General features: G+C 33.3%; 1 protein-coding gene across 3 annotated transcripts; it reads right to left on the bottom strand.

Moving 5' to 3' along the window:
* Positions 1 to 209: 209 nt before the first annotated feature.
* LOC123530154 (carbonic anhydrase-related protein 10-like) lies at positions 210 to 45,062 on the bottom strand. Of its 3 annotated transcripts, XM_045310876.2 has the most exons (12): positions 44,920 to 45,056; positions 36,666 to 36,742; positions 33,843 to 33,925; positions 25,779 to 25,829; positions 19,552 to 19,682; positions 7,565 to 7,756; positions 7,125 to 7,220; positions 5,127 to 5,193; positions 2,738 to 2,892; positions 2,373 to 2,495; positions 1,793 to 1,832; positions 210 to 838 (listed from the first exon to the last, which is right to left on the bottom strand). In XM_045310876.2, the coding sequence occupies exons 3-12, from the start codon at positions 33,910 to 33,912 to the stop codon at positions 807 to 809; spliced, it is 957 nt and encodes a 318-aa protein (XP_045166811.1). In that variant the 5' UTR covers positions 33,913 to 33,925; positions 36,666 to 36,742; positions 44,920 to 45,056; the 3' UTR covers positions 210 to 806. The 3 variants fall into 3 exon arrangements, with proteins under 3 accessions (XP_045166811.1, XP_045166809.1, XP_045166810.1); XM_045310874.2 differs by lacking the exon at positions 36,666 to 36,742 and having other exon boundaries at positions 44,850 to 45,062; XM_045310875.2 differs by lacking the exon at positions 36,666 to 36,742.
* Between the last annotated feature and the right edge of the window lie 15,886 nt (positions 45,063 to 60,948).

Here is a 60,948-nt window from a genome sequence, read left to right as displayed (position 1 = left end):
ATGTGAGTCTTATACAGATATGGTACAGTTTAAAGACGTATAAAAGTACTTCAAACTGTCAATTTATTATATATATGGTAATGCACATTTCTTAACAATGTACATGCTACATGATATATATTAAAATTTGGATTATATAAATATCCAGTCATTTACGCAGGAAAATATAAGTTAATACTGAGTTCTATAGCTTTAAACAACATAAAGGCTTGCAAAATATATGTAATATGTTATCTAAAACCAAATTTGAAATGCAATCGTTTTCTGCCTGAACAAATTCATTTCATTATCTATAGGATTCTTAATTGACCGAAATGTGTAGTCAAAGACTTCTGACATTCCTACAAAATTGAACACACGCAACGACATTGGAGAGGCCCTTGAAGATTTATTCGATCATTATATCCAGAGAGATAAGGATATTTTCAAAAATGATTAGGAAAGAAATTACGAATGACTTCTTAAACATTGAAAACAATGAGAACCGCGAAAGCCTCAATGCCTGCCTTCGCTAAATCCATTCTCTGACAACAAATAGATAAACAGAATGTATGGCAAGTTTACACGGCAGAAAAATCTTACATCATTTGTTTTCCTTGTACTTTAAAACTTGAGCTTGAATATCGATGTTCTCTTACATTCATATACTTTAATATCAACCAAACAATACTAATGCTGTCGGCAAATTGTTGTTTCGAGTCTGTACTGCAATCCCATATAAACAATGAAAACTTCAATCACACAACTTATCATTTGGGTACTTGAATATGTATCACAATTTCAGATGTCTCTATGGTATCATGGATTCATCTTCCTCTCCTTGGCTTTATTGTGTTCACTAAAATTTTACAAGAAATATTCATTAAACTATTGAAACGAAAAAAAATCACACTTCACTTGATAAAATGTGTTAAACATTGATCATAAATGAATAGCTATTTGCCAATTAATTACAAAGCAATCTATTTTTGAACTACAAATCAAATAAACACCCATTCTATACTTTATATACGTCCAACCAGGCCCAGAGCAAAGGACAAAGTTTGACCTTATGTGAAAGGTATTGCTTAAAAGTCCTTTTAAGTCAATTTGAACGACATGTATTCCGCTAAAGGGCCGAAACTGAACAAAAATATAAATGATAAGTGGAAATCTATCATACATAAAGCTGATTGGACTCTATAATATGTATGGACCAAAACCTAAAAGCAGTAAATCCAAGGGCGGAGAGACTTTTTACAGCCGTCTTACGACAGCTAACGACTGCTGTTTTAAAGATCATTTTGTTTTGAAGCACGCAAGCAAACAAGAACGTAGCAGACTCAATTTGATTGAAACTGTTTATTAGTGGATATGACATGTACAACTCCCCTCCTGCCCCCTAGCACCGGTTTAAACGGAAGCCAGTTATCAAAAAGCCCCCAAAAATACAACATCACTAAGTGAAAGTACGAGGGAAACGTTTTATAGACGCCACAAGGCACTTAGTGAAAAAGGTACTAGTTTATATCAATCGCACAAACACATGTTTCGTCAATTTGATAAAAGAATATGAAGGTCAAGGTTAAGTCACAGTAATGCGTTTTGTAACTGTATGTGCCCGAATATCGATAACAATAAATATACATACAACAGTGACACTCTCATCAGCATCGCTGTAATGTGAAACTGAACAGTAAAAAATATTATTAAAGAGATGGCATTTCACTCTCATTAGCATCGTCTGTAATGAGAAATTGAACGGTAAAAATATTATTACTAAGAGATGGCATTTCATGAAATGTACCCTTACCTTCATAGAAAACTTCCTTCGCCATTGAACATGCTTTTGTCTGTAAAACAAAATATCAGGTAGTCCGTTTATTCTCAACACGATACTATTAATCAAACTGTCTTTTACAATAAGTATTGTTTGAAAAACAATCCAATATTTTAAATACCAAAAATGAAACACATAATAGCAACTGAAATATTTAAGTGATCTGGTCAAATCGAATACATCGTTAAAAACGAATATGTCGGTATTACATTTATGTATCATGCCATGTACTAAGTAATTTGGTGGGGGTTTTGTGCACAATTAATCGGTGAACAATTAAAACTTCCCATTCCTGAGTCTACCATTGACCGTTTGAAAATGTCCCTTTATTTGTTAGTGTCGTCCTTGTTATACTATGCATTTTCAATTTTCGTCTAAAGCAAGATAACATCAAAGAGCTTTGTCATCATGATATAACCAATCCTCTGCTTTAAAAATCTGTTATGAACCTTAAGTATTATAAAAATACACCTGAGTAATTATTGTGTCACGAAAGTTATCAAAGACCATATCTTACTGTAAAAGACAAAAATAATATGAAACAAGAACTTACCCTTGGTCTGAAACTAATATTGGTCCGGAGAAGTCGATTATTGACGGGCTGTGATGGACGGATATTTCCAAAAAGCAGCAAATGTGTTCCACTTTCTTTATTTATATTTCGTAATAGACTTAACTGAAATGAAATAATATGCAGTGTTTTAACGTACTGTGACGGAAAAATAGGCCAAAATATCAATAAATATTCCACACACACACAACTTTCTTATTTGTATTTCTTAATTGAGTATGAAACTTGGTGACCATATATCTACAATATCAAAATTCTGAATAGAAGAACAGAATGGAAGTGCAATATTGCTCTACACGAGTTTGCTTTACATAAATGACTGCAATGAGTGTAAATAATACATTTACCTGGTTTTCGGTTATATAAATAGGTTTATTAAAAATAACCCATGTAACTGTCTCCTGGCATTGTGGCTGTGTAAGTGAACCCTCGTATGTAATATACTGCGGTGTTTGTGGTAACAACACATGCAACGGCAGACCACTTATCCACGTCTGATTATCTGGATATAGTAAGTGAAAATAATTACCTTTCCGGTACAAAACAAAAGTTTACTTATAATTTCAATGCTTCAATGTTCGAGTTTTAACGATATCTCACTAAACAGGGGAAATTAATAAGTAATAAAATGTTTTCTATGAATGGTTAAAGCTTTTTTATCTTTCGCAAATGAATTTAAAATACGTTAAACACTTATACTTCCACATATGCTCTTTCTAAACAACTAGGACGCCTCTTTAAGTATTTGCATACCACAACGGTCCATTCAACTGAGAAAAAATTGTCTTTAATATTATACTCCAAGCTTTAAGACAAAACAACAGAATGATTTCATCATTTTATACAAAACATAAACTACATCAAATTCGACAGATATGTCTTTGTAAAACACGCTCAGTGTTAAAGATCCAACATTTTATGGGGAAAATAAAGACCCAATCTGACATGAATGGTCCCCACCGGATGTACATTAAACGCGCATGCTAAATCGATCCACAAGTCCATTTCTTAATGGAGTCATAACAACATCTTTCTCGTAAAGTCGTCTTTAATCTCAGGCATACGGAAAGGTTAACTCTATTTAATCTTTAGACATAATCGTTTCTTGTCAGACACGTGTTCCTCTAATCGGAAGTTGATGTCACACGGGTAAAGCCTTTTGGTTTCACACTATTAGACGAAGACTTCGGTTTAAATTTTCGTCCAAGTAAAGATGGATATAGTGTGACGATTTTAAAAGCATTTAGGAAACCATTACACAAAAGAACATTCCTTTTAAATAAATTCTCTTTTCATATCTTGCTATTTGTTTATTTCGGTTAGATTTATTCTTCAGAAGTCTATCAGTATTTTATATACTAGAAGAGTAAAGGTGTTTTATTTTCTGGCCTGACGTACAAGAGGGTTCAAAAATAATAAAGCAACAGCTTAGTCTGTCTACATGTTTTAGTTAGTCGGTTCATAACATACTGTAAATTAGTTAAAAAATGAAACTAATTTTGTTTTACAAATTGTTAATTTGAACACTTTCACGGGGTAAAACGGCACAACTAATGGACTATATACTCTAAGTAGTTTTCCTTCTATTACACAATATATACTCCTTTTTTAGTTTTTGTTGGACTTTTATATATAAGATAATATGAAACTATATATATTGTTTTAATCCGCTAATCTTTCTAAACATTAAACTTCCGACTGATTTAGTATGTATGGATATTGCAGTTTACTTTTTTTCTTTGTACGAAAATTCAAAACATAGAATGTTTGCTAGTTACTGGCTTTTGCATGAACAAATGATATTAGGAGTGCCTAGTTCACAAAGTTCTCCAGTTGTATACGGCATAGTAGCATGCGCAATAATTAAGAGAAGCAAGAAACAGATCATGCAATATCAAAGGAGTTCCACTACTGCGACGAGGAAGTGAATCGTGTACAGTTGGTTAGGAATACGTTACCTCGGCAACTGTCACTTTAATTGCATCTAGTGGCACACACGCCATTAATTGTCTAATGAAGTACGTACTCTCAGCACGCAAGTATTTAGAATATAATCTAGAATTCACACGAGATAAGTCGTAATTTAATTTGTTGGTACTGTAATATTATATAGTATTTTTTCAAAAAATGTAGAACAGTGATACCACCATGGGAACATATCTTGTGTAAAATCATGATCAATGTGACATGTATACAGCAGTATAAAACTTGACTTTACTACAAAAGCATCTTGCACCATCACGTCTCAATATCAAAAATAACGAAAAAGCATGCCTGCAAAAGTATAGAGCTTATAACTTTCTGATCAAAGAAAAGGAACATGTTCCATGTTTCATAATAATAAAAAAATGAATGACATAGAATGAGCAAACTAACGTGAAACGATTAATTCTGCCATATACACATTAATTCTTACTATATGTGAAAAAGGAGCTAACAGAGCGCGGAACAGAGCCTAGTTCAAGCATGATTTGATCTCTATAACAAAGTCTCTTTTAACAAAGGAAATCACAGTGGAAGAGTATTGTAGTTCAAATAATACCAAGCAGAGAAGAGTTTCTTATTTAATACCACCATAGCGGCTGTATGCACATTCGAAGTGTTTACGCAAGAAAGGTGCTACAGGTAAAGCAAACATGAAGTTATATACTCTGGTAGGCACGTATTTCGATAAAGTTGGCAGAGTGTTGATATCAATAGAAAGTTTCATAATACTAATTGGGATATGAATATTACCTTTTGAGGGAATGTGCTTTAAGGCATCGGTGATCATTGCAAACGCTTCGTTTGGTTTTTCTCCCACCTGTATAATATAATATATCGATTAGGAATGCATTAGCAATGAAACCTCTCTTTAATGGAATTACTACACTACTGTAATACCAAACGGGGATTAACAAATATATCATTGTTATAGTGCGGGAAAACCAACCATTATAATTGACAAATACTGTTGTTAGGAGAGTACTACACATATTGTTTGTAATAATATTCGTAATCAAAGAGCATATTAATATGTGTTAAATACACATTAACTATAGTATTTATTAACATTTCCGAGGCAGTAGTGCCTGCTATGTTTTGATTTTCATCTATGAAGTCATATTTATTAGCACCTAGTGTCTTTCTCCGCCACCAAAAAGCTGGAAAGTCGCCATGTGACCTATAGTTGTGTCAGTGTGACATTAACCCTCCCACCCCCACCTCCGCCCCCTCCAAAAATATTAAATCGGAATTTTCATTCGTTCTTTATATTTCAAGAGATAGTGAAGGTTTAAATCACCAGCTGATATAAAACCAATATGAGGAGTTTCATTACGAACAGCAAAACAAGTCAGCGCATATCACTTATCGTACGAAAGCAAGACTTTAGCATAGCATTGCGCGGTAACTGAGGGTATTTTCAACAGACGACAATTGGCTTCATTACCTTATTGTTTTCGTCCGTGCTTTTAGCTGGGTTTAATTGGAAGAAAAGTACAGTTACGGACCACAATTCAAACATTCCGCAAAAATGCGCTTGAAAACAAAAATTATGGCAGTTTTTATTTTTGGGTCGAGTAACGTTAACAGAGGAAACAGTTACCCAATCATATACTTAATGATAGCAGCTTGCGACACATCAGAAAGAAACATCCTCAATCTTGGATGCGGATAACTCTATTTTGAGTCGGTATAAAATGCAAATAAAGCTGCTCGATGTCTTATTTATATTGCAGTTCGTTTTACTTTGTTATATATTACATGTGTTTGCTATTAGACGCCTAGAAGATTGTCAACAACATTCTATCAATATAACAGCGTGCATGTGTATGAGCAATGTATATAGCTAACTATGTGGCACCAAAATATGATAATGCGCTAAAGTTAGTAAGTTCTCGTACTTAATGGTTTCTTAATCGATTTTGTCGGGATCACCGATCCAGCCCACGATAAAAAATCTTAGAACGAATATTCAAATACCATATTGTTTTGCATAAATGCCATATTTATAAAAGGTGTCCATCTATGGACAGTAAGTTAAAGTTTCTGTATGGTGAATGAAATCTGTACATCTATAGAAATTGAAATTATTTGTTTCGGCACGATTTTGGTAAGGCTTTGGTGTAACCATCATATAGAACTGCTGTGATTTTCCTCATACTATTGATTGTTTGTGCTAAACGACGTTTACTGGATGTCGAGAGATTTAATGATGTAAATTCATGTAGTCTGTGTATATATATTCTATTAATAATGCATTCTTTCCAAAGCTCATAGCATATCTGTGAATTACCTACAGTAATAAATACAATTCCTGGATTTCAATCAAATGAGATGGAAGTTTTTCTTGCATTACACTTATAGAACTTGAAGTTGACTATTTTGGGAAACATCCGGGTCTAGAGTTATCTTACACAGATAACTAACAGTCAAAGGATCTTTCACTGACTTCACATAACAAGTAGGACCATTGTTTCATAATATATATTCACTTTCAGCGTATTAAAATCATACATAGATATTACATCATTATAAAGTTTTATTTACAGAAAGCAATGTCAGATTAACTTTGAATTGTATGCACTATTTCTGCATGAATGTAGTGTTGAAATAGTATGCTTAACATGCTCTACTTTAGACAAATTTGAATTTTTGCGTTAGTATTTCATTTATTCCTAGTATTCCCTCACACATAGGTTGGAAGACAAAATGTTTGAAGCATATAATAGGAAGATAATTTAGATTACAAACCTCAAGAAATATTGAAAATGCTGCAAGGCCGTTAGGGGAAGACAATGCATGTGTGTAATTCGAATACAAGTCTGCGTTAAAGGCAAGAATCTGCAACTGGAAAACATACATGTCTCGTAAATATCAAAAAGGCCAAGGCAATTTTAATTCTGAAATAAAAACAGCTGAATTATACATTTTCTTTTCAACAATCTTCTTATACTGTAAGTATCGGCACGCATCCCACAACCCTGTTATGGGTGCATAAAAATGAATATGTCATTGAAAATAATGCTTAGCAGTTACAATACAACTTACGAAACACCTGTTGATGAACGTTCTTTGCAATGTCTAATTCAATACGACATGATACAATGAAATCTATATATAATTTTTTCCTAAAGTTTTAGTTGTAATACAGCCTTTTGTCATATGAATTTGAATTGTACTAAAGTTTATACCTCTGCAGGAAATGAAAGACCATTAATTGTGTGCTCGGAACCACTCGACTCATCATGTCCGAAATGCAGCTTCATCTGATGTACGTGATAATTATACTGCAGCGGTCCTGCCGTGACATTCAGATGAGGTATGAGCACTTCTTCCACAAACAAAGTAATGTCATTTCCTGTGTTAGTTAAGTTACCATTTATCTAAAAATATATGAAAAGATTACTGTAATACTTTGGCAAAATGCGTTTTACATCGATATTATGTCTAAACATACTATATATTGCATAAATGTCTTACAACAAAACTGTACTAGAGTTATGTCTAAGAAATAATAAATCTGTTGCTATATTTTATTATTTGATAAAATCATTGGAATATGTTTATTATTTCGATTCTAGCATCGCAAATACTTCGAAATGTACAATACTACAATTTCAGCTCATTCTTGCATAAAAACTACTCTTTTTTCACTGGATCCGCCCATGTATTAACGGGAAAAAAAACGTGTGCAAACAAGGCAATTCACGTGCTGTTAATACCCGATTTTTATTTTTGAAATGCTTTCCCAGGTACATATATGTATTTCTGCGCAGATTGACATTTGGTATCTGCGTCTTGTTTCTTTTATTAAAACCTCTTATTGAAGCATAAAAGATGCAATCTAAACCATAGAATGTTTTGCTGTATCAGTAACTAACGCCAAATGCGCTGCCCCCAACAACGTTTGTACTCGTTTCTTCCCTTGTTTACTCCCCTTCTAGAACTCGGCGTCTATTCAGATTTTGTAGACAACCGTGAATGTTAAAGAATCGCGTGTAACCTGTGCGATTCTTTGTTTTTAGGAATCATATTTATGATTTTGGTAAGTATCAGTCAGTATGTTTTATCTTAATTTCTCGAAGAATTTATATAAACAGCTTGGAAGCTTGACACTACGTTCGTACAGATCCGTACTCCAACTGTGTCCGTACTCAATACAACTTGAATGTAAAGTTATTATTCTTGAAATTGTGCTCGATTGCACCAAATTGTGAAGTGATATGAACAATTATTGGTAATTTTATGTTTGTAATAACGAGAGATAAAAAAATCGTTTAAAAATCTTCAGGATGCGCTTTTGATAGTGTCGTTTATTTCTGGGCCCTGGATACGGATATTTAAAACATGTTTACCGTTTCCAAGAACAACAAGAATGGTAAATAAAAAATGTACCGGAATCGTCAAGTCATCACATATGAAAACAATACATAAAGTCGTCGTGTAATGTTTTTATGCAAGAATAGCGACAATACACGTTTGTTTTGTGTATTAACGTCTGCAGAAGCCCTTGGGATATGTTTGTGACCTCGACCATCGGTCTCGGTTACAAACAATCCCAAGGGCTTCTGCAGACGTTAATACACAAAAATACCGTGTATTATCCCTACAATACATATATGCTGTTACAATTTACAATTTACTAAGGTTGGAAAGCATTGCATCGGTAATGAAACTTCTGTTTTAAAGGAATTTCGGACTAGTTTTATGAAATAGCAACAGGTCGCAAACTATATATCAATAGATTATCAAATAAAATGCAGGGATTTTGTTATTTGACCCAGTGTTAAGATCATAACCTGTGCATGACGTCACATCATTTTGAAGTAAAGCTTTTATAGCATACTTTAGGACGTCACTGCTGAATCATAACTGAGTACATTCTCTGGTAGAGATCTAAACGTGTTTACGGCCCCGCACATGCCAGGACGATTTTTAGCTCGACTATTCATAGAATAGTGAGCTATTGCACTCGCCCATGCGTCGGCGTCGGCTCGGCGTCCGCGTCCCGATTTTGGTTAAGGTTTTGTATGTAAGCTGGTATCTCAGTAACCACTTGTGGGAATGGATTGAAACTTCACACACTTATTCACTGTGACAAACTGACTTACACTGCACAGGTTCCATAACTCTATTTTACTTTTTTACAAAATTATGCCCCTTTTTCGACTTAGAAATTTTTGGTTAAGGTTTTGTATGTAAGCTGGTAACTCAGTAACCACTTGTGGGAATGGATTGAAACTTCACACACTTATTCACTGTGATGAACTGATCTACATTGTACAGGTTCAATAACTCTATTTTGCTTTTTTACAAAATTATGCCCCTTTTTCGACTTAGTAATTTTTGGTTAAGGTTTTGTATGTAAGCTGGTATTTCAGTACTTACTAATGGGAATGGATTGAAACTTCACATACTTGTTCACTATCATGATCTGACATGCACTAAGCAAGTCCCATAACTCTACTCTCTTTTTTTTCAAAATTATGCCCCTTTTTCGACTTAGCAGTTTTTGGTTAAATTTTTGTATGTAATCTGATATCTCAGTATCCACTAATTGGAATGGATTGAAACTTCACACACTTGTTCACTGTCATGATCTCACATGCACTGTGAAGGTCCCATAACTCTCCTTGGTATTTTTACAAAATTATGCCCCTTTGACTTAGCAGTTTTTTGTTAAGTTTTTGTATGTAAGCTGGTATCTCAGTATCCACAAATTGGAAAGGATTGAAACTTCACACACTTGTTCACTGTCATGATATGACATGCAGTACAGAGGTTCAATACCTCTACTTTGCATTTTACAAAATTATGCCCCTTTTTCAACTTTTGTATTCATTCAATTGACAAGGCTGTTGAATAGTCGAGCGTTGCTGTCCTCCGACAGCTCTTGTTTATTATAAAAATGTGTCTTACTACCATTTGGCACTGGAATAATTTCTATATGATGGAAATGAAGTAGAATCTCTTATATTACACTCGTAGGGGGTAAATATAACAGCAAAACATATTTTATCAAAGAATATGTACACTGACGAGATAAAGAAACGCCTCATTCAAACTCGGTATACAATTTTTCGTTAACCGTGATTCAAAATTAGAAAAGAACAATTCCATTCGCAAATTAGATGCTTTACAAGAATTTATTGTCAATAAAAAATCATTTCATTGTCGCATTAAGCTTAAATCTTGAATTTTAATAGCCCGGTCGGAGAAATTGCATTAGAAAAATCAGTAGCGCGTGTGGCCACCTCTGCTAGCAACCACAGCAGCAAGGCGACGCCTCATAGAGCCGCACCAGTTGCGTAACAGATACCGTGGGATTCTGGCCCACTCCTGGTGCAGCGCTGCTACCAGTTCCCGGACGTTTGCTGGCTGGGATTGACGTTGGCGTAACCGCCGTCCGAGATAATCCCACGCGTGTTCAATCAGATTGCAGTCCGGTGAACACGCCGGCCAAGGTAAAACATTAATGTTTCTAGCCTGTAGAAAGTCCCTGGTGACGCGTGCAACGTGAGGTCGCGCGTTGTCGTGCTGATAGACTAATCCTTGACGTTGACGGAATAAAGGGACAACTACATGACGTAATATCTGGTCGATGTAACGCCTGGCTGTGAGATTACCTTGGCAAACGACGAGTTGGGACTTAAACCTATGGTTGATTGCTGCCCACACCATTACTCCACCTCCACCGTAACGATTGTGCTCCAAAACGCAATTGTTTGCGTAGCGTTCATGGCGTCGTCTATAGACACGGATACGTCCGTCGGCGTTCCACAAGTTGAAACGCGACTCGTCACTGCGTTCTGCCAACGCTGGCCGCGATGGTTGCGGGCCCAAATAAGACGTTGGTGACGGTGGCGTAACGTTAGAATTAGACCGCGGTAGGGCCTACGACAGGTAATTCCGCGTTCTCTGAGTCGATTTCTCACTGTATGTCGACTAATTGGACGTCCACGGTTACCTACAACTATACGTGACGTGGATTGCGCCGTCACAAATCTGTCACGTAAATGACGTTGACGTATATAATTATCCTGTCGTATTGACGTTACACGCGGTCTACCTGAACGTGGTCTATCGATAGACGTTCCCGTGTCTCTAACACGTCGAATAAGACGCACAATTGTCGAACGAGAGACGTTAAAACGTCTAGCAACTTGTTCCTGCGTTCGCCCACATTCAAGCATAGCCAAAACCTGAGCCCTCTCTTCAGAATTCAGCCTCGGCATTACGAAAACTAATGTTTTTTTCAGAGAATAGCTGAAAATATGGTTGTGTGTCGTATTACACATGTACATGTGCAAAAATCGTTCAATCAAACCACATGGTTTACATGCACGGACTGCACGAGGAAATCATGACCAGGTACATGAAGTGAACAAATGGCTGAATGAAATCGCGCGAGTTTTTGTTCACTGTGTTTGTCGGTCAGAGTACATGTAGATTTACTACATTTCACAACAATTAAAAGCGTTAGTAAAAAAATAACGCCAAATTTCAATGAGGCGTTTCTTTATCTCGTCAGTATATATATAGCAATTAAGGCGTCCTATGTATGTTAACACTTTGTTTTACAAAAGGGAACTTTACCGTCACAGACGGGTGAAAACCTTATAGTATATTTGATGCGTTTGTACGCTATAAAGTCGATTTAATTCATGCACTATTGTGAATTTTATTTAGCAAGCCTTAAAGATTACGTATAATGATTATTTTTTTGCATTTCGTTTTCTTCACTTTAAATTGAAGGATAAATATGAACTTAAATCGCCTAAAATGTGACTTTGTAAAAAGACAATATATATATATATATATATATATATATATATATATATATATATATATATATATATATATATATGCACTATGAGAGAGATAAATAACCAGTAACTAATGTTTCTTTACGTAAAGTCCTTTTTTCACCGTTATTTATTATACGCATGTTTGCTGGCTGAAAAATGAGATATTCTGGAAGCATAGAACGCAAAACAAGCAAAAAAAAAAAAAATAAATAAATAAATAAAAAAAATATGGACTAGGTTTAACTGAGTCTGTTCTTATAAGGTAATGAAATGTGCAACACCATTCATGTCCCCTAGTTCCCGCTTAATCGTAATTTTATCATTCATGTAAACTGAACGGTTTCCATGATCACAAATAACAAGACATAAAACAAGAATGTGACAATCTAATTCTGCTGTCAGATAATAAAACACTTGCTGAGTGCCCGAATGAAAACTATTTGTCTTCCGGCATTGAACAAGTAGTTCTTTGACGATGACAGTAATCTCATCTTAATTCACTAATATCACTTTGAGCAAACAAAATATCAAATTTAATTCAGTCATTTCCTTCAAGTTGCATTTTTATAGGTATATACATAATGGTATCTTCATATTTTCTAATTCGATTTCGCCTCCGGTAAAGATTGAAAATTGAAAGTTATATATGGTGTCATATCAATACGTGAGCTTAAATCTTATTAAAACCATTAAGCGACAAAAGATCGATTGAACTGTAATTATTAACGCAAGATGTTAAAGTGAATTATATGTACGCTCTTGATTAAAGTTAATGAATTTCCATTTAAGCAAAACACGTAACAGATTAGCATCAATTTGAACAAGATATTGAGTAAATGCGATAGCTTAATCACTTAAAAGCTTTAACGGGATTTGCTTTTCTTTGAAGTGAGGCGTTTTCATGCAAATTTCTGTTATCTTTAAATTTGATTCTTTGGGGACATCTTAAATCTAACTCCATAATTAAATAGTAAATATTAAACAAAACGGACATGGTGGCGTTCGAAACACGTATATCGCATTAAGTTATGAGTAGGACAATGACAACAAAACTCTACTTTTTGTTAGTACTGTAATTTACAAAATCGGCATATTCAGTTTTGTAAAACTGCATGAACATACACATCTCTTACACTTTTCTTTATAACGATGATTGTAATTAAGTTCTCTAAATATGTGAAATTTTGAAAAGAAGGAATGTTTAATCAAGTAATATCATTCTACTTGTACACTCAAGAAAATGGTTTCATAAAGAATGAATCTAGTCTTAACAAAAATTTGAAGTGTGAGTAAATTTTGTAAAACTTGGCGAAATATTCGTGAGCACTGCAGACTTCAGAAAATCCATTTACAAAACATAACCATATAGGTTTGCTCGTATTCTCATTCTCGCATATAAAGAGGTCAACAGTGGTTTTCAGATTGAACATTCGTCTCTCGGGCTTATAGCAAACTGTTAAATGAGAATGGTATCACTAAGAGTGTTCACAATCAGCAGTCTTGCAAACCCAAACTGAATTCTGTTACTTGATTGCTCTTCAAACTGTTGTTTGCTTATGGAGTACTTGTTATTAATGCAAATGGTATTGCTGCTTTTCCGCCAGATTTAATTCAAGACGAAAATATACCGAACAAAAATGCTCCGAATTTATGTAATGGAACGATTTAAACCAATTAAAGTATTCATTGATATTAGCCTTTGGGCAGTATATTTTTTATTTCGTTTTAAGTTTCTTGTCTGTGAAAATACGTTGTCAGAGGAAAGGGATTAACGGGAAAGACACATTAAACCTGCCTTATCTTTCAAACATACAAGTGTCTTAAAATCAGACATTCTAATCTTTTAATGCTACACATTTACAGACAGAATGACAAACCTTAAGGAATATATCAGTGAAATATATCTGTAAATTTCACAATGAAAATATGAAATATACTTTTCTCTGGTACGAAATTTCACTTCAGGCGGGAGAATATGACTCTCTTAAATAATCGGTATTTTCAGTCAAGGCAACTGTGTATGCTATTTCTGAAAAAGGACATAGCGACTGCACACATTGATATGCAATAATTCAAACTTTTATTGTTACAAGGAATCTGATTGGTCTAAAGAAAACAGAAAAATTGGAAACTCCACAGGTCGCTCAACACGACAAAAACGAAAATGCTGCAGACTCGGTTTGATTATTCATGGACGGTAATGGAAATGCATGCTACCGTCTGCGCCCTCTAGATCCGGGTTGAGCAGAACTCAACATTTACACATGCTACAAGTACAAAAACAATTTAGAGACATCAACAGATGTATCCATACGGCGGTGCACATGGAACCTTCAATGATACACTAGTGTGAAATTCCATGAAAAGCGGCGAATGACCCCTAGTTAAAATAATAGGTTTGCCCTAAACGAGAAAACAATGGGCAGAACTAAACAAACTGGAATATAGAAAGTGGATCTGAGGTTATAGAGCCCGCATATCTCAGGAACTGCCAAAAGCCAAAGATAAAAAGCAGGCACCATATCCTAGTGGTGCCATACCCAAAGCTATGAAAGCGGACGTATTGGAATCACCCAGGCCGAAATGTTCAAGCTGATAAACTAAACAGTACCAATAACACGACATAAAAGCCGTGATGAAAGATCTGAGAAGATCGAAATATAATAGCCCTGACTGAATGTACGGGAAGACTTTTTACGGCCGCCTCACGTCACAAACAACACATGCTGCTGTGATAATAAAATAGAGAAAAAGTGAAAACTCCACAGGTTGCTCAACACGACAAAAACGAAAATGTTGCACGCTCAGTTTGATTGAACATGTTCATGGACGGTAGTGGAAATGCATGCTTCCGTCCACGCCCTCTAGCCCCGAGTTGAGCAGAACTCAACATTTACACGTACTGCAAGTACAAAAATAATTTAGAGACATCCGCAGATGTATTCATACGGCGGTGCACATGGACCCTTCAATGATACACTAGCAAGTAATTCCATGAAAAGGGGCGTATGATCTCCAGTTAAAATAATGGGTTTGCCCTAAACGAGAAAACAATGGGCAGAACTAAAAAACTGAAATTTAGAAAGGGGGGCGGTGGGGGTTGGGGGGGAGGGGGGGGGCGGGGTCTGAGGTTATAAAAATCATGTGGTTACGATTTATACTTGAATGCTGATGCCACTGAGAAACATTTAATGACAACTGTTAAAACTTAGTTATGGTTGAAATATTACCCCATTTTTAATATAAACATACACTGTGAGTTGTTTTATTTAGAAAAAATAGAACAAAAATAACAGTCAAAATAAAAAATCCAAAAGAGTTACAGCTTAACAAGGCTAGTACTTCAGATTTAGAAGCGTCATTTTTGGACTTAAATTTAACAATTGTGAATGTAGAAACGAAAATATATGATAAACGAGACTACTTTAATTTTAAAATTGTCAACTTCCCCAACCTTGATGGAGATGTCCCTCAAGCAACATCATACGGTGTCTATATTTGACCATTTCTTCGTTTTGCAAGAGCTTGCTCGAATTTAGAGGATTTTAATTATAGAAATCTTCATATTACAACAGGGTTACCGTCAGCATAAGCTACGGAAAGCTTTCACTAAATTTTTAACTGATCGTCCGAACTGTTAAAGAAACCTAAATTCAAATTACAACTTAAATATATGGTAGGGTATCAGGGCTGTTATATTTCGATCTTCTCAGATCGTTCACCACGACTTTTATGTCGTGTTACTGGTACTGTTTAGTTTCTCAGCATGAACATTTCGGCCTGTGTGGTTCCAATACTCCCGCTTTCATAGCTTTGGGTATTGTTTAATCACCCCTTGGATATGGTGCCTGCTTTTTAATTTTGTCTTTAGGCAGTTCCTGTGATATGCAGGCTCCATAACCTCAGATCCCCTTTCTAAATTCTAGTTTGTTTAGTTCTGCTCATTGTTTTCTCGTTTAGGGCAAACCCATTATTTTAACTTGGGACCATACCCCGCTTTTCATGGAATTACACACTAGTGTAGCATTGAAGGTTCCATGTGCACCGCCGTATGAACACATATGCGGATGTCTCTAAATTGTTTTTTTTTGGTACTTTTAGCATGTGTAAATGTTGAGTTCTGCTCAACTCGGGGCTAGAGGGCGTGGACGGTTGCATGCATTTCCACTACCGTCCATGTACAGGCTCAATCAAACCGAGCCTGCAACATTTTCGTTTTTGTTGTGTTGAGCGACCTGTGGAGTTTCCACTTTTTCTATTTTATGTGTTGCTAGTATGAAACAATCCAACTTGGTCTGCAATTCAGAGACATAGAATAAAATCAATGATGTTTAATAATTATAAACTACAAAAACATAAATTCTAATACGACCCGATAAACAAAGTAGACTGGAACTGTGTGTTACCAGCAGCACATGCATGGTTTGTACGTAAAATTCAAACGAAACAGCGAGGCGCTAGAAAAGAAGAAATATGGTGAATGTCTTCCAAAATTTAGATAACGTGTTAGAATCAAAAGATATATCTCAAACAGTGATTTGCTCTTGGATAAAATCATAGTTGGGAGTTCAGCTGCGTATTATTATATCATTATACTCTTGATATAATTCATTTGCATCTAAACTCCAAAATATAAACTGCTTGTGATATTATTTCTTAAATAATTTTGCGAGAATATGACAGAATATGATGATTTTTATCAATTCATAATTATAAATGTGAATACGCTAGTTTCTAGGACACGCATTAAACCGATAATATAAATACCATTCTTGTAGTAGTACCAGTAAATTGCGAAACATTTTGTTTGAGAGGATTTAATACTATACCGTTTCGATGAAGAGATTTTACCTATCATTCGTATATTTATTTTTAGATAGATATTTAAAACCCTTAATGGAACATAAACATATTTTTTTATTGATTACTACCATAGCAATAAACTAAATGACACAAACTATTTCGTAAATCATAAAAATAGGACCCTTTCAATTATACTGCAGAAATTATAAACCCAACGTAAATGGTAAAAGAATCCCTGACTAATTAAATAATGTGAGTGTAAGATTAAACAAAAGTGGTTTAATACAGTTTTATACCAAAAGATTTTATCATGGAGGATGATATAAGTTGCCATTATATGAACAACTTCACGCTGCACATTGTTTGTTAGCTTGTATAGGAAGAGCAAACACTCTTTCAAAATATGAATTTTCCAGGTACATGATCATTTTGTAAACAGTGTAAGTTAATTAAGAAACAACGGTTACAGAGACTACCTTGTCAAAAATGGAATCTAACATTCCAATTATACGTGGCTGAATAGTGGTGTTATTTTGTTAAGTTAATTTTTTCCATTAAAGTATTTTGAAACTGTCCTTTTCATATACACCAATGTATAATACCATCACTTTGTCCTTTGTTAAAAACAACGATTAGCTTGTCCTATATATTTCTCTTGATTGGGATGATTGTGTTGCTCTTGTATTAGTAAATATGCTCTCTGATCAAAGCGAAAATTAGCACATTGCTACGGTGACTTACAGTTCTTGTAAGAAATAGTCAGATATAGAAATATTATAAAAATGTACTTAAAACACTTTTCTTTCTGATATTTTTTTAATCATTTTTTTTAAATGGCCGAAAGTTTCATTAGAAAAGCATATTAACATGGCTTTGAAACACATCACACATTTGGTGTTTAACCCTTTTACAGTGGGATAGAGGCTGGATCAGTTGGAAGGCTCCATGACAGAATGTTCTTAAATCCCACCGGAACTGAGCTGCCTTGATCTGTTTCATAAGGATTTTAATGTTGTTTTTCTTGATGCTCTGTCTTCTGCTAAAGTATTGGATACGTGCGTTTATGGTTCTTAAACTTATTTTTAAATAAACGTACCAGAGCATTTTCGTGGTTTAAATGCCATGCCTTCTATTTCCATTGCTTATGTAACGGAACTAACTTTTATTTACACTGTCCTATGACTTTGGAACACAGTGAGGACTAAAAGATAGTTTCGGTGCGCACCATAAACTAGCTTAAGCTCCTCAGTGGTGTTTTGTGGTTCCCCTCTAAGTTTTTTCTCGTTGTCTATAGGTCATGCTTTTCCTTTGTGATGTGTCGGAAGCACTACAATGCGTACAATGTCGTGGGTTGCGCTTTGGGAGTCTGCGGTCTTGGACCGTGACTTTACTTCTTTAATTTTTGTATTGCCCTCATAATGCATATGATTGTATGAATTATATAAACTTTATGATTTATGTAATTATGTTGGTAATTGTGCGAACAAACTTTGAATTGAATTGAAAATTTGGTTCTTGGTATGAAATACCTTGGTTATAATTACAAACCCTGTAGAGTAATCAATTACGTTCGTCTATTTCATATTAAAATGGAAATTTCGGAACTTATTTTGAAAGAAAATGAACAAATTATAAATACTACAGAAGAAACTTTTTTGTGCATGAAGTACATTACGTATATGTATAGAGTCAATCTGCTGTTTTAAAAGTTTACGGAGTGTCTCTTTCACATACTTCCGTAATGATCTATTTATAAAGTACTTAAATGGGTAAAACATTGACGTGGATGAAGAGTTACGCTTTCAACTACTTAACGGAAGGAAATAATAATACTAATAAAATATAAGGTTCGTCCTTAATTAACATTTTACCAGCACTCTTTAGATTTACAGAATTTTTCAGTAATATTATAGTATACAGAAATCAATGTGTATACAATAACAAAACGGAAGATCTCCATGAGTGGTTAAAATCACTGACTTCGAATCACTTGCCCCTCACCGATGTGGGTTCGAGCCTCACTCAGGGCGTTAAATTCTTCATATACGGAAGCCATCCAGCTGGCTTTCGGAAGGTCGGTGGTTCTACCCAGGTGCCAGCCCGTGATGAAATAATGCATGGAGGAGCACCTGGAGTCTTCCTCCACCATCAAAACTGGAAAGCCGCCATATGACGTATAACTGTGTCGGTGCGACGTTAAACCCAACAAAGTAACTAAACTTTTTTTTAATTAAGCCCTATGATGCATGTATGATACGAACTTGACAAAATTGCTTTAATTGTTTTATAGGCAAGACAATTACAAAAACATAGGTTCAATATTAAAATTATCTAGCTATATCATAACATCACTATCAGTATTCGTTAAGCATTATTCCTGACACTGAAAAAGAAAACATGGTCATTTTCGCAAAAAGGACTTACAACAGAAACTTTTTGTACAATAAATAACCTTTGTCAATGCTTATCACTGCTTATCATTTGATTAGAGTATATTCATGGTACAAGTAATATAGTTTTTGGCGATGTTGATGAAACATGCCAGAAGATTCTGCTGAAATTGTTACCTTTTTATCACTAGCAAATACAATTCCTGATAATTTAGGATCAAACAGCAGTCGTTCTGGTTTTATATCTATCGGCGACTGGTACTTCCCAATACGGCATATTGGCCATCTTGACCCCCACCAATCTGGTCCTGTAAAAATATTCAAACTTCTAAAACAGTTAATATATACAATGGATATTAATAATACAACGTTATCTGGATGTTGCATGAGATAATTTCAAACATCGGCATTTATAACATTGCATTCTGTGGCCAAGTTGAAATAATCTAAGAATAGCTCGTGCTTTTTAACTAAATGACAGTTTCACCTATATTCACAATGCACCTGTTAAAAAAATGTCAACAGTATTTTAGTTATGTAACGGCGGGCAATTGACCTAAACAGCGTTCCTGGATTCGGTACCAGTACAAACCTGATCTCCGCAATTAAATATTCATTCATAGTTAACCAGAAGCAATGGACATTTATTGACGGTGAAGGTTATTTGCAATATTTATATATGCACTTTAAAAGTACATGAATATATTGCATATCTGTATCTTGTCATAAATAAATGAACTTCTACTTACAACGGCCTAAAATGACTCAATGAAATATTTCTGGAGAGCATTGAAATTCTTCTGTTCAATCATTCTTAATCAAGATATTTGCAGATTTTTTAGAGGCATTATTGTCAAAAAATGCATTTCACGATTTCTGTTTATTAGAAAAAAATACATATATGGATGGAACAATTGTTTGCACAAATAGACTTAAAATATTAAATTTGGTAATACCAATTCAATTCCGACTACCGTTCAAACACTAAAACACGCTTCAGTCTACAAATATGTATGTTTCACTTCTCACTTTGAACAAAATCAACATTTTGAAAACATAAATTCTCACATTAGAACATTAAACAGTGAAATGATGGCATTTCTGGCGTCAGTTGTCTGTTTTAAGAAGAGTTGCAAATTAGCTTTCACGAAAGGCGCCTATTCGAAATCTTGGGAAAAATGTCATAAGTAAACACAGTCTGCCATTTTCAATCTTGGCCTCTGCTAATATGGTCACAGGAGCGTAAACAGTCTCGAAATTATCTTAGTCCGCGGACAGGAGAAACCTAATACGTATAAGCATTGGCAGTCAATCTTTCTGCGGGTCATGAGTGCCAAAACATGATTAAATGGAGTGATTGCGCCTCATTCGCACATCATTTCCACAATATTACTAATCAAATTGAGATCACATTTAATCACAGACACATCCAGTGTCCCAGGCGATAAAACAATACACAATACTCATTTGTTTAAGGGATTACTTAGCAATACCATAAGCATTCTAATAAAATCACCGAGAAAAATGTTGTTAGGAATTACACTTAATGTCTTTGATATCAAGCGAAGTATTTATCTCGTATTTGTATCAATATTGTATTGCTGTATACATTTATAACAATGTGAATTAAAACAGACTTTATTTGATTATCAAACCGCTCGGTTAACAGTTGTTTCTACAACATTTATATATTGGATATTTCTTTCTTCCTTATCTTCAAAATACTGACTTTGTGTTACTTGTTTTATGTATTTAAGCTGTGTGTTTTATAAAAATGAAAAGTAAGTATGATTTAAAAAAAGTATTTATAGTTTTACTGCAGCAAAAATGTTACATAAGAGAAATGTGTTTTTGAGATATTATGGCGGCATCTGAAAATGATGTTGCCACGATTTCAAATAATATAAAATTACAATTCATATAATATCTGCCTCCCCCTCACCCGCCCCACGCCTTTCTCCATCCATAGTCGCGTATACCTCAAAAAGTGTATTATCTAAGAGTCGGCAAACTTTATAAGGAATGTCATACAGTATACACAGTTTTGTGTGGTTTCTTTTCAGGATTCAGACATATGCATAGGGGACCTGGTATGAGACACATATCTCAAACTGTGTTTGACCAAGAGTCATTAAACTTTGTAGGAAATATTTTTCAAGACAAACGATTGAAACCTTGGTTTTATTCGGGATTAAACAACCCTAGCCTCCACTGATTTTTTTTTCATTTCCTGAATTTTGTGTTTCGTGATATAGTTTTGATGTATACATAACCCCCTCCTTCCACTACACCTCTACCTAATGGTATTTTTACTTTCAGTTTCTTTTCGTTCTTGACTAGTAATATCATAAATACTGTGAACGTTTACTTAGTCTTTCATTGTCAACAGGTATCATAATGACTGTACAACGACTGTACAGTTCGTTTTCGTAAACATCATGTTTGTAATCATTAAAGATTGCGTTTTGTAACCCAAACTCAGGGTTCCATATTTTAGTGTGTCTTGTATAAGACAAACGTGAGCTAAAACAAAACATAATCAAAAAGTAGAAAGGTCATTTTGTAAGTAGAGGAATTTTGGTTTGAAAACGTGTAAACACGTATGACCTAGTAATCGAACTGCAAGTGGTGACACAGCAGTCCTGTTAACGTATATCTAGTTATATACATAATCGTTTTCGAAACGTTTTTTTATACCGTTTATATTGCAATTCACTTTATAGTGAACTGTTGTTATAAAATTGTAGGACAAAATTTCAGTTATTTTAAAGGACGAATACTGAAATCTGTGACGACCTCGCACATCGAAAACATCTCGTATGGCTGTATTAATGACGACTCAAACCAATGTTAGAATCATATCTAACAACACTGATTAAGCAAGAAATTCAACGACCGGGACACGGCAGCATAAACAGTTTAACATGCACCAGTATTAATTTTAAGAATTATAAAATATGTTTACATCGAACATTTTTGGAAGAGCTACGGTACAAACATTCTAATGGCGAACTATCATTCCCTATTACTCGTTCCACGGAATAAATCTGCCGGTATAATAATTGTAAACTAGGATAATTCCATCGGCGGATACAGTGACAAGATAAATCAAAACTATTCTATGTCGTAATATGTTGGAATCTGTTGTTTACTTATTCAATAATAAAGCATTTTTATCAAGTCCCCTATATTTATACGATATCCTTTATGGAGTTGTAAGTAAATAGTCTATCAGTGCAGTGCAATAGGAATACCATTTTTGAAATGTAATTGTACACAATTGTACACAATTTATGTCAAACGAAATTAAACACTTAATATTTCAGAGAGCAGTATTCATATTATTGCTTTGTCAGTGTTAAATTTAGACGTATAGTCTAAAACTTCAAGCAATTTCACTTAGGAAAATATCTTCTGCTGAAATAAACATTTTCGAAATTCTTGAAAATGGCAATGCTAAAAATCATCGCTTGTTGACTTTAAGGAGGTAGGTTACCTTCATATTTGTATGTGCGCATGTCCAACCGGAAGCTAACGTGACGATTTACGACGACGTTTACGACAAACTAAATGTGTTTGTATATTCATTCTTCTCTAAACAAACCATGAACCTGTCTTCGATCTGATGCTTTATGGTTTAATAATGCAGAAATGATTAATCAATTGCCGCAGAAACGCTTCAAAATAATGTTGCCTTAAAATGATGTCACTGACGTCATGACGTTATGTGTCAGTTTCCGCGCAAAATTCTTAGCTTTTATCTTGAAAGTACGTTATTCTGTGCATTTTCTTTATTTTAACTATTTTCAAATGACCATATTTGCTGAAATATTTTTACGAGTCTTTTGCTCTGAATAATAATCAATGTTTTGCTTCTTTTATGTACATGTAGTTATATTGAAATATTATGCTGAATGTAAGAAAATGGATGATGGTAACCAATGTTATTTGGAATATAGTTGGGTGAAAGGTTACTTGTTACGGCCATTTTCAAATAAAAAAAACTAGCAGTTTGATTTGTAATACCTATTTTTCAGGTTCCTTTGTTAAATATACTAAAACTAAGATCTAAAATTGTTCAAATTTCAGTAGAAAATTGTGGTTTCTTGAATTGAATTGATGTTACCATGGAAACGAAGTCCGTGACCTAAGTAATCTAAATGTAAAATTCAAAAGCGTTGACACTGGTCTATTTAAGAAACACAGCTTCGGTTTTTTATTTTGTTTATTTCAACAATATCCATGAGAATAATAACAGCATGCTGAACGATTTTTCCACGAAAAATGCCGGACGAGGGGTACTGCTGTAAGTATTTTAAGCTGTGAAATTTTTTTGAATAAATGCAAATAACACGAAAATATAACTTACGTTAAAAATAATATGTTTTAAAGCTACATTAACTTGAAAGATAATCTTATTCAATATTTTTTTTATAAGAAATTATGACAAAAAGCATGATATAAGCTATTTTAAACATCACTGTTGCCATGGTTACTTTAAACTTTAAGAAAAATAGGGTATCATGTAAAGTGCTTGGTATTTTGCTAATAATATAACCCAAATATTCCATGTTGGTCAATGACAGAATGGCACTGAAGCCGTCGAAATCCCCTATTTTTATACATAGTTGTTTAAAAATGAGAGAAAATGCGTTACCATGCAAACACGAGCCCCGCGACATATACATTTTAAGCTTTTATTAGAAAGCTAACGTACATACTAGTAAAATTATCAATTATGCAGACTTCTAAGGATATCAATGAAACTAAAATACACTGTAAAGTGTCAAATATCGGTATTTTCCTTCTTTCAATATGAAATACCTTTGAAGGGTCATGTTTTTCAAACCTGGATAAAAATGAACTTGAATGGACAGAGACAAACAAAATTGAGATTGTAGTAGTTAAAACTTCATATTACAGAAAATACAAGAAATTGCTGCGGTTCAACTAATTTTAATATACTGAAAGTAATGACGTAACATCATTTATCCGGATAACGTAAAATAAAATCTAACTAGGTAAACTGCTTTCTAAAAGCGTATGAATAACGTCATTGCATTTCTATGACTTAATTCGCCGGAATGTGTAAGAAACAAAAGATTTCAGGGAAAATTTCCTTTGATAGTATGCAGTTGTTCCGAAAACATCTAGTATCACTGGTATCTAGTACTGCATTGTACTGTTTATATAAAGTCAAGCTCTTTCTAATCGTATAAACTGTAGACAAAAACGCGAATCAACAAACCCATCAATATCATTTCACAATGCCAATGTCAAATGACAATAACAAATAGTATATCTGATATAAGCCACCGCCCATATCGAACAGTGCAATATAGAATTTTGAAAATATGTACAATTATACTAAATTGGATATGATAAATTATTGGTAGTATTCACACTTTGATATATATTTCAATTCCCGTCAGTTTTGAGGCTCTTTAAATCACATATGTCATATCTTCAACAGTTTTATTTATGCATCTTAATAGAATATTTGATATTAACTGGTAATAGAAACATGCAATCCATTCGAGATAAAATATATACGCAGGCATTCCTGTCTACATACAATTTCTCTTAAAGCTGTACATCATCTACTAGTACTTCAGTGCTAATATCTAAACCTATATATGTACTCACATGTAATCTACCTGAATATACACGAAATTTCATCTACTGACAATTCAATCTCCCTGATTATAAGATCATTTTATCTATCTTAAAATTCAAACATAGAAACTCGTCTATCTGAATATACAAACCTGTAAATCCATCTGCCTGAATAAACAGAACTACAGTCACATCTACCTGATTAAAAAAGTTACACTCCCAATTGCCTGAATATACTAATTTACTAACTAGTCTGTCTGAATATTAAAGCATAGAATTCCATTTGCCTGAATATATATCTGAGCGATTGTATATTGTTTAATGCCATGATACAAAATATTTTGATATCCTTTTTTGACAAAATGACATAAAATGGCTGAGATAAAGAAATCATTAATGTGCGAAAATGAAGCAGTAATATGTAAATATTACATGCTTGTTCAAAAAATATCTTATGTGCGTTTTATAAATGATATGTAACTTTGTTTTTTATTATTCACCTCTTGATGCCTAAATGCTTGTATGTTACATTCTAATGTGTAACAATTTATAGACATTCTCCGGAAAAAATGTCATTAATATTTGTCAGCTGTTAAATGCGAAGTACATGTTGTTTATTCAGATCATGTCTGGCCTATTGGATATGAAATAAATACTTTACATAAAATCTATTTACCTACAATTTCCATCTACTTAATTGTAAAAACTGGCCATCATATCTTCCTTCAGTTCAAACAACTTGGATACCATATACTAAGATACAACAACATCCAGCTGAATATACGAACCTGCAATCCCATCATATGTCCACCACCATTCTGTCCATACGGAGTCTGTACCTGCGAAAAAAAAGAAGCATGATAGAAATGGAAAGAAATCTGGCACCGGCTGTTTTCCTTAGAACAAAACTGTAAATCAGTTTTCGGAATATTTAAAGATGTTTAGGTCACTATAAATTATCGAATAGCAACAGAATCCGATCAAAGAGCCTAAAAATGTAACAGTAGAACTTGCCGGATCCAATGTATTAAATATCGAACAGATTTAAATTCTAAAATGTTCAATATTTTGAACACCATTAACATGGTAATTAGTTACTTTTACATAGTGCTTTACCTTCAGACAGTTAGATTGATGGTGATAGACTAACTAGTTTTGAACGTGACATGGAAATTGTTTGAAACAATAACGATTTTCAATCGAAATCACATAGGTTTTATCTTCAAATTTTCAATTTAAACATTTGTCTACAGTCTAATTAATATCAGTAAGACTGTAAACAAAGACCCAAAACTGACTGTCCGTATGGTTGCCTTTATTGTAAGTGTCAACCCTATTGAAAGGGCCAGCCAATCTGGCTTATGAGACAACCAATTACCTCCCAACTCCACCACTATGCCAGGCGCCAGGCCGATAGAAGTCGGTAATCATTCATTTAGCAAGCTCGCGGCTCACGAACCGGACTTTTATAAATAAAATAATGTACATAACTTTAATGGATATTTTGCTTTTGTTCTAAATTCTAAGCATTTGGAAGCAGAGAATGCAACAATGAAAAATAACAGCACACTCATTTCATGAGAGGTATCATAATAACATGTGCAACACCCTTCACGACCCCTTGCACCGTGGTTTGTTATATATTAAGGTTGAATAGACTCCATAATCATAAAGCACACGTTAAAATAACAACACTGAGTACTTGTTTACAGCAGACACTAGACATATATAGATTGCTGTTGTGATCAACAGTTGATAAAAAATTATTAGAATGTCCTTTAGAAGCATAGGATACCACCATGCAAAATAACAACATACCGGACTTCCTTAACAAACAATTCAACACTTATTCCTACTTGCAAGAACTGCCCTATTGAGCATAAGACCATATACATTATATTTAACATGTCTACCGTATTTGTACTGATTAAAGTCTCCCTTTTACAGCAAAAATATTATATAATTTACCCATTTATAGTTTCTTTTACATATTTACATCTGTGTCCAAGAATGAAATGCTAACAATTAAATTCATATCTCTTGTGTCGTTGCCTTTGGATATCATAACCTCTTAGTGATACATTTCATCGGAATAATCATTTATTGAAAAGTACGCCAACATGTTTATAAATGACATATGAACTAATTTGCGTTGATGGTTGTCCGAAGCATGACTCATAAAAAGAAAATTTAACAGAAGTGAGAAACATATCTTTTTACAGGCTCGAGTGGGAAAGATCCTTGGGGTAATTGGTCACATCGTTTACCTAGGAAATAAATATGATAAAGTTTCTATTTAAGGGGAAGACTTTATTATATTTATACACATGTACACTTTACACATCATATTTAACCTGTCTACCGCATTTGTACTGATTAAAGTCTCCCTTTTACAACAAAAATGTTATATAATTTAATTGTTAGCACAGTTTCTATTTAAGGGGAAAAAGGTCTATACTCTGCGTGGCATTTTTATGCTTCATTGTGTCCGAAAGGGCGGTTTGACCGTTATTAAACTTAATCACTGACTTTAAGGGGAAGATGTTTCCCCAGTTGTTACATAATTATTAAGGAACAAAATCAAGATATTATTGACTTGTCATTTACTTCATTTACACGTGTTATCTTATATCATACTTCGATTAAACAAATGGCGGTACTTATCACAACCGCTTACCCGCTTTTGTAAAATTTGAATTATTTTCGCTAAAGAAAAGACACACCTTTTGCGTTATTCCTCTAAAACTATCTAAATATTTTAATGGTTAAAGGTTTGCAATAACAAGAAAACTAAAATTTAACAATTAATTTATATAATTCCATCACCAGTGAGATCGTGTAATCGGTTACAATCGGAACAATTTATAAATGCGTGAATGTCGTGCAGTCAGCAGATAGAGCTCCTAAATAATATTGAACGAGCTTACAGTACGGATTTACTTTTGTGATCATAATGTCGGTATACTCCAGATCTGACGAAGAAGTATATGAAGCTTTTTAATTTAAAGGAGTTCATCACAATATTTTGTGCGCAGCTCAATCGCGCAGCAAGCGATAACCACTGTAAAGTTCAGGATTATCCGCCGAAAGTGCATAATTGTCGGATATGCAACGCACTCACGCAAAAAATATCGTATGTACTGACAATATAAGTCGTGCATATTTTACCTTTAAAAGTGATGGTGTTTTATTGGAGGAGTAGCCGTAGGAAGTGCTCGAATCAAATACATTCTGGACAGCCAAAATAAACTATTTCGTCCAGTAATGATTCAGCCGACTCAAGTCACATAAAATTCCAGAAAATCTTAACGTAGATCTACCTCCTTCAAATTTAAATGTGACTTGCTAAAAATGTTGTTATACTTTTTGTGTCTCATCCCGCATTTTACGTAGTAAGACCAGAGTTATTGTCCTTGGCAGTCAAAATGTGCATAAAGGGTCTAAACATTAGTGTCGCATGTACCTCAAAAGTATATGCGCCAAGAGTCATGAAACCACACAAGAATTAAATTCAGCATGCGAAGTTGTGCACCAGTGCTTTTTTTTGAGGTTTCACTCAGTAAAAACAGATTTATGTCCCTTGACGTGGTCATATATATACGTAAATGGCATGTGAAAGCTTGTGTATCACGTATCTCAAAAAGTATTTGACCTAGAGGCATGCGACCTTAAAGGAGCATTATTCCGCATGTGAGTAAGAAAACTGGTTATGAAACTGATGATAACAGTGTGCAATTTGTTGTGCAAGAACAAAAAAATGTTCATAATTGTTAGGTGGGTGGGGTAATGAAAAATACTTTTGTGGGTAGAGTGAATACTTTTTTTTATTTTTCTTGAAAACAAGCACGGGTTGATATTATTTTTTTGGTTATGAATTTTTTGTCTTAGCTCTAGCTTACATAATATAAAGTTTGGTAAAATTCTGTCCGCTAGATTTTTCATATCATTAAGAAATACTTCGTGTTTTTCTCAGTTTCAGATACTTTCGACATCTGTCAAGAGTAATTTTTCTGAGTCAGTATATCTACATGTTGACATTTTATGCATCGTTATAGTGGTTTCATTAACTGTGATGCATAAACAGTAACATCAAGTGAAATTTTAAGTAAATAGTTGTTTGCAGTGGTTTTATTATGACATGTATGTATTGTTTATTCAGACAAAAATACCGATTTGGTGTTCTTGATAAACTTTGAATATTGAAAAAAGAAGCACGGGTACCTATCATTTTTATCTTTTATTTTAACTTGTCATACATCAATCTATAAATATGCAAAGTTATAGAAAATTCTGTCCGCTAGAAATAATTGTGAAAAACATCTTTAAGCTTCACAAGCAGTTTTTTGTCCGATTTCTGAATTTATGTAACGAATAAATTTGAGAACCTGCAGATGCAACTCAAGACCAGTGCAAAAAGCTGAAAAGAGAAATTAAGACTCCAATCTTCCGTTTAATACGGTGCTAGCGGGAGTGTTGCACATTTCATTTTCTCTCATGAACAGACTCAGTCAAACTGGGTTTGCTTTTATTTTGGTTTGGTTTATACGCTAGTTTATTGTTTGTCTGGTTGTTTGTTTTGGTTTTTAATATAATGACATTAGCTTTAAATAATTCATCGTACATGCCACAAACTCGGCATTATTAAGACCACTTTCATACTTGAACATTTGAAAGAAATTGTGAAAATATTACATTGATTAGTTGTGGGCAATATCATCAGGGTTCCGCCATTATCAAATGAAGCTAACTCTGTCCGATTTCTCTCCGATTTATCATGTCTCATCAAATATTTGGTGTATAAATCCTGCCAGTCTGCTTGTTTCTATCTGCGAACATATCTTTAGATGGAATGATATACGCTGAGTCAAATTAACTTATTTTCCAACAAAACACGCTTAACGAGGGGCGCCGGTCTGTAGGGAAGGCATATAAAATTAAGACAAGGATCCAACAGGGATATTAACCACGCTATAGTATTAAATGCTGGAAAATGATAACATGAATGTTTATTAAATGCTATTAGTTGTAATTTTCCAAATTCCTAGAAGATCAAAGACGAGCGTTCTTTAATAATATTGATACCGTAAATGTCTATCATGGAATCTTTACTTGATTTCTATGAGCTCATCATTCTTAATAAAGAGAAAAGTTTACTTAAAATTCTGAATAATAGCTAAAATATTGGTCATATTACAATGTGAATTAATAGCCCTTACAGTAATGCATTTTTATCTTTATGTGAACAAGTTATATATATCAGGCGGACATATACGTTAAACAAACAGTTCGTATTTTCTGTATTTTACGTTTCTGCAAAGTTTGGAACCAAGAAGGACCCGATTTTGTTTCTTTTCTTATAATTCAATTTCAAACGTAATCTCGTGATCCCAGTTACGGTCCAGAATTTCAAAATAACTATTGTTTAATGAAAACAAATTAGGTGACAAGTTGGAAAAAAAATACTTTTGATTATGCAAAAGAGTAGGACTGTATGAGTGAATGCAGAATTTTGTTATAAACATCACAGACACTTTGGGTCAGAACCCCCTCCATCGCCACTGCCAACTATATTTTAGCAATATAACACGTACTGAGCGTTGGAAACGTCCATAAAACGGGTTTTGTTACAATAAAGAATGTGTTTAAAATGCATTTTTGTTGCCATCAATGCTCTTTGAAATTAACGATGATTGAAACAAGGAAGATAAAGTCGATTTAGCTTTTAAATTATTACCTACCTATCAATCCCAGGCATCAATTAACGGGTCTGTAACCATTCTGTCAAATGACACCGGTCCTGACAACTGGCATTCGGGTTCCGACGAGAAATCAATAACTCTCATAAATCGATCAATTTTACTTGTATTGAACACTTCCCTGCGAATTGATTCCTGATATGAACTGCGCATATCGTAGGCAGGAACCAAAAGTGCAATTTTATCATAGAAAGTGATGATCCGGTTTAATATAGTAGTAAGCGTATGGATTTTGGTACCCTGTTTATGATTCGCACGGTAGGTACGATGGTCGTTCCCATTGTCAGTTTCACAGATGCCCATCTTTTATTTTAAAGAGCACTGATGGCAAAAAGTGCATATTAAAGCATGCTGAAATTGGTCCTTTGAGATCATGGAATACCTTCATTTGTACTGTAGGAGATTTCCGCTTACGCCGATGCGAGGGGGCGTGAGGGGTTGTTAAAAATTTCATCATGAATAGATTCGATCAAACCTAGTCTGCAATTATGTTGCTTTGTTGCGTTCTATGCTTCCAAAGGATCTTTTCACAGATTTAAATATAATATAATATAATATGATATAATATAATATAATATAATATAATATAATATAATATAATATAATATAATATAATATAATATAATCTAATATAATATATATATATATATAAGGATGAGCCATTTTTTATTCGGTATTCGCTGCTAGAAGAAACTGTCACATAACATTTATATATGTTTTATCCAAAATTAATTTCCTTATATGTGCAGACACAGAAGATCATACCCCTTTCACATTACAAAAAGTTCATAAGATTATAACAAATATTTTTTCTTTCTTCAGGTCAGTTAATCAAGTATTTGTTCTCAGGCTGGTGTGGTAATGGAACGTAGATATTCCTGTATGTCCTTTATTAGTCCCCTTCTGGTTGAAAACCAGTTTCGGGGACTATATGATTGCGCTTTTCCGTCCGTCCGTCCGTCCGTCCGCAATTAGGTGTTCGGTTCATAACTCTGTCATTCATCAAGCGATTTTAACATTACTTGGCACAAAAGTTCCAAATGATAAGACGGCATGTCATTTGCAAAACATGGATCCTTAGCTCAAAGGTCAAGGTTCCAATTGGAGGTCAAAGTTTAACAGGGCTTTTTACCTGTCCGGTCCATGACTCTGCAACCATAAAGGGATTTCAATATTACTTGGCACAAAGGTACCCAATAATAAGACAATGTGTCATGCAAAACATTCAGACCCCTAGCTTAAAGGTCATGATTAAACTTGGCAGTCAAATGTTAACATGGCATGAACAGGGTCTGTTTCGTGTCCGGTCCAGAACTCTTTCTTCCCTAAAGGCATTGCAATATTACTAGGCATAAATGTTTCCAATAATCAGACAATGTATCATGCGCAACACCAGAACCCTAGCGTAAGGCCAAGGTTACACTTGGAGATCAAATGTCAATAGATTTTTTCCTGTCTGGTCAATACCTTTGTCATGCAAAACAGGATTCAAATATCAGTTGGCAGAAATATTCTTCCGGATGAGACAACATGTCATGCGCAAACCCATGATCCTTTGCCGAAAGGTCAAGGTCACACTTGGAAATCAAAGGCAAACAGGGCTTTATTTCCTGGTTGGTCTGTAACTCAACAATCCTAAAAGGGATTTTAATATTACTTGGCACAAATGTACCTCATAATAAGACGACTGTCATTCGCAACACCCAGACACCAGAGGTCAAGGTCACTCTTAGAGGTCGAATGTTGGTAGGTTTTTTCCTGTATGATCAATAACTCGGTCATCCATGAAGGGATTTTAATATTACTCAGCACAAATGTTTTCCATATTGAGACAACATGTTTTACGCAACCTCTTATTCCTAACGCAAAAGTCATGGTCACTATCAGAGGTCAAATGTGAATAGGATTTTTTCCCTCTATGGTACACAACTCATCAATGAATGGATTTTAATATCACTTGACACAAATGTTAACTATAATGAGAGAACGTGTCGTGTGCCATACCTAGATCCCTAGTGCAAAGGTCAAGGTCACACCTGAAGGTCAAAGGTCAATATTGATCTTTTCCTGTCCAGTCTGTAAAACATTTTAATATAAGCTCATGTGCCGTATGGGCCCAATTAAAACATATTGTTGTATTTTTTAGAACTACTTCCCTTTAATATGATGATTTCTTCTATTTTTTCTCATATTTTCCCACCAATTTCAAAATGAAATGTTATCAAAATTAAAATTAAATACTTTTATATATATGAAAATATCAGCAGCTGTAGATTTTTGTATATGCAAATTTTAATTCAATTTTTTTGTTATAACATATTGTATATATAGTACAATATTGTTTATACATCATCGACAGATATCAGATCATTATGTTTTTTGCAGTAGAGAAAATTAGGTGCCTTCCAGTAGGGGACTTCATTCACTTGTTTTCATTCACTTGTTTTATCTGCGTTGCGTTGTTACTAAAGTTATGATATTTAAGTAAATCATAATTTTGCTTGCTTTTGTTGCGACACAATGTCGGCTTTTCTAGTTTTCAGTGGTGGAAAATGACCTAGGTAATCCTCCATGAATTGTCTTAGGCATATGCGGGTAACTTAGAAGAAATACTGACTTTCCGTTACCTAAGAGGATGACTTCTACACATGAAGAATTTTCCAACCAAGCCAAGTTTTTAACCTACATCAGTGAGAGGCAAATTATTCGAAGTCAATGACCTAAAACACTCGGCTTCGAAAGCCGCAAAGATATCATGTTAAATGTCCTTTCACTGGAATAACTTAATCTTCTACTTTTCTTGTTTAATGTTCTATATAATTTTATTTTGATTTAATCTAAATCCGATTCGCTGTTAGTGTTTATACTATATCAACAGTACAATTTAGATCTCTTATTTTGGTCGTCGGGTACTATAATACGTCAACAGTACAGCCATAACCTCTCATCGTTGGTTGTGTACATTTATTTAAATTCAACGAAACAATATTACTTTCAGCCTTTAATTTGATGAATTTCACTAAGAATTGATTATTAAGTAGTACACCAGTGTGAAACTTGGCTTTTAGCACTTTGTTAGGATTATGTGAATCTTACCATTTACAAGTGTGATAAATAGCAGAAGAACTCCACTTGACAACACAACGATTTGTAAAATGTCCACCATGACTTAGAAAAACCTGGAAAAGAGAAAAGTATAAATAATGTGGCGTAATTAGCATGAAACGTGGCTAGTCTCAGAAGCATGGGCTTGATATGGTAGACATTCAAATTCAACTTTTATGAGTAGGTATTGCTGTATTCGTATACACACCGTATGGATGTGTTAATGAGTTATTCTTGCTCGTATATCATAAACTTTTACATGGTTTCTTTAAACAATATCTTATCTCAATTGACATACAAATACAGGGTTTTTAACAACAACATAATATTGCAACTGGACTAAAAAGTAAGTCGAAAGACTTTTGCAAACCTCTGTCCTGACTTGGTTTGAAAATGGACAGAATATAATTATTAAGCTCACTTTGCAAAACATATGAGTTTTCTTAAAACAATATTTGAGTTCAAGGTTTAAAAAATTAAACGATCACCGTTGTAAACCGTGTGGGTTGAATGTCTGTAATATATTGTTTTAATCTCGCCTATCTTTTCCAAGTGGTTGGCCTATGTAGTTTGTAATTAACACTGTTTTCAAAAATGCTATTCTTTTCTATATGAAACTGAAGTCATTTAGTCTTGTAAATATGCTATGTCACATTATCAACAGGTTCTAGTGCTTGACAATAGTTTTCAAGTTTATTTTAAACATACTTTAACTCATGTAATAGTGATAACTTGTACTACCAACAGTAGCAGCAAATGTTTAGTTAATTTGAACGACATAGTATAAAAGTACATACGAGTACAAGGTGCAAACTAAATAACCATGGTACCATCCACATAGAATATGTATCTCGGCTTATAAACCTTACAGTAAACGCAAAGAGTAATTCCTCTGAAAATAAATGCGAAAATCGCCTTTTCTCATTCACAATTTAGCTCTTCTGAAGAGTTGAAAATAATTCCTTGTAAAATAGAAAAAGGGGAAACTCCTCAGATCGCCAAGCTCGACAAAAATCAAAAAACATATTTCTGACAAAGGGCCATGATGGTCCCATAGCGGTCATTTGACTCAAATACATATATGTTGCTTACCAAACAAGCGTTGGTTTTAAGAAAGCGAACGTGCTTTTATGCATCCAAGTGTGTATGCAACTGTTACATATGATTAGATTTGCATTATCAGTGTAAGGTGAAAGTATCAAAATACAATATGGATAAAAATGAGGAACGAACTTGTAACATATAAAACAAAACTCATCGGCCAGATGCTGATTTTAATAATGTATAAAATGGTTTTAAATTAGCGCTTCAGTCAGGGATCTTTTAGGATAATTCAGCATGACATTTTTGTTGTGTCAGTGGTAGTGTTTAGTTTTTACAGCTTGAACATTCGACTCGGGTGATTCCAATACTTCCGCTTTCATTTCGGTATTGTCTAATCACCCACTGGATTGGTGACTGCTTTTTACTTATGTATTTTGGCAGTTTCTGTAATATGCAGGCTCCATGAACTGAGATCCCCTCTCTAAATTCTACCCATTGTTTTCTCGTCTAAGGCAAGTCCATTTTTTTTAACTGGGGACAATACACCGATTTGTATGGAATTGCACTCTGTGTATCATTGACGGTTCCATGTACACGATGAACACATCTGCTGATATCTCTAAATTGATTTTTGTACTTGTAACATGTGCACATTTTGAGTTCTACTCAGCAGGCATTTCCACTACTGTCCTTGAACAGGCTCAGTCAAACCGAACCCGCAACATTTTCATTTTTTCATGTTGTGGAGTTTTTCCATTTTTTCTATTAGCCTAGGTATGTCTAATATCTTAACAGTATTTTGTATGTATGTCTGAATAAAACAAATTACCCTAGGATTTTTATCCATTGGGCGTAATTTGAATAAATTTTGAGAAAATAGCTAGAAAACGCTACATACCAAATATCTAAGCTCATTGTTTTACAATGTTAGATAAGATTATTCTTAGATTTAGTTTTCCTATATACGTCGATGTTAAATAGATTAACACCACGACAAGGGGCAGACTCGATCCCAGGGATACAAGAAGTCTACATAAAATAAGTTACCCATTGAACATGTCCAATGTATACCCCATGGGCATGATCTAAACGTACTTGGGAAAGTACAACCATACAATACCATCCGCTCAAAATATCTAAGTTCAGGTTATTTTGGTTTTAGACAAGAACATTTTAAAGTTTTTCCTATGTTTGTCTTTTTAAAACAACTGAAACCCACGGCGAGGCAGGTTCTGACCCCAGACACATAAATTACCGAGTACTCATTTTTGCTTTTTTGTGATTGTATTAGGCAAATGTATTAAAACATCCTTACATTATGTGTCCAACCCATCAAATGAAATCTCATACAATCTCATACAATAAATATTATTTCTTATAAAATAAAAATTACTGAGAGTGAATATCATGTCATTTAAATGTGTAACAGTAATTACATAACGGCACCTACAACCTAAATGAAAATTACCAGTCGAGAAATATTAAATTTAACAAATGTAGTCTAGAAATTTTCACAAGCCTAGATGACAGTCAGTTAGGAAGCAACACTATAGTACGGCAAGGACAGCGAGATATTGCATTACTTCTGTGAATATCTGACGAAACACTGTATTTAGTGAAATATAACACAATAGCGTAGCTAAAAACAAAAGGATAAAAAAGGGAAAAAACATGATCTTAATACGCAGCCCTACCAAAGCCTTACACCAGTATATGTGTGGATGCGTACGCAAAAAACAAAACTATTGCCCAGAAATACAAGTTCCCAACCTTTTGGAGGGGGCGTTTGTCATATTTCCTTTCAGACAAGGACCAGGCTCAACTCACCAAGGGTTGTGATAATTCTTCTGAAATCAAATAAACAATGAATAATAAAAATATGAGCAAAATAACACGAAAGTATATCTTTCTGAATGCGCGAATTCTTGACTTGAGGTACGTGAATTTTATGCACCACACACAACCTTATTGTGATTTTTACAAAGTTTTAAAATCGGGACGAAGATACAATAGGCTGTTGTTTTTATTATCTCAGTGGATAAAGCAGTATCTGTCCACGTTTGAACTCTCTTGACTTTGATGTTCAGGACAAAACGAGGGATTTTGTACAGTTCACACATGTAGTGATAACTTATATAAAGCTTAAATTTGGTCAGTCTGATTTTGATCAGGTAATGAATTTGTTCGAAGCCTTCACGTCTTATTATTAACACTTGTTCCCGATCATTGCTTAATACTTGTTACAATTTAACTGAAGCTTTTTTGAAATCTTGATTGCAGAAGTCTTTGTTTAGTAATGATCTGAATATAAAACTAGTTGTATTAGGTTTATCAAATATTACATTTGCAAATATTGATTCAGACGAAAGTGAAAGATTATGAAATAAGTACTAACTCCCTTTTGCCTTTGTTGTGCAGTCAAGACAGATTAGAAATAAACATATTCCGAAGTTACAAGCTGCATTACAATTTGCCTTTTGGGTCAGATTGTTGTAATATCCAATACATTTCAAATGGAAGTCTATAACTAGAAATTACATTGAAATCAAAAGAACTACTCAGACTTCTTAAGATTAAGTAAAGAATATAGGGTTAATGAATGGTATCAGTACATCAGTATACTCAAAACATATTCAGGGCATGATCAAGCAAGTTCAAAAGTTTGAAAAATAAGGACAGACTCCCTGCAAGCATCGAGCACAGCAAACACAGTCAGGGCCACACAACGCTAGGTAGGTCAACCACATACAGACACTGTTATTGAAAATACTGTAGAATGGTTGCTTCAAATATCAATCAAAAAGTATATTTGCATTATATTCAAGACAAAAATCTACTAACTCCGTCCGTTATTGTAGGATTTAGGAGAAAAGCATCACAGTGTTACACTTAAGTAGTCATCGCATCATCCAATATGGTCGCTTAACGTCTTGGTGAAATTGAGTCAATCACCAAACGTGCACTTTGTTTTTCGAGTTTTACATTTTTTAAATAAACTTTCAAACAGGTTTTACAAATTTTGATTAAAATAGGCATTATGTTTAAAATGTTAAGTTTACAAACTACATACCAGTAGTAAACGGGGTATGTAAGTTCGACAACAGACAAAATGACAATAGGGCTTCCGCCAACAGGCAGCGCCCTCAAATGCAGAACAAAGGGTACATTTAAGTTCAAGAGAATCAAGTATCAAGGGGCGAGGGGGTTATACAGTGAGCAGATACATTTAATACTACCCATGAACTAGCCAGTCAATCTAATTTATTATACCTCAGATAGTTGTTGAAAAAATATTTATTGTTCTAACTAAATTCAGTTCATTATACCATACTGAGATTGTTAGAAATTTAATTCATAGTTCGAAACACAGATTTTCAGTTGATTTTAATGTATTTTCTGCTTTTTGAAACGATAATAACGTAAATACTAGTAACAAAAAGATATAACTTTTACTAACCTATACAAGACTAAACATTTAACCAAGATATTGCTTATTAGCCTTTACTAAATCTGCTTAAACCTCCTTAGAACAGAAAACCCAGTTAAAGATTTAAATAATTTTTTTCTCAGTGTAAGAGACCACTGTACATCGACCATTTTTACATTTAACTATGAAAAACAGCTTTTCACAGGACTGCCCTGAGTAGGTTTAATTCTTTTATTTATTTTTTTGCATTTGTATCAAATTATGCTTCGGGTAGGGTACGGGTTGTAGGCAGAAACTACTCGAAATGTGTTATTTTGTATATAATCTGTTATGAATTAGACCAATGAACTCAAATCTTGATGTTCTGCTGTTATTTATACCATGACAAAGGATGACCTCCATAATAAAGAGTTTTTATACTGTTCTTGTCAAATCACATTTGAAATATTATGAAATACTGGTGTTCGTTACAAAATTATGTGTTTCAGAAATGTGATGCCTAGAAGTCATCTGTTAAATGCAAATAGGAATTTCATAGGCAAAGATGACATAATTCTGCTCTGGTTTCAGTGAAAGTAACTTTTGATTAGCATTAGAATTTGGGGCATTAGATTTCTTGAATGAAATAAAGATATTGCATTATCTGCAAATTTTCATTCGGATACATTCATAAAAAAATCATTTGCAAATATAGATACATAATTAAAAGGAGGTAATTATCATACCCCAAGATAAAAATGTTGATTATAGGTTTGTATAATTGGTATTTTGTTAAGTATTGTTCCAAAGATTCCTCGTGGTAACTTCTTTGTGTGTTTGTTTGTTTGTTGTTGTTGTTGTTTTTTTTTCTTAGAAAATACGGGTTTATTGAAAAAAAGACATGAAATAGACAACTGGCTTAATCAATTTTTGATGTATCAAAATATACCTTCTTGGTTGTAATTACAGTCAGAAGGGAAGACATCCGGATAGTGATTTTGTATAATTTTCTCATTATATAAATGTTTTATATTAATTTATGTTTTGCGCAGTAATCTTGTGTTGTTTTTTTTTTTTCTTGCCTCACTGATATAAAAGACTTTCGCAGACATTTCACGACAGTCGCGTTTCTCACAGGACTGACTGCTATTGTGAGATTATACAATTAAACCAAAAGATGGCATTCTTATATTGAGTTTTGGCGATAGATTAAAGTAAGTCATAAATGTTTAAAGATTTCCTGAGATAAAACTTGCCTATAAATATCAATCAGCGAAATGCAATTACTGTTTGGTAGACAGTGACATAAAGTTGCCAAATCCCATTTTCTTGTTCAGAATAGTCATGACCTAAAATGTCTGGGTAGAGCCTTAAAGGTGGTAATCAGATTTTGGTCAACTAAAGGATTTGTTTGATACTTGACCAAATGACCATTTACACTTATTTGCGTTCACAGAGTTCTTAAAACACGTGAGATTTTCACTGAAAGTATTTTTTTTAAATTTGATTTTGCTATCCTGGTTGCCAAACCAAGATAGCAATATTTAGCATAAATATAATTTTTTATAAATAAACATATTTTGCCTAAGGAATATTATGAATATAAGCACTATTGTATTAAAGTTTTCAAATATTTGCATTGACAAGTATAAACTTTGCCAAAAGGAATTAGAAATGCAAGTTTATAAATTTATCATTACCTCCTTTTCTCTATCTCCGTTGCACAACCAAGACAACCAAGATAGATTGAAAATAGATCATTTCCAAAGCTACACGCCATTTTTTAAAACTTGCCTTTTGGAAATATCAAAATGCAAATGTAAAACTAGAAACTATATTGAAATTAAGAAATAGTCCACATTTTAAAAAAATATTTCTACATTAAAGGGAGGTAATGGCAAAATTTCGTAAAAGTAAGAAAATTTACAGTTCCAACTATGCAATGTCTATTTTTGTTCTCTAAATAACTCTCTAACAAACTTTATAAAAACTGAAAAATGTCATAAAATGTTGTTCAAGTGTGGTTGACCACCTTTAAATACGTTACGCAATGTTAACGTAAAATGCATATAATGAGTTAAAACTGCAGAAGAAGGATTATTTTACACTACATAACTTATCATTATCGTTTCTTTTTTCTAGGAGGAAAAACACATTCTTTCTAGCATACCAGTAAGCAAATAGTGATCTTTGCCAATATCAGAAATACTACTTAAGCATTTTTAAACATTTAGCACACGCTAATAACAATGTTTTTGAAGATATTAAATCAAACCGTATGCCGTTATATAAATTTGTTCATTTTGTAATTTCAACTCATTTTTGAAGTCACAAAATTACATTAATATATCTAGAATGTACAATGTCTAGAATTAACATTCATGTAGAATGAAACAGAAACAAGATAATGCCGTTGCCATACCCTATAAAAAGCTTTTAACATGACCGTTTTCTACTAAAGTTCGCATCCGTATAAATTGTATTCATTACTTTTCTGAAAATACATATTTTATTTTCGTGATTTAATTTTTTTAGAAATGGGATGGGGAAGCATATATGTTCGTTATTTGATATTTTAACTTTTAATTTGTTAGGTCTTTGTTAAATTTCAAATGGCGAGGTAACTGTTTTATTTAGTGTCTTTTAATCGACTTGTATCGTCGCATATTTCACGCATGAGAAAGCTGACTGTTATGAAATTAATTATTGCCCTTAAAGCACAGTATCTCTATAATTCAATGTATACTCGAGATCCAGTTCCTTTTCAAAGAGTTTTAATATATAACTCCGAATCAATTAAAAAGCCTAGAAAGTTGCTGTATGCGAAGATTGAAGATTAAAGTATATACATTTATGCAAATATTGAACGAAGTGCGGATCGGGGCACTAGCGTTGTGGAATATACACGCTCGTCTGGTGGGGACTTTGCCTTAATTGGTCTGGTGAGTGTCGGGGAGAGAGATCGCAAATTCGTCTTTATCGGGCTTTACACTGAATAGCAAATGTTAAAACGTTTAGGTAGCTATCTAGATATTAGTTTTGACAAAATACAAAATCCTTATGAACGAAGACCAAAGCTGTATCGAATGCGCTGCTCTGAAGCCAATACTATGACTACCAAAAAAACCCCAAAAAACCCTGTTTACAACACTTTTCAAACTGACCATGTACTTTCATGATTTTCATATAAACGTGTAAAACAGAATATTTGATCCTTAAAAAAATTACGTTTTATTTACATGTCCATCCGTCTTTCGTGTTTCATTTTATATCTTTATGTTGATATTCATATTCAGCATCTTTTGTTTTTTAAGTTTATTATCGTTTGGTTGGTATGCATTCTATAAAACAAGACTTAATGCGTCTACGCCCATAAAAAACGGCTATAATAATAATAATAATAATAATGATGATGATGATGATGATGATGGTGATGAAAATATTATTATCATTATTATTGAAAATATATATCGTAGGCTGAGCGCGTAACTATTGTAACTGTATTTAAATAAAGAACAAGATACAATAGTTTCGCTCTCAGCCTCCGATATAACCTTTTATGTAATGCAACGTACACTTTTCAAATTTGCAAAGATTAGTGTAAAATGTTATTAAAATCAGAAAACTCATTTCCATACTTAAGAATTCCAAAAAAAATATATGCTTTGTCTTAATCTCTGCCAGACATGCAGCAGACGATCTACATTGTTTTTTCGGATGAACAAGTAAAAGATGTACATTTTGTAGACAGTATCCGAAATCTACTGGGAGTCTTGTAGGGCAATAAAATACTAGGAAGGGCTAATTAATGAAACCAATGATTGATGCACACCTACATAAGAAGTCACTTTCTGTATCATTTTTGTAAAAACAAACCAGACGTTTCCATTTAACTAAATTTTCACATTTGCAGTAAAAACATGCACTATTGTATTTGTAATCATGAAACAATAAATTTTAATTATATTATTTAACAAGATAATCATTGTAGGTGTTTTGATTTACGATAAATATCGAATATACTTCTATTAAAAAGACAATAACTTTCACATAGCAATTATTGTTACAATATGTATGTTCACACGATTACACATGGAACTGTTTGGTATTTACTAATGCAATTTGTTGAGGCAAAAAGTGATGAAAAACATGTAATTATATTATAGTTTTGATGGAAACTATCTTAATCTTGTTCTTTGACGCAACATCAAGGTCGCATTGTCTTTTATGCACAGAATACTTTAGCTGCGAAATACTCAATCCGCAAAATAACTTTTGAAATATGATAAATTTAATTCCTCAAAGACAAACAGTCAATCTTAGAAACTATTTAATATGCGACGTAGTGTAAAGAGAATAACTTTTCCGAATTCGATTAAACTTCTTTGCAAACAAGGAACCAATATCACAACTTCCATAATTACTTTCAATATGAATTTCATATTTTTAGCAAAACAATGAAACCAGCCATTGTCTTTATTAAACAAGAACGCATTTATTGTTGTAATTTTTTCAAAAATAAAGTCCTTTAAAAGGCACTGTTAGGAGAGGCATTGTTTGGAGACAACATACATTATGCAGTGTTATTCCGTTTAACAAATTAATTAGTACATGTGACTTGTTACTAGCGTAAGAAAAGGTAGGTCGACACCAAAATATACATTTCAATTACAAACAGTAAACAGGGGCGCAATTTTGACACTTTCATAACATATCTTAAAGTAATAAAATGAGAAAATCAAACAGTGTTGTTACATGAAAAATATACAAATTGAAACACAATATACATGAATTTATATAACATTCATTTCTTACATTTCGTTTTAACTCAAACAAAAAAGGCAAGATTATTGTTTTTTTCCCCACAGCTTAATGAATTTGATATCGGGTTCTGCACTTAGATAATAAACAAAGCCAGAGAATTGCGAATTGCACTGAATTGCATACAACGCCACGTGTTTATGTGTGTGTGTGTGTGTGTGTGTGTGTGTGTTTGTTTCTTTCGTGCAAATTGCTCCTTGCTAGAGATTGAAAATGTCACTTTCATGATTCTTAGTCAAGATATTTAAGTTATACGTAACGAACAAATTAAGTCTTGTACAATCCTATGAACGCACATATTATGTATCACGTGTTATTTTGACTCCATTCGCATGTATACATTTTATTGAAGGTTTCTGCCGCCACTCCTTTAGTGGCGGTTCCTGATGAATCAATTTCATCTTGACTACACGACATAGAAAGGAAATCAAAGAAACACAATGTCGTGATAGATAAGATCTCAACAAAAAACGGACTTTGCGAAGTAGCACGAAAGTTTCGAGTGTTTTTTTATATTGCGGATTAAACAAATCTTAAGTTATTTTACTTTATACTACGTAAACCATTGGTTACTGTTAGTAACTGTATTAGTGAATATTTATGAATCTTTCAAAAATCGTAAAAAATGGCTGACTAGATATTTAGAATATGAATTATTGTATAGTTTGTTAATTTTATAAAATCTAAAGTCATTTAAAAAGCCACAAACAGGGTAGCTACAATGGTATGTTGATAATCAAATGTATGCCAGATAATGTGAAACAAGTAAAAAACAAATCCTTTTTTTTTATTCGTAAAGAGGGCTACATTTGTGCTCTTTTAAAAATAACAGTATGCAGCTGCTCTGTAAATATTGATATATTTGATTATATGTTTATGATTTCGATAAGCAGTGCTCAATTAAAAGTCATCAGTCTCAGCTGCTGGTTATACACACATATCATACATATATTGCCTTATATTTACAAACTGAATAAAAATCTGAGCTAGTACTTAGAAACAAATACTCTTGCAAATCTTCATTTTAAAATAATTAACATTCTATTCAATTCAATTCAGTTTTAATCAGGTTATAAGATTATAAGAATATTATATCATGATAAAAATATCATACATCACATAAACATATACGTATTCAATATAAAAGACAATTATTCTAAGAATATGATATTAATAACTAATCATATGCAAATTTGATCTTATAACCTGGGATGGCCCATTAAAGTAAACTTAATCACTTATTTCCAATGGGGTCCCTAAAATTATATATCCTGTAAAAATAGACAAAAGCTAAAAATGAATTGTTATTATATAATAAGTAAGTAAATCGTCTTTTATATTCTCGTACGATGAATGGGAAATATTCTAAATAAATAATGAATCTACAAACTAAAACTGAAACTGTATCTATAGTCCTATACATATAAATATCTCTAAAATTTACACTATGAAATATCATTTTGTCTCTGCCTCGCACATTTATGCAGATATTTCTTTATTTCTTATCATAAAATTACATTTTTTTTGTATAAAGTGTATAATATTTACCTTGTTTTATTGTTTTTATTATATTTTGATTATTGTTATGTATACATTAAAGTTGCTTAAACGATTGGCATACGCATATCATAAATATGAAAAACATTTTATATCTCTAAATAATCGCATTTTCATGATAATTTCTATCACCAGATGATTACTCCAATAAATCAAATATAAACACATACCTTGTTTAAAGTATAAAAAAGCTTCGGGGAATAATTTTCAAATCCCTAATGACCGTTACCATCCACTTACTTAAGAGCACATGCGATCACTGCCGTCAATCTGTTAATTATCTAATAGCAATCACTAATGATGACAAGGCGAGGCACACAATGCCGAATACCAATACTGGAGTGTATGTGACTCTCGCTGACTTGTTAAACTTCTACGAGAATCATTGTTTATATAGCTTTCAGTTACCAATAAAAAGTCAATATCTACACAACCACAAAGTCGCGTGCCATTCAGTTTCAGTCCTGTAACGAGCAAAATTGGCATGAAATTAAGTTACAATGATACACTTTTTCTGGAATAAAAAATCAAACATGAGTTTTGAATACTTAAGCACGGGTAGTACATATTCTCCTTGTAAGTTGAATTTAATCGACGCAGCATTTCTCTTATAATATTTTAAGATGTTTAAGGTCTTTATCGATTGATAAAATTATTTTCTTCATCAATGTTATGTCATGTTGTTGTAATAATCTTCGCTGTTAAGCCGAAATTTTAAAATTTTGTTCTTCTCCTTTATATGATATCATAATATAATATTGATCCATAATCTTTAATTCTCTTTGTTATTAAATGTTCTCTCTTGTATGTCAAGTAATTGCAGCAAAGCAAATGAGGAGTTGCACATATTTAAAAGCCAATCACTGCATAGAAGCGAAGACATATCTAAACTACTTTTGAAAACTATAGTTTAGTTTATTCTAATTTGTTTTAGCTCGATTGTGATAAAAGCTTCAAGTTTATTGGAACAACTCTCGAGTCCGCTTCCTGGAAAAACCAGTACTGGTGTCATATGAGTAGTCATGGTCGTGAGCCCAGTGGGGCTCGGACCCACGACCCCTGGATTGAGCGGCCGACATCTTATCCACAGCTCCCCTAGTTTATACAGCAGTCTGTAATTGATACTGCTATAAAAATGTAAACTAGTACATCAGCTTCGTTCCTTAAATAATTATAACCCATCGTTCAACATGAACTCATTTAAATAAGTTTTGACTACAAAACAACTTTAAGACTAACCACCTAGGCTAAAAACAGACAGTAACTTTGATCGCAAAAGGCAGTATCGGTTTGAAATATAAAGTGATATAACTTAGACAAACATATTACACAGCAGCGCGACATTTTAGAAAACCTTAATCGTTTCTGTATTGTCTACGACATTTGTGTTGCAATATCAAAATACATTTTTATAAATTTAAGTTTATTGTTATTCGACTTCTATACAAAATAAGGTCGCCAACATTTGTATTTAGCATGCCTGATATGTTAAAAGCAGTGCACAGTTCACAATTTGACCGCATGACTTTACTCCCACTGAAAGTAATTTAATCAATTCCAGAGATATTGTCTAATTTTTATGAACTGTGAAGACGAATTCCGAACTTGTTTTTTTAGTTGATTTTGTAAAATACACGAATAAAGAGTTATACTTTCAATAATAACTACTGTGAAATCATTAATATTCGTGGGGGACTAATTTTCGTGGATTTCGTGGTTGAGTCAATCCACGAAATTTAATCCCAATGAACAAGTAAAATTCCCATTCATTTTATGTTCAAAAGTTGAAATCCACGAATTCATATCCCCACGAAATTGCCATTTTGACCATAACCACGAAATTTTATGCCCACGAAATTAAATGATTCTACAGTATTGGCATTTTGCTCAATGCAAACCTCTCGTCTTGGCAACACATAGCACAAATATGTCTCTATTATTTTCATTTTATTCAGTTTCAGAAAATTTCTGATATAAGAAAGCAATGACATAAATCTTTAAAGGAGAAGCTAAGAGCTGAAATTGAATTTTGAGGGTGAATCCTTAAAATGAAAGACGTACAGTTGGATTTTAAAGCGAGTAAAACAAAAACAATATTAGCTTATATTCTTACACTGTTGTAGGGTTTGTTTTTGGGAGACTGTTTTCTGTGAACGTGAATACCCCCTTGTTATTTTTTTTTTTTTTTGAGAGTTGACAAAAAATAACTTCAACTCACAGGTTTAAAAGCTACATGAACATTATCATAGGACTGTGATATGTACTCGCAGTCTAGATGATATATTAAGTTGTGGAAATCAAAGGTGTATAGGAATTATTGCATGATAGTTATTAATAACACGCAGTATAATTAATCTAGTGTTATGATAGTTTGGTTTTTAAGATGACTTTGCAAGAACAGTTTTTTTTTTGTGATGTCGTAACCATGATGTTAAGATTATGAATATTACTAAGTATAGCAGTATATTAATGACATAGAACTAAATGGCACATTTTGACAGTTTATCGTTATTACTAAATATTCTCGAATAAGTCTGTTCCATATGTATTATTGAATATTCTCGCCCATTTGGTTCGTTTCATCTAAACCATACTCTGATCCCACAATGCTTCAACATTTGGGTACAGTGCACTGGTTGCTATCCCAGCTTGGTCAGCCTGTCTTTTTCTGTTTTTGGCATTGCCGATCTAAACAGCATATTTTGTGTCATGAACTGTGCATGACTGAAATGTACAAAATGTTTCGAAGCTTTTGAACATTAACTGTAAAACTGTGGTTGATATAAAGTGTGAAATATATGAACTAATTTTACACTTCAAGAAAAACTACTTAAACATGAATTGCATTGATAGTGGCAAAATATATTTGTATAATGTAATTATGATAAGTAAGACAATTATGTCTAATCTTGTTCTACAGCTAGTGATCAGCGTTTGATTGCTGACATAGTATAATAGCGTAATGATTTGATCTTGCGCTCCGCACACTGAAATATTTTGGCGCTATATCACCGGCTGCTACAACCATAGAAACGAGAGTTAATATAAAAGCTGTCCAATTTCAATCGAATTTGTACAAACGATAGACTTGGGCTTTTAATGATGTCAGAACGGGTCATAAAAGAGAAATTAAACGAAGACGGAGCGATTTATCTGGAAGTATATCGGAGCCGTAAATAGATAATGAATTGGTCTAAGACACTGACGAGATATTTTACGAGATGTATTTTGTAAGATCGTGCGCACTGTCAGTGTTTATCCTTTGCAATAAGAGAACGTTCGAGCAGTTTCCTGCAGAAATTACTATCAACAAATTTAGTTTGAAAGATGCATGTTTAGTTATTTATAGTGATTTGGAATGACGCAAGCTGCTTTAGTATGTTATTTAATGAAGTCATTTTAGAACTGACATTCTGGATTCATGTACTGGTTTTACCGTGTCAGTATTAAACGCGGCTGTTTGATTGAAATTTGAAGACTTTGTAAGCGACATCAAAGGCGGTTAATCAGACTTTGCTCAAGTAATGCATTTGTTTGAAAGAGTCACAACTGATTAAAACTTAATTATGTTCATTGAGTGCTTAATACAGATTAGATTTTCACTGGAGATATTTATAACATTTGCTTTTTCCACATAACTATAAAGTTAAAAATACATAGCTTTAAGGAACGATATTAATATAAGTACTATTGCATCGTATTTTCCAAAGATATGCATTGTTTTACAAAATTATCATTATCTCCCTTTACCTGTCTTATTTGTGCAACCAAGGTAGACTGGAAATAAACTGATTAGGATGCTACATGAGGCTTTAAGTAAGCGATTAGCTATCAGATGCAACCATTGAACTAGAAAGTACATTGAAATTAATAGTAATTCTCTAGTTTATTGTATGTTTATATTAAAACGGAACAATAAATTTTTAGTAAAAATAATAAAACGTATTTCTTATTGATTTCTATTTGTATATCATACCTTAAATAAATTTCTAACAGAATGTTTGAGTTAAGTTTTCTTACATTAGAATTACTGGGACACAAACGAACTACTCTTTTTCTTACTTAAATGCACGCTATTTCGTCTCATTCTGCTCTGAAGTGGCTTGTGATTGCCACATTAGAGAACAATGTTACTTCAGTATTTATTTATAGACTTCTTTCTAAAATTTTGTATCAATATAATATATTAATAACAATGTTTGTCATTGATACTTTAAAAATGCCGGTGCGTTTATGGAATAATAATAGTTTCTCTTCATTATAAAAATTATGTGGTTATATTTTACGGCAAAAAAAGATTTTGCTTTTCTATTAAAAATAAAGTATTACTTTCCCTTAAAGTCAGACATGAATTGTGCATATCCATAAACCGCTGAATATTAGGCCGAGATCAAATTTGACACATTGCTTAAATTATAAAATTTAACAAAATTTAGGACGGACGTGTTTGTAAACTTCAAGCCATAATTTTACATATTTCATGCCTTCATCTGGCAAATAAGTGTATTAAAAGACACATAAATGAGATTATTTACTGAACAAAATATATTTGAATGCTATTGTTTGTAAGTATTGACCTAGCACTCACGGATATTGTGTATGTTTCCGTAAATTAATTTTTGGTACCCGAACCTTAATAATGAAAAACCAATACAAAACAAACATCATGCCGCATGTGCAGATAGCTGTGCTCGAGTTCATGATGCCAATCTCGGGGATATGAGCTGGTCATAATTTTTTATTTGTTAACTGAACTGCCACACTTGTCATGATTTTTATGACTTATTTATTGAAACAAATAAACTTCAGTTTTCTATGTACCTGCCAGTAAACTGTATAAAATTGTTGTCTAACAATCTTTACATCATCTAAAATCTGAAGACAAAGAACCTGTCGCCAGCTTTTTCAAGTATTTGCAGGAAGATCCATGACTGTACATGAGTTCGTTCATTCAGCGGACAATTCAAGCACCTGGTGTCAGGCGAAAAACAAAGAAACCAAAAAATGAGTACAACAAAAAAAAAACAAAAATATGAAATATGTCGCATAATATAATGTAAGAATAAAAGAAATGTGGATAAAAATATATTACATTGAAAAACAAAGACAAAACAACAACAACAATGGTTTGAACTGAATTCACATCTATGGAAACGTGGGTAGAAGTCAACACCACCGTGTCATCGGTGATTCATATAAGTTTTTTTATTTATTGTAGATTAATTTCAGGATACAAATATGATGTAAAATTACGAAAACGCATGAAAATATTAGCGAACATTAATGAGTACAAGGTCAATCTTTACGGACAAAATATAGTAAAAATACCGTACGGTTAAATAATAAAACATCCAAACAAAATTGGAATGTGTACAAATTATTTTTGATTTTCACTAGGTACAATATTGCCGCGATGTTTGCTTAAAAATTGAATACGTATTGTCTTCTTTTGTTTGTCGAAGACATTATCAACCAAAAAAATAAAAATAATTTTTTAAATACTATTGCTGTACAGTGTAGTATTGAAAAAAAACAGAGTTGTATTAAATTGGATGCAAGTGATATTTTTGAATTGAGGAGACACCTGTTACATCACGAAAAACTAATATTAGATCGGCGCAATAATGTTTCAAATTTGTACCTATTTAGAGGAGTCGATATTTAATTTTAAACCATTGCAGGAAACAACATGTGAAGTTAAGCATTGATTTATTTTTTCATACGTTTTTCATATTGTCTTAACATGCAATATTTATACTAGCATCTGTCTAATTGACCTTTTATATACACGTTATCAAACACTAGACGTTTTGTATGTCATTCATAAAGAGTTGACTGGTTCCTTCTCTAGCCGAAGAAATCCCCATGTTCCTTGATTAATAGGCGATGCACTTTAATGTGTAGGATTACTTCTATTTTCATGATTAAGTATGATGCTGCTCCGACTTCAAACACTGACATACACTTTGATGATTGCATGTAGTGTTTTTTTTATCCTAACATTATTTTACGGTGTCTTTTAATTTGTTTTATCTTGTAATTTTGCCTGATGCTAAAAGAAACAGCTTTAACATCATCAGTATATTTCGAAACCATTTGTTCTTAACAGGCTATGATGACAAATAATAAAGCAAAATACAAAGATATAGCTGGAAAGTCGTTTCTGCAACCGATTAGTTTGTCGAAAAATTGACATTAATAAACGGTACCTTTAGATGTTTTTACTTCCCTTGATAAAGGACTGTATCAGAGGTACTTTATGTGTTGTTTTTCTGTTCCAGATCACAGCTAATAACATAATTGAAAAGTCTCTTACTGATTCATCATTTCAAGTATACTGTAGAACATGTACATACAATAGAGACAGTACCTACCATTTTGAATTATGAAAATCAATTAAGAAATTCATGTTGGTTGCCTATATATAACATTTAAGACCAAATATAATACTTAAGTCTTGATTTCATCATTTTAAGCATGTTCTTTTAAGATTTTCTGAAACGTTTTGTTTAACATCTATGTAGGCGCTGTTGCAGATAGTCCAACCTATTAAGCCATTGATAAATTTTTAATCCCCAATTATAACTAAAATACTGCAGGAAGAATTTATCTCAGTGTAAGAAAGTTTTACGGAAGGTCGGTGGTTCTACCCAGGTACCCGCCCGTGATGAAATAATGCAAGGAGGGACACCTGGGGTCTTCCTCCACCATCAAAGCTGGGCACTCGCCATATGACCTATAATTGTGATGGTGCGACGTTAAACCCAACAAAATAAATTAATAAATCTAGTACATGTACTATATCATGATGATATGAATTTTCAATGACCAGCTTGACCGGCCGTTTATTATATTTATTATGTATGCAAAATTCACAGGATTTGTATACGATTGGTGTGCCTCTATGCGAAAATACAGAAGAGGTATTTAATGGAGATATATGACATTATGGTATTAAAATAAGCGGCTAGATGGCAAGGCAAAACCTTTGCTTGATGAATATTATGCCTAAAAGCAATGAAGACGCACACATGCCATTAAATAAATTGTTTATTTAATATTTTCATTGTACTTTATTGGCATGGCCGGCTAAGGTTAACCACTTGTACGTATGTGTTATCTTAGATATAACTCTTTGGTGCATTGGACTTCAATTTCAGTTGTTTCCGTATGTCCTCGTTCAGCTATTTGTATTGTTATATTTGTTTGAATCAGCATACAAACATAATAAGGTTTGTTACCAATTCACCAAACTGGTAACATTTCGAACTTTTTCTAATTTCAAGATTATTTCAGTAATGGGGTTGTTGTGATATGAAGCATAACTGGCACATGAAAATTCGTTAAGTTTAGGTTTTCATCGCATATTATTTTGCGTTCAATTAAACCGTGGATAGGTGGTGTTCATGCTAAACTGTGAATATGTGAATATATTTGGATTGAGACACCCTGAATTACTGGTGTAAACCATTTCAAAAGTGGGCGTTATGCTTTTATGTTTTGAATGTATCTGACGGAACAGGACTCCATGATAGTTTCTAGGTTGTTTTGTAGAGAATTAAAACATCATTGATGCGGTTTAGTGCTTAAACTCCCAAGCAGATTTTTTTTGAAAGAATTGTATAGACGTTAATGTTGATTTTGACATTGTTTTGTACATCTTGCGGCATGTTTAACATTTTTGCTAATAAGTTTTATTTTTAACATGTTTGATTTTTATCTCAATGTAAATATAATATTTTTAATGAAATGAAATATATACAAAGACCATTTGGAAACATAGAAAACAATCGAGCAAAATAGAAGGTAATGAAATTTTCAACACCCCTAACATCCTGAATCCCACCCTCCCATCAAAGATATAGCCTGGTACCCGACTGTATATCGAGAATCATTCTCTCCATACGGAACGTAGAGAGTAAACACGGGCACCAGTCTATCAAAGTTAAAGCGCACTCATATTAAAGTAAAGTTGAATGGGCTCCGTGATCTATATTTTGATATAACACAGCTAACATTCGTACAATCGGAATCAGCTATTACCGTGGTTTGGGCCGGTCCGGGCCGGGTTTTATAAATAACCAAATAATTAGCTTGTGTTCAGACCCAGTGTTTAGTTCACAAGAGGTAACTCCTGAGGCTATTCAAATTTTGTATAATTATGTCCCTTGTCTTCTCAAAACACAGATAATCAGAGCCAAGACTGCTGAAGTCAGAATATATAACAGAATTGTTTTTTCTAAAAATAATACTATCTAGTCGGTAGCCAGACTAAGCAAACATTCTACAGTTTTCAAAATAAATCTTATGCATAAGTTATTACATTGTTCGTTGCCAGCAAAGAATGGTACAAAGCCAATGTTTCACAATATGCGTCTATCAAATAAGTAATTATTGATGTAAACCAAACATTCGCTCTCACAAAATATGCCTGTTACTCATCAAACGCCCAAATGCAATCTCGCCATATTTCGATCTTTCGATTTTAATAGGAAAAGAAAAGAAACATAAAACAAACGAAAATTTCAAGAAGCTTGTATCCTTTCTGAAATCTTTACTAATACACTGTATTATCGCATGTTATTTCTTTATTTTCTTGTAAAAATACGGATATTTCTTTATATTAAAAGACCGATGATATGCTTCCGCTTTGACAGAATATTGCAGTAGCTTCTAATTATAGCCGCTCTTTAAGAACAAACGTATATTGACATCTGTTTAACTATGTTTACCTAACGCCATTAAAACACCAGTGTGTACAGCGTGGAATTATTGGATATCAGATGGAGGTAAATATTTTGGCTTCAGGCGTAATGAGGAGATCCTCTGCTGATCCTGTTATATTTACGAGGAGTTTCTTGCGAGCGTAAATAACAGCTCTGAAGTATCATCATCAAAACAGCAAAACTGCAGGAAAAACTTGGGGCGGTCGTGTTTTATTAAATCTCTTACCGTAAAACTTCTTATCGGGTACCAGTCAGGCATAAGAAAGACATTATTCGAAACAATTTCAAACAAATAGGCTAAATGTTTGTGTCCTTGTTAACATGTGCATCGTGTTATTGTAGTGTTAGTTTACCAATAATCAAAATGTAAGTGAAATAAAACATGGGCAATAGTTGCCGACAAACTGCCGTTGTGTCAACAATTTTGAAGTATAATTCATTGGTAGACTATAGGTAACAATATTGCTTTGTATGTGAAATACTCATCAAGAGATAGGGAAGGCCCAGATAAGAAAATTAAGCATTTAACTATATGACCATATAAGATAAAACCTTAAAATAGCATCATGGGTAACACTTTTATGTTGATGTTTCAATACCACGCATTTGTAAAGTTTAAAGTTACGTTTCATAACCACTCATTTTCTACTGGTAACTGATGCATGTATTTTATCAACTACACAATAGTCATAGAAAATCAACTAATAAAATATTCGAGAAGATCCTTTGAAGGCATATAATGCATCCAAGCAACGTAATACCAGATTCGGTTTGTTATGTATTGTTTATATTGTTGATTCACATAGAACACTTGCAACCAATCAAAATGTATTGTTAAAAAGTTATACTGTAAAACCGAGTCCACCTGGAGTGCTGCTAACAACATTCGTTAGCACTTTTGTAGCATTGTATTTTATTATATGACATTGAATAGTATTTGAAGATAGTTTAATCATAAAATTTTAAAAGGGTGATCGTTTCTACGATCTATTAATTTGTTTACACTAAATGGTCCCAAATTATCCTTATATGGTGATACATAATCTATTTTTAAAGTTAAAAGGCCCAATACATTTTTATTTTACTGTACACAGTGAATCCATAAACAAAAGCTCCAACGGGCCTATAATATGAATTATGAGAGTGAAGACAAATTATTTCTGATAAATAGTTATACATATATATAACGTTACAATTTTGCATTAAATGAATGACAAATACAAACAAAGTAACACTAAATACCATACCTGCAATCACGTGTTCAATGTGTACACTTTTAATAGTTCCTGCTTGGATAAATGAAATATTAACACATACCTTGTTTAAAACATGCATGAGCTTAAGCCAAAACTTCCAAATACCATCCACTTACATAAGAACACATGCGATCATGTTACTCAGTTAATTATCTTATAGCAATAACTAATGATGACAAGACGGTACGTACTTCGTAATATGCCGATAGCGAAGTGTATGTGGCTAAACATTCGAAGGAATCATTGTTTACATAGCCATTTGTTTCCAGTTATAGGTCAATATTATTATTCCGACAAAGCCTCGTGCCGACAACCTAGCATCGTCAAAGTAGTGCTGAATTAAATCTTAAAGATCTATTTATTCTAATAATGGAGTTTGAAAGTACCATCACGGGTATGCGTTGTTTATGCCTTGTGGTGTCATTGAAAAAAATACATTGTATGTTTCTCTTAAAGGGACTAACACACACAGTTTAGGCTCAAAAATCCATACCAATCCATAAAAAGTGAGTACTCTGAAAGTGACTAGTGGTACAAACTTACTGACATAAGATTTTTGCAAGATATTCTTATAAAATATCCAAATATATTGTGCAGAAAGTAATAAACTGTTGCAATGCTTTTGAAATAATGCAGAAGATTTACATTCTTCTTGCATTTTAACCAATATATATCTTTAATTTGCACCCACTTTAGAATGACAAACGAAATGATGGATTTAACATTTTTAACATTAGGCTTGAAACTCTGCTAAATGTATTATCAAGAGAAGAAAAACACTTTTGCAAAACAGGACATTGTTTTTAGTGAAACTTAAAAGTCCTTTAAAAAACGTGATCAAATGTAAATTTGATAAAACTTAATTCACACAGTAAACAAAAAAATTCAAACAGTAATACAAGTAACCTAAATGTTGGAACAAAAACTTAAATATAGATAGACAATCTCTCAGAAGATCCTTCGGAGGCATAAAATGCAATCAAGCAAAATAATAGCAGAGTTCAAACGAGGGTTACCACATGCAACACACGTCAAGCCGCAAGACACCGGCTAAAGTTTATCTATAACACAAGGTTCTACATACATTACAAAAGAAAATAAAAAGGTTAAGAGTAGATTTTCCGTATGTACCGAGTACCTCAAACACAGCCAAAAACCATGAATCGCACAGTTGACATGGCTGACACATAAGTTCTGCACGTCATCTTGATAAGGTGATCCTTTGACCCAAGTTTTATGAAAACCCTTCAAGGGGTTTAGGAGATAAAGAGCGGACACAAAGTGTTACGGACGGACGGACAGACGGGCGGACGAGCTGACGGAGACCATTCCTATAACCCTCAACACTCGTGGCGGGGGAGACAATACAGTGTAAATAAAATAACTCTCCGCTGAGAAAGGCTCTAACGTTAGTGACACTATACCAAATTATATTATATACAGTAGAAGATATAATTGTGGTAAGTCTAAGGTGTAACAACACCAATGTACTTGACAACTTGTCTGAAGATAGAGCACCAAGAGCCTAACTTTTAAGGGCACGAATAAGCAAGTTGAAAGACAAAATGCCACTCCTGACAGTCCGTTTTGGTAGTATTTAGGAGAATAGCACCACGGTGTCTTACACTTTATCAGTCATCGCACCATCAACTAGAGAGGCGTAGTGACTAACTGCATAGAGGTCAATAACCAAACATGCACTGTGAACTACGATTTTCGCATTGTATCCGCTTTTGATAAACGTACTAGAAATGTTTTACATGGTTCACAGCACAATTTAACAATGAAAGATGGTATCTTTAAAAGTAATAACAGCGTTACTAATAAATCAATTCCATTTTAGCTTTATTACTTGGCTTTCGAGTGTCATATGTTGCCAAATGGCAAAGCTAGTATGAATCATCTAGTTAAAAACATGTATTTTACAAGCTATATTACAAACTGTTTTCGTAACTGGTATCATTTTGAGAAAATGTGTACGTGTACTTCATTATAGATGACATTGACGTAAAGTCCTCACTTAGTAATACACTTCTAACAATCTATAACATGCTAATGTACAAATGTTCCTTCCAAAATGTAATCTGTCCACTACTTAAATTTCGCATACCTACATCTTATTGCAAACATGCTTTTTAGAAATATGTATTAAGAAGTTTTATAGATCATAACGCCCCCTTCAATCGACCTCGTTTCAGAGATGATAATACGTATCAGTTATTATATTAATAGTCAAAACAATTTCTTTATCAATTTTGTAAAATAAAGTCGGAAACTAAGATAAATACTGCATCTCCTGTAACTGACAATGTATAGACACATCCTTCCATCGACGTATGATTGTTGAAAAGTAATAGCGGGATGATTTGATCCTTTGCCCCAGTATCTTACATATTTTGAAGCAATATCACTGGCTTGTCTACTTCTACAATAATAGAAACGATAGTTAATGTAAAAACTGTCCAAAATAAATGGAATCTCCGGAAATGAAAGGATAAACTTGGGTTTCTATTGATGTCAGAATGAGTACAAACAAACAAGTAAGGGGATATTTATCGTTTATCTTCACGTATATCGTAGCCGTTTAAAGATGACAAATTTGTTACTCTGACATTTTCTAGCAATTTCTATGAGTTGTATTTTGCAAGATGGATTATACATAGCCACATAGAAAATGACTATAAAAAACGAACAGAATAACTTTGGTAATACATTTACGTTTAGTGACTACAACTGGTTGACTTTCAAGCAATACTGGTAAATTGTGAAAAATTATCGAATAATCAATATCAACAGATTATAGTTTTAATATACTGTGGGTAACAGTGTATTTAAACAGCGTAAACGGAAAACATACATGTTAACATTTTTTTCTGCTTTTATATAGAAAAAACGCTTCCCAGAGGAGGTATTGATGGCGTTCAAAAACAAGATTCCTGTTTAGTTTCATATTAGAAAGTTTGATGGTACAATGAAAAACATAAACTATTCAAATATTTTTGGCGCAATATCTCTGAAATAACAGCTGTTCCAGTCACAGAAAGGATGTTTAACAGAAGGTTCAATAAAATCGGTATAGAGAATTCATTCGCGATTTTACAGGTCCCAAATACACCACAGAATCATTTACTTCAGAAACAGAATGTCAGTAAGACGACTTTTTGAATTATACACAGCAAGTTAAACGGTTTAAAGTACTTTGAGTTTTAAAGAAACACGGTATACAGTATTTATTTCCGGATGGTTTCGCATTTTTATAACACTTCACATGTCAAATGTCTAAACTTAAGGTTTTTCATCGGCTTTGTCATGTTAATTTCACCCTTCGCCGTCAATGCATAGAAAATATCACATACAAGTAACAAGGATATACTAAAAAGACAAAACAATATGGGTCGAAATATTAATGGCGCTTATCAACTTTTAACACCATATTTTGTTAGAAATAAAAAGAGGACAACAGAAGCGCAATAAAGTTTATAAAACAATCACAAAACAACTACGTACAATTATCCGCACAATGAAATAATACATGCCTGGAGGTCCTTTAACTGTGACAACCCTAACATATATAGTATTCTACTCTGAATATAAGATTTACAACTCCGTATTTACAAAAGAGAAGTTTGGACGAAAGATAAATAATTGTTGTTATCAAAATTAACAATTTATCCAGCTGAAAAGATATTACTATCCAATGAGCATTTACAACTTTTAGTTTTGGATACTGTTAAACTCGTATAGTCAAAAGATTTCAAGGTAGGAAGGGAACAAGGCTGCACTTCCCTCATTCCCGCAATATATTTACATTTTTAAAATGGTAAGGACTATCTGCTAAAATGAGCGAATTAACATTTCAAACAATGAAAACAAATGCTATTTAAAGCCACTTTCAAGGATTTTGTTTCCCTGATAAACAGTTCTTCATAGCCAGTTATTTATTCTTACTTTTTTATAAAGCTGCTAAAAGCTGAAGTTGGGTGTAATTAATTTTGTATCACGCTTTACGTATCTTTTAAGTGATAGTTGAAATCATACTTAAATATAAATATGCTACATAGGACAAACAAAACATTACCTTTATAAACATTACGCAAAGTGTTAATACGACATGCGATGCAATTATCTACGTCTCATTAAAGCATCTTAATTTACTTGCAATCTACCATTGCTGATGATCGGAATGTTTAAGACATTTTAATCCATGTTTCCCGTTTATACTTGTCATACTAATTGCTATTGTTGGGTTACACTTGTTTAACCTTCTAAATGACATAATTCTATATTGATTGGAGTTCGTTGCTTTCTGCCAGACATGTTTGCTTCTGAACTCTTTTTCATGTTGTCCTATTCATCATGCACATCCACTTTATTTGCGTTCAATATTCAGACTGTTTGTTTAATGTGAATCATCATGGATATTATGTATATCGTGAAATACAACTGAAACATTTTGGGCGTTTTAAAACCCTCTTGTTAATACGCAAGCCGCAATAGATAATTGATTTCACTAAAGGTATACTTACATATTTGTGATCGTATCGTGTCAAGACAGATATCCGGACTTTCGGGTGTTTCTGGCTTTCATTTCCTAGTCAAAATAATATAGTGTAGTTTAATGTGAATCATCATTGATATTATGTATATCGTGAAATACAACTGAAACATTTTGGGCGTTTTAAAACCCTCTTGTTAATACGCAAACCGCAATAGATAATTGATTTCACTAAAGATATACTTACATATTTGTGATCGTATCGTGTCAAGACAGATATCCGGACTTTCGTGGGTTTCTGGCTTTCATTTCCTAGTCAAAATAATATAGTGTATTACGTTTTGTCAGAGATAAAACCACCAACCTATCAAATGATATCATTTGACGCGAAAGCAATTTTTTTTCTTAATAAAATAGTGTGAAAAGATATGGTATTGTGTTTATATTTTGCAGACTTTGCTAAGACATTTTTAAGCTCATTACATGGGTAACATTTAATGCATTCAATTTTCTTTCCTAGATGATACACGAGGTGAGGCTGTTGCCGAGTGATTAAGTTTACTGACGACTTTAAACCACTTGCTACTCAACGGCAGATTAAGACTGTTTATGTGGGATGCCATCTAGCTGGCTTACGGAAGGTAGGGAGTTCTACCAAGGTGCTTGCACGTGCCTGAAATAATACCCGATTCTTGAAAGTCACCATATGACCTACGACTGTGTCAGTGTGATTTAAATTCAACAAAAACTTGTATGTAAATATGTCTGTTATGCTAGTCTATAAAATGCACGAATTGTTGAATATTCTCTTAGGATTACCCTTGAAATTCTAGGCTACACATCATTTATAAAAATCAATACTGCTATCAAAGAAACAATAAAAGATGAGAGAAAAATCGGGACATGATCTTTTGTTGGTAAACAGTTTCTAAACTGGTCTTTTTAATTTAAGGAAAGGATTGGATTACTAATTTCTTTTCAACGCAGTTTAAAATTAAAGTTTATTTTTGCATTTAGAAACGCAACAGACTTTCATAGTAGAGATTTAAGACTTTTAAAACCTTTTTTCCTATTTACATTCCATTTCGCTGATGATGCGTTTTGTGTATTTAAAATAATATACTAGACACGCATTGGCGTAGTGTTTGATAGTAGTAGCGCTGCACTATGACTTTTCGGCATGAAATATCCACAACAACTGTTACTAAAAATTCTATGACTGTTGTGATTATCCTTAAGTAGCCGTCGTTTATTATGTGACTTTCAGAATTTTAGAATACGACGCATACAAATGTGGTATACTTACTGTGTTGCTATGATTTGTAGTATTATTAACCTTGTAACATCTACTAATGCAAACTGTTCCAACACCCGTGAACGGCTAATGTTAAGTTATAAGTTACACGAAGTTTCAAAAGTACAATTGACTTGTTAAATCTAACTTGGTGGCCATCCTTTCCCCTTGCATTTGCGCACCATTGCTTTGGTATCCCCTCCACTTTTACTATGAGTAAGTTATCGTGCCAACCTTAATTTTGTCTGCCGGAATCCTAAGGATGTGCCCGATTGTTATTTTTTTTCGCTCGTGTCCTTGTGCGTCTGTTTGTCTTGGGCGGTGCCTTACAGTGTTGTTATATCTTACTTGTCTGTTTGTATGTGTAAGTTAGTTTTGTGTGTGTACGTCTTTTGTACATGAGTGTACCGCTGCTGTGGTTTACTGTGATTAAGGAGCGTAGCATTCCCTTTTTAATATTCATCCTTCTATCCCCTACCCCTTTCTCCCCCCTCTTTC

The sequence above is a fragment of the Mercenaria mercenaria genome, chromosome 13, assembly GCF_021730395.1.
Source record: "Mercenaria mercenaria strain notata chromosome 13, MADL_Memer_1, whole genome shotgun sequence".
Lineage (NCBI taxonomy): Eukaryota > Metazoa > Mollusca > Bivalvia > Venerida > Veneridae > Mercenaria > Mercenaria mercenaria.
The sequence above is the reverse complement of the archived record's forward strand: the minus strand, read 5'-3'. Positions and strand labels throughout refer to the sequence as shown.

Excerpts from the sequence above, each read along its gene's own strand:
- LOC123530154 (XM_045310874.2), bottom strand. The coding sequence starts at position 33,912 with ATGGTGGACATTTTACAAATCGTTGTGTTGTCAAGTGGAGTTCTTCTG. Across the intron at positions 25,830-33,842 it reads ATTTATCACACTTGTAAATG|GTACAGACTCCGTATGGACA; the intron begins GTAAGATTCACA and ends TTTTTTTCGCAG. Across the intron at positions 7,221-7,564 it reads GTCTTTCATTTCCTGCAGAG|TTGCAGATTCTTGCCTTTAA; the intron begins GTATAAACTTTA and ends TATGTTTTCCAG.